This window comes from Phragmites australis, chromosome 5 (assembly GCF_958298935.1).
Source record: "Phragmites australis chromosome 5, lpPhrAust1.1, whole genome shotgun sequence".
Classification (NCBI taxonomy): domain Eukaryota; kingdom Viridiplantae; phylum Streptophyta; class Magnoliopsida; order Poales; family Poaceae; genus Phragmites; species Phragmites australis.
In genome coordinates, this window is record NC_084925.1 from 2597737 (window position 1) to 2658684 (window position 60948).

At 48.5% G+C, this 60948-nt stretch overlaps 4 protein-coding genes across 4 annotated transcripts; all 4 read right to left on the reverse strand.

Moving 5' to 3' along the window:
- Positions 1 to 8457: 8457 nt before the first annotated feature.
- Positions 8458 to 9003, reverse strand: LOC133917314 (uncharacterized). Its single transcript, XM_062361218.1, has one exon. The coding sequence runs from the start codon at positions 9001 to 9003 to the stop codon at positions 8458 to 8460; it is 546 nt and encodes a 181-aa protein (XP_062217202.1).
- A 10830-nt stretch (positions 9004 to 19833) lies between these two features.
- Positions 19834 to 22759, reverse strand: LOC133918386 (receptor-like protein 2). The gene has a single exon (XM_062362248.1). The coding sequence runs from the start codon at positions 22671 to 22673 to the stop codon at positions 20535 to 20537; it is 2139 nt and encodes a 712-aa protein (XP_062218232.1). The 5' UTR covers positions 22674 to 22759; the 3' UTR covers positions 19834 to 20534.
- Positions 22760 to 35717: 12958 nt separating this feature from the next.
- Positions 35718 to 38176, reverse strand: LOC133918385 (receptor-like protein 2). Its single transcript, XM_062362247.1, has one exon. The coding sequence runs from the start codon at positions 38055 to 38057 to the stop codon at positions 35898 to 35900; it is 2160 nt and encodes a 719-aa protein (XP_062218231.1). The 5' UTR covers positions 38058 to 38176; the 3' UTR covers positions 35718 to 35897.
- Positions 38177 to 56212: 18036 nt separating this feature from the next.
- Positions 56213 to 58745, reverse strand: LOC133918387 (receptor-like protein 2). The gene is made up of 2 exons (XM_062362249.1): positions 56687 to 58745; positions 56213 to 56599 (listed from the first exon to the last, which is right to left on the reverse strand). Exons 1-2 carry the CDS (start codon positions 58629 to 58631, stop codon positions 56445 to 56447), a joined length of 2100 nt encoding a protein of 699 aa, XP_062218233.1. The 5' UTR covers positions 58632 to 58745; the 3' UTR covers positions 56213 to 56444.
- Positions 58746 to 60948: the final 2203 nt, after the last annotated feature.

The following is a 60948-nucleotide window of genomic DNA, read 5'->3' on the forward strand; positions in this document are numbered from 1 at the left end:
CAAAACGAATCAATTGGAATTTGGATGCACCCCTCTTATTGTGTGTTGCATTTGAGTGGAAGCTACAATTTAGGGAAGCACACTAACTTTGCAAATGTTGCTTTCTCTTGAGCTTATTTTTCAACGCAAGAAAAGAAGATTTTTTAAAGAGGTCTGGAGAAAAAGAAGTTGCTAACAAGTATATTTAAAAGTTACGATGGTGCCCACCCTTGGCTGGCAAGCGCACTCTAGATGAGTGACCATTCTAACAGTAGGATAAGTGGATAACCAAGTGGAAGCTCAGCTGAGCACACATCTATCCTGCGCCAGCTTTCGGAAAGGAGGAGATCCCATCGCGATCCACGCAAACGCATCTTTAGAAGCTAAAGTGTCTGATCGCAAAGGAACATTTGATCTCAGACCGATCCATCGGGACGCACCTGTCTTCATCTCTCCACGCCTGCAGAGCAACAGTGGCGCGCGCCGGCCATGGATTATGTTCTCGATCAGTGGATATGGCACCCGGCCATGAAATGATTGACCAATTGGTTCACTTCAGACTTCGTATCTACCTATGGATCTGTGCATAAGATGCCGTGATGGCAACAATATGGTGTTGCGCACGTCTCCTGCTGTAGCATCATCTAGATGTATGCCACATATTCCTAACGTGGATTTCAAAGCGGTGAATAAAATTCACTCAACATTAATCATATATGTCAATATATATTCTATTTGGACGAGATTCATCACTTTAATATTCATGTTAGGGACATGTGGTGTCCATCCATGCAGTGTTTTAGGAGGAGGGGTATAGGTTAGGGAAGACAGCCATGCTCTCCGATCGAGTACCAATCTACAGATGTGGTTGTTTAGGGAAGATGGAAGAGAAGTAAGAAGAGGGGTGAGTGCACACCGGGCTCGAGTTTAAGACCATCGAGTTGGTCTGGTTCGACCAACCGATCGCAGGCATATTTTCCATCACTCTATCTCCTCCTCTCAAGTTGAAAATGATATTTTATTTAGAGCGGTGTCCTATAGACAAATACACAAATTCACAATATTTCATGGCCAAAATCAATTATAACAGTGTACCACCGGTAAAGCTACATTTTATGGATGCCTTGTAGACAAATTTGTCTTTCATCAAAGTCACACGAATAAAGCACAGCTTAAGATAATTTTTTTAGCTGAGGATGAAGTCGCATGTCGTTACAACCGTAACCCGCACCCACTCCGGCAAAGTGGCTTTGCAAACGTTAATTTCCCCGAAACAACACGTTGGAGTATAGCTACACAAGCATCTTTAAAGCATACAATAATGCCTGTCGCCTGTGATCGAGTGCATGCACTATCGACGCCGTTCACTCCTTTTTTTTTTTGGCTCTCACAAAGTGTAGGACCATCGACGCACATCCGTAAGGTTCCACCACGATTTACGCAAGTGCATCTTTTGCACCCATGTGCCCGATTGCGACCGACCGATTGGGACGCGGCAGGCCAGTGGCAAAGCTAAGGTAAAATGACATTGATGCAGTACTTCATTTGTACACGCAGAAATACACATGATTTGATTGTTTTTGGATGAATACTTTTGAGTCAAAATAGGTAAATTTTTGTTTTGCCCTGGTGCACGTGCACCAACCCTAGCATAACGTGGCTTCGCCCCTGCTGCCGGCCATGGTCCATGGATGCTAGCTGCTCGGCCAACGACTCGTTGGGTGCCAAGGCCATGGCGTTTCGATTGATCATCACTTGCATTGGTTAATAATTCGCTTCCAGCCAGTTTCTACCAATCGAGTGGCAAATCATTCTCATCTTTCAAAAGAAAAAAAAGGTTGTCACTCAGTTGCGGAGATAAACTGATGAGGACAAGGAAAATACGTCTTAATATGGTGAAGACGGAAGAAGGTCATACGTGCTGCAGTGGTTGCGTGTTCGTGATATCTGCAGTCACTGGCTCCAGGAAATTCTGTTGAACTCCATTCGGCACGTCGCTGTGTAACGTTCGTAAGGGGCCTGAAAACGTCTGGATTTTTTTATTCAATTCCCTACCTGCTGCCGTTTAATTTCCTCTGGGCTCTCAGCCCAAACTCACATCCTTCAAAACATTATCAAAATATCACGACAAATTCTCAAAAAAATATGTAGTGCAGAGAAGGCTATAATCTAGCGCTCTATAAAATTTTAACTTAAACAATTACTTGTAAATAAGAAAACAAAGACAAATTTCAGCTTCCTTATAATTTTGTCCAAAAATTTGTGTAGCGCTAGATGTTAGCTTCTCTACGCCACAGGTTGTTTGCATAACTTTTTGTGACAATTTCAGTGGGTGATTTTTTTTGGTTTATATTTTTACAATTTTCTAAAATGGCTGCATATATTGTAATTTTTTAAATTAAAAAAATATTTGTACTATAAAACACGAGTTGGTTCCTACATTACCACTTCCCCTATTCTACTTCCATCTAATAAAACCTATAAAATTCAAATAATTTACTCACTTTTTCAATCCACCCTCATCCTCCATCCTCTTCACCTCATTACCAGCTACATATATATGACCAGTTTTACTAATGAAAATAAATAAAGAAATTAGCGGATAATATCCTTATCTCTTTTTTTTATCACATCTGAAATTAAACTACGGCATCATTCCTGACATATTCGTTCGACGGCACTCACATGACGCATCCACATTTCCACACATTGAGTTTGTGATTGATGTATATCATGTTTTTATCTCATGACCACGTGAATCTGCTTTTTCTTTAAAAAGGCCACGAAGCAGCAAACTGAAGCGTGGACCAACATGCTTACAACTGTAAGCACCTATGTAGCGATCGTCAATGCACAGTATTTGGCGATCAACAATTTTGGCTGTCAAAAAGCCCTCGAGGAGAAGGATGTCCTGCTTGTCGCTAGTCAAGAGAAGATCAACAATCAGTTTAACTGTAGATCATTAGCATATGATTCGAGCATTAAACAACCAATGCTAAAATGTTTCTTTTACTTTCACAGCTCTAGAAGCCAACTTCAAGATCAAACTCAAGGCTCTAGAGAAGAAACATAATGCGCTAGAAGAACTCAAGGATGCTTTGAAGAAAGCTAAAACTGATTGGGATGCCATGGTAGTCAGACATGATTCTACAGTTGCAATGCTTCAGAAGCTGAGGGAGCAGACCCTCGACTGTATGAACCAGTAGGCTTCCATCAGCGTCAAGACAATGCTTAGTCTCATCAAGAGCTACAACCCCAACCTCGACACATCGGTGGTGACGAAGGGGTTCGAGTGCCTTACAGAGGAGGCATATGATATTATTCAAAGCGTCAGGCCTCTGATCCCCATCTTCATCGAAGCTTTAGCACTTAGATTGTCCGACGACAAAAGCAAGGGTAGTCCTAGCTAATTTCATGTGGTTTTCAACTCAAAACATCTAAAACTGAATTTGTGATTTGAAAATGTCTGTAAACACTACTGCTATCTTGCTTGTCTAGTATGCTATTGACACTATTTCCTTATCGATGAAATAGCGTTAGCATGAGTAGATGCAATACTTATTAGTACGTGTTATGACCATCCTTGGAACCGGCTAACTGTATATCCGTTAGCACCTAAAGCACAACTAGATACATTATTAAATGCATGGGCCCTCGAGTAAACACTCGAGATAACCACAAGAGTAAGGAAAATACTGGTACACAACTAGAAAAAGAGACAACATGATAGTTTTTGCAAACTTTAGCTATCTTTCGTACTTAGCTAGGATGCAAACGTGAACTTGATAGAGAACACATGTGTGACCGACTAGAACTTCAGGACCTTGCGGGCAGTTAGGCATGAGATGTCTGACAATTTCTGATGCTGGTATGCCTTATGAGGTGTAGTTGTCTATCATTGACCCAACACATGCCTCTGTTGTTTCTTATCCGGTGTAACCAATATATAGTCAGATATTTTTTTTGCAAAAAACTATGTATTTATGAAATATGGTATTACTATGTAGCCCACGACTCTACGTTCAAGGAAAAAATTTCCCGATCGAAGAGTAAGAAAAAACATACATGTACCATCAAAAGTATATGATGTTGCCCCTGACTCTCTACTTGATGATTGGATCGAGTGGAGAGTAGAAGCATAAGCATAAAAAATAAGTGATGTAGCCCCCAACTCTCTGGTTGACGTGATAATCAAGAAAGAGAGTAGAGCGTAAGCATCAACTCATTACTCTCAACCACATTCTCGATGGCGTCAACCCCTGAGCATATGGCTGTAATTATGTCATGGTCATTGAGTAAATTCGAATAGTCAGGTAGGTGAACATTAAAAATTCACTCCCGTTCGTACTCATTTTCACCGCAACTCTTGATTTAACGTTCCATAATGACACAGCATCCCGCTACGCATGGATTGCATGCGCCATAATGTCTCGGCGACGCCTTGGCTTCCGCCTGACACACCATCTTATGAACACCATGCAACCGAGGCGACCTCAAAATCGCAACTTACGCTATCAGATCTTGATGGTTTCATGTTTACAATTGGACCAGCTCCCACGACTATAAATAGAGGGAACCCGAGGTCGTCCATGTTCACCCCAATATCCTTCCATCCTCCCTTGTGCATTGCTCAGTAGTGCTCATAGATCTTGAGGCCATGGCCTCCACTCCACCGTCGTCTCCCAGGCAATGCCAGGAAGTCAAAAAAGTAGTATCTCTCTCCCCAAAGCCTCTCGCCATGAATCATCATCATCTCCTCTGACGAGGAAGAGTTAAGTGAGAGGCCTAGAAGAGGAGGATGCAGAACATCCGTCTGATACCGTCGACCTTTCATCCGGCATCTCAGGCGCCTTCTTGATGCCGATGTCGTGGAGCGAACGGCGCGAGAGTAGGCGATGCAGGCTGCATAGGAGGGTAATGAAGATGGTGATGATCTTGATGAGATCATCGACTAGGTCACCGATGAGGTCTTCGGCGATGGAGCCCTTGAGTCTCTAGTGGTGAAGAAAGTGCGGTCGTCATCTCTGTCAACAACTGCTAGATTGCCTGTGTCGGTCGGTAGCTCCAGCGCGGGCAGGGTCTTTGCCTCGGCTACTTTCCCTGGCCCTTTCACTGGCTAATGGTTGGTCCCCAAAACAATTAGCTGATGCCCCAAAGAGGAGCAGAAGAGGTTCCTCGACTCGTTCGATGGCAAATAGGGTAGGAGAAGAAAATGTATGTAATATAATAGTTATTCTAATTAGATGTAATCGTCTTTCCTTCAATTTAATTTATCTATGAGTAAAACTATCAGAGTTGATTGATATTCCATGAGTTTTCAAGTACCTCACCGCTTGTAGTAGATAATTGCACTAATCCAGGTCGAGTGACTTCAACTACTATGTAGGGCGCTTTCCACTTGGGTGATAACTCGTGATGCCTATCTGTTTCTTAATCTTATGAGAACAAGGTCCCCAGCAGTGAGTTTCCTGGGCTGGATCTTCTGACTATGATATCTACACATGGCTTGTTGATAGTTAACCACTAGAATGAATGCACGATCACAATACTCCTCGAGGAGGCTGATGTCATCTGCCTGCAATTGCTCTTGCCATTCTTCCGAGTAACTTTCCACTTGTTGCGATCCAAACTACAACTCAGTTGTGAGCACTGCCTCTGCCCCGTAGGTTGAGAAGAATGGAGTTCCATCGGTGGCTCTATTAGTCGAGGTGCGGATGACCTATAGTACCAAAGGAAGTTCCTTCACCCAGTGTTTCGAGTAGGCTTTCAACATATCAAATACTTGAGTTTTGATACCCTGCAAGACTATACGATTGGCACGCTAGATCTGACCGTTACTCCGAGGGCGAGCTACTGAAGCGAAGCAAGTCTTGATACCAAATTCTTCACAGAACGCAGTAAAGGTTCCACTTCTGAAGTGGCTACCATTGTCTATAATTATTCGATGTAGGATGCCATATCGAGTAATTATGCTTCTCATGAACTTCTTAGCTGCTTCTGCGGTTATCTTTCCTACGGGTTCAGCCTCATTCCACTTGGTGAATGTGTCGATAACCACGAATAGGAAATTATAACCACCTTGGTCCCTTGGGAATGGTCCCAAGATATCCAAGCCATAGACGGAAAAAGGTCAAGAAAGAGAAATTGTTTGCAGAGCTTGGATTGGTCAAATGGTATGCCTTCCAAAAAATTTGTAGCTCTCGCACTTTTTGAGCTGCTCACAAGCATCCTGGAGGGCAGTCGACGAATAGAACCCTTGGTAGAAAACCTTTCTAACCAAGGTGTGGTACGATGCCTAATTACCACACGTGCCTCCATGGATATCGAGAAATATTTTATTGCCATCTTACTGAGTGATGCACTTTATCAAGATTTTGTAACTCCCCTTTTGGTAGAGCTTGTCATATACCAAAGCGTATAACTTGGACTTACGAATAATTTTCTTTGCAGACGCATCATCGTTAGGGATCTCTCAACCTTCTAGATAGGCTCAGAATGGCATCATCCAAGTCAGCTTGCATTTGAGTAGTGCGGCTTCCATGTCTATGGGTTCTACCGCGCTGACCTGATTAGACTGTTGGTCGAGTTAGGCAGCATCTGTACTCGATGCTGTCGAGATAGATGGTTTAAGGAGTTTCTCGATGAAGACTCCCACAGGTGTTGGTGAACAAGTGGAAGCATTCCTAGCAAGTTCAGCAGCAGTGGAGTTATCACTCCTCCGGATGTGCGTGACCTGTAACCCTTTGAACTTTTGCTTGACCTTTCGTACCTCGTTCAAATAAACTGTCATGTTGTCATCCAAGCACTGATACTCCTTTTGCACTTGGTTTACGGCTAGCTGCGAGTCCCCTTTCATGAGTAGTCATCTAATTCCAAGCGACGTAGCTATGTGGATCCTGTTTACTAGTCCCTCGTATTCTGCAATATTGTTGGAAGCTTTAAAATCTATTTGAATGACGTACCTGAGTTCATCACCTGTTGGAGATTTGAGTACGATGCTAGCCCCCGAGCCTTGGAGCGTGAGTGATCCATCGAAGAATAATGTCCAGTAGTCCTTGACCACGTTTAGTTTTAATTCTTCAATGTTTGTCCACTTGGTGATGAACTCTTCTCGTACTCTCGACTTAACGATTGTACGTGGTGCATAGTCCACGTCGAACTCGTTGAGTTCGACCGCCCATTGTATGATTCTTCCAGTAGCTTTCCTATTGCGTATAGCATCCTTCAACGGATACGTCGTCACTTTGTCATGATAGTGACCTTGTGTGCTTGAAAGTAATGTTGTAGCTTTCGGGAAGTCATCAGGACTGCGTAGAGCAACTTCTACACTTGCGAGTATCGTAGCTTAGCATCATGTAGGACTTCGCTCACGTAATAAACCAGTTCCTAGGTCTTGGCCTTTTTCTTGAGACATTCTCGCTCGTCTACCAAGATCGTGCTTACAACTTGTGGGGTAGCAGCAATGTATAAAAAGAGCCCCTTTTTGTCATCAAGTGGTGTTAGAATGAACATAAATGATAAATACCCTTTCAAGTCTTGAAAAGTCTTCTCCGCCTCTTCCGTCCATTCGAACCGGTTGTGTTTCTTCAACAATTTGAAGAAAGACATCCCTCACTTGCTCATCTTTGAAATGAATCGACTTAGGGCTGCTATGCATCCTGTCAACTTTTGAACCTCCTTCAGTGTTCAATGTGACCACATCTGGTCGATAGCCTCGATTTTGTAGGGATTAGCCTCAATGTTTCGACTTGACATGAGAAAACTGAGAAGCTTGTTGGATGAAACACCGAACGTACACTTCTTCGGGTTAAGCATGATACAATATTTCCTGAGGTTATCAGGATGTTTCCTTAAGGTCGTCAATCAATACATCTAAGGGCTAAGCATCATCGATGTAAGCTTCGACATTGCACCCAATCTGGGTCTGTAAACAACTTTGAATACACAATTGATAAGTAGCACAAGCATTATTCAAACCAAATGGTATCTTTACATAACAAAATACACCAAAGGGAGTAATAAAAGAGATTTTTTCCTCATCCTCTCTACCCATGCTAATTTGGTGATACCCTGAATAGGCATCTAGAAAACATAGCAATGCGCAACCCACCGTAGAGTCAACGATTTGATCAATGCGAGGAAGAGGAAAGGGATCCTTGGGACAAGCTTGTTGAGGTCAGTAAAGTCGACACACATCCTCCACTTACGATTGGTCTTCTTCACGAGAAAAGGATTCGCAAGCCACGTGGAATGACGAACATCTCGAATAATGCCCACCTTTAGGAATTTTCTGACCTCCTCATGGATGGCTTGCTTCCTGTCGTCTATGAATCTTCACTATTTCTGAACCACATGTTTGGCATCAGGTTCCACAGCTATTCGATGCTCGATCACCTCCCTAAGGACTCTGGGCATATTGAACGGTTGCCATGCGAACACATCTCAGTTTGCCTAGAGGAAAGTGATGAGATCGAGTTCCTATTTTGGATGAAGGTCAGCCCCTATCTTGATCGTCTTTTTGCCCTGGGCAACATCGTTGGTCTCACCCTTAGCGGGGTCATTGGACTTGGAAGTATCGGTGACGCTCATGAGCTTGGAGTCCTTGGCACTGTCCTTTCTCTTGGTGGCATCTTGATACTTTTGACCCTTAGACTCTATGTCTCTTGAGGTAGTCGCTATTCGGCAGAAGTGCTCGACCATCTCCAAGCTCTGCTTGTTGTACTTGACCATTGTGCGTTGATCACCCTTGACAGTTATCTCCCCTTTGGGACCTAGGTTTTTGAGCACCTGGTACACATAATGCACCACAACCGTGAACTTGCCCAGCATTTGATGGCCTAGGATCACATTATATGCTGTCTCAAAGTCCACAACATCGAAGTTCAGCTTCTTTATGTGAAAGTTGTCTGGCGCACCAAACGTGACCGGTAACTCGATCTGACCAAAGGTCATGGTCGATGAGTTTGGAGTTATACCATGGAAAGGCTTAGCTCTTTCCTTGAGCTCTGACCTTGGGATTCCCATCCTGTCTAACGTCTTAGCGAAGATGAGGTTGAGCATGCTACCTCCATTGACCAAGGTTCAAAAAATCTTGATGTTGAGGATAGTAGGTTGGACCATGAACGGGTACTGACTTGGGTGTTGTCGGTGAATCAGGAACCAGGGGTCCCCGAATCCCGAGGCCAGGCCAGCAATCCGCCATGTGGCGCCATCCCGCGGGGTCACCTCCGCGAGGTAAAAAAGACTAAGTCTCGGGAGAGGGCGCTCGGGGCCACAGTCAGTGGTCCCCGAGTACCCAGGTTCTCCGATGATCTGTGAAGACTAAGTGACGGGAAGAAAGTGCTCGGGGAGGTAAACGATGACCCCCGAGCACCCAAGTCCCCCGACGACCAGGAGAACCAAGTAACGGGAGGGGTGTGCCCGGGGCTACGAGCAGTAGCCCCCCGGGCACCCGAGTACCCCGAGGGCCCACTGAAGGAAGTTTCGGGAGAGAGTGCTCGGGGCTGCGTGCAGCGGCCCCCGAGCACTCGGTTCCCTGAGGATCCGTACAGCCAAGACCGGGAGAGAGTGCTCGGGTCGTGAATAGTGGCCCCCGAGCACTCGGTTCCCCGAGGATCCGTACAGCCAAGACCGGGAGAAAGTGCTCGGGCCGTGAACAGTGGCCCCCGAGCACTCGGTTTCTCGAGGACCGAGGAAGGGCATTCTCGGGAGAGAGTGCTCGGGGAGGTGAATAGTGACCCCCGAGCACTCGGTTCCCCGACGACCCAGGAAGCCCCCTGACAGTGGCCCCTACAGGGGTCTAGCGATGAGGTGTCAGCCAGCGAAAGGCCCGAGGCCGCATTTAAGAGCGCGCGTGGCCTGTCACCTCCAACTGTTCCCACCACGCTCGGCGTCAGTTCCTGCCATATTCTGGCAGAAGGGCGTGCGGACATTAAATGCACGGGTCCCATCCCGTGCCATCCGACACGCCTCGGGATAACGTCGCAAGGGCCGAGGTGTTCCGTCTGCCGCGCTGCTGTGGTAGGAGAACAAGACAGGGCGGGCACGCCGGGCCGCTCTGCGGCTCCCCGGTGGGCCCTCTCCATGGCGCCCGTTGCCAGTACCATTATGGCGACAGATGACCGGGCGCGGGCCGTGTTTTCAACCCCCGGTCACTTTGCACAGAGGCTATGATGACGCCCTTTCCATTTATGGTGCCTTGGAACTCGTGCCCTCCCATTCGGGGCACGCTACTGCCGGCGGGTATTTAAAGCAGCCGGCAGCACAGACAAAGACAGGTGGAAAAAAGTTGAAAGCAAGACAATCTCTGGAGAAGTGAATATCTCTCGGCAAGCTCTGCACGGTTGAAGCAGTTAAGGAAGTAGAGAAGATCGAGAAGGCCAGGGGCACCCAAAGCCAACAGATACACACAGACCGAATAACAAGGGGCCCCAGGCTCTAGGATAGACAAACATTCTTGTAACTAGCAACATCCTTGAGGGACATTCTCAGGGCATTTACAACATCCATACAGGAGTAGGGTGTTACGCCTCCGTGCAGCCCGAACCTGTCTAAACCCCAATGCATTTACTTCATTCCGCACTAGATCATTCCACCCCGCCAGCCATCGCATTCATATCCATTTATTTCTCCAGCAAACATATTCAGAGTCATCCCCCCGGCCGAATCTCTAAAAAGGGGTCCCTCAGGATCCCTGCGACAGGAGTTAACCCTCCGACAGGTGTGGAACCGTGGCTGGGTGGTAACCGAAACCTCTGACCACTTGAGGTATCGGAGAGACCTAGTTAGAGCCAGGTTGACCTCCCTTTCGACCGTCTTGTACTACCTCTTAGACTTATACTTGGCGGATCCTCCGAAGATGTGTGCTAAGTTCTGATCGGCCCCGTAGAATTTGGGCTCATCATCGACAATGCTTGGCTTGGACTATTTGCTATGGTTATCAGCAATAGCAGCCTTGAGCTTCTCTTCAAGCTTCTTGTTGATAACTTGACACACGTTGAAGTTGTGCTAGTTGGATCGGTGAACGAGACACAACTTCTTGCCACCATGGCTCTGGCCCATGTTGTCTCCGGTATTGCATGACTTCCTCCTCTTGATCGCAGCTACGATCGTGTCTGGATTCTTATGCTTGTCACTGGATTTGCTCTTCTTCCCCATGTTCTTTGAAGCCTCTTGTTTGTCTTTGCCAGATTGAAGGTCTTTGGCATGTGCTTGGGCTTCAACGCATTTCACAAACTTGTTGGCTAACTCGAAGAGTTCTTTGACCGTATGGATTTTATGGGTAGCCAGCTTCCGAACCAGATCCCTGTCCTTGACACCTCTCTTGAAGGCGATGATGATCAACCCATCAGAGATATTTGAGATCGTATTACGCTTGTCGATGAATCTCTGAATGAAGTTTCAAAGAGATTCGTCCTTGCCTTTGTTCAATTAATGGAGATCATCTTCTGTCCCTAGGCGCTCGAACGTGCCTTGAAAATTGATGATGAACTGAGACTTCAACTCGGCCCATGATAGGATCGAATTTTATGGTTAGTTCAACAACTAGGATCTCGCTGGTTTGTCGAGGACGCTTAGCAGGTAATTGACCATTACCTTGCTATCACTGCCAACTGCTTGAATAACTTAGGTGTAGATCTGTAACTACTCGTTGGGGTTGAGCTTCCCATCATACTTATGGATCAGCTCTGCTTTAAACATGTCGGGCCATCATATTGACTCGAGCTTGGGTGCGAAGGCTTTGCAACTTCCATCGAAGTATTCAGGAGGTGATGGAGGAGGACTGTGATGCATATTTCTTCAGATAGGGGAGTCACATCGACCATTTCATCCTAGAGATTTGCGGTTTTTACGATGATGATGGTTATCGAACACTTCTCATAAGTTGCGCCTGTCATGAGGGATGCGGTTCCTCAGGTCTTCCTGATTCATGCACCTATGAATGGAGCAGCTACAGTTCGACCTGTAGGGCTATGCTCGAGCTCGACCATCCGAGCTCATTTGCGATCCCTTCGCTTGGGAGTGTCTATGTTCGTGGCTCCTCGAACCAACACCTTGCTAGGTGGAGTGCCTAGGGTCACTAGGGCTATTTACTCAAGTAGCATGGATCTAAGCTGTATCGAGCAGAGTCTTCAATTGGTTGACCATCGAGGTTAAGAGATTCACCGGATCCAACTTGGGGAGGGATCTTAGAATGAGATGGGCACCCTAGACGTTGGCCTTCGGAGTGGTGAAGACACCACTGCCAAGGCTCAGCTGTGGTCGAGCTGACATCACCCCGTGATTGCTTTTCCAAGGGAGTTCATTCCTCGATCTTGGAGCTGTTGTTGGTGGAAGCATCATCTGACCAAGAGGTGTCTTCGTAACAAGTCGATGTCGAATATCAGGGTTCACCTGACTCTCTTTAGTCTGTTGATGATGGGTGGTGTCAGTGACTTGCAAGGCTCTGGCTATAGACATCCCTAGAGGTAATTCTCTAGCGATACCGGTACCTTGGGCAACAGCCGCTGCTGTTGGATCCTCAGAGATTTCTGCCCCATTGTTTACCACAGTGCTCAGATCTCCCGCGTTCTACTCAGCGGGTAAGCCATCGACTCCTCCGGCTATAAACATGAATCGATCTATTTGGCTGCTTTGGCCGTCGATGGAGTTATCGTCACTACTCTCGTGACCATCACCGTTGATGTCAGTGTCTATGAACTGAAGAGCGTTAGGCTCCTCAGGTCCCAGTCAAGGTGTCCCACTTCGCGGCATGCGTCCAATGGGCTAGACTTGACGATACCGATATGGATCAGTTCATCTTGATCGTCCTAGCGATACACCATAGTTTCAAAGGTGATCTCGAATCTGGTGGGAAGCGATGCGAAGATGACTTCCACCGACTCGAAGTGGTCATAGAAGCCGGCGTCGTAGAATCCGATGTGTATGCGCACTTGAGACATGATCGATCCTGAAAAACAGATGAAGGCCCCTAGCTAGCTCACTAACTGTAAAAGATTGGTGCTTGAAAATATATCCATAATTAAACAGGGGTACCTTCGAGATCAGAGACCGAGCAAGAAACAATACACACGATGTATACAGGTTCAAGCCCCTGATTAGAGTAATATCCTACATCCTGTGTGGATGTAGCTATATATTGATTGTTTGGAGTACAAGCAGCATGACTAGACCTACAACAATTGAGAGGATTGGATCTAGGCTAATATAGGGTTGAAGTCGTCGAGTATCTCCAATGGCTAGGGTCTTGATGTTGCTTGTGTCAAGTTGTGTACGCGTAGATCGTTCTGTGGTTCAGAAGTTGTCCTCCGGGGGTTAGGAACCTTGCCTTATATGAGGGTTGAGGCACCACCTTAGTCTTGGCCGTAGTCGATAGAGAGTCCTTCATCTTATCGGCTAAGGCAAGGCAACCGAATCCGACCTAGATACTAGTCGTACTCAAGTTGGATAACCTGATCGAGACCTTTCTAGTATATGTCTTCAAGATCTCTGAGTGTATCAGGTCCCGCAAATTTAGGTCCATAATATCTGGAGTTACTAAGCATGTGTACGGTGTACCCTATCTATATACCCTATAGTTAAATATTTGATAGTTACCGCGTCTGATATTTGTGTTTTTGTTGTAATGCACGAACACTTAGTAAATAAAAATATATATCACTCATCGCTCAACTCACACTGTTCTCAACACAACCCATAGCACCCATGACCTTGGCTACATTCCTCGCCTCTCAACCCTGTCATCCATCTCTAGGGATCCATTTTGTCCTGACTCTTCACGCCCCAGCCCATCCAGATCAGCCCATGTCTAGTCTAAGGCTCAGCTCGTCTCCTATTGTACAATCATGTGGAACCTTAGCGGCTTAGCGCCTCGGCGTGCCGGCGGGCAATGGTCAGAGGACAGGGGGTCAGCCTAGTGGCACATCTAGTGCGCTGCGCTCTAGAGGTAAATAGTGTAGCCAATCTCTTGCAAGGATCATGTAGGAGCTGCTGCTCACTTCGTGCCCTGGTTTTAGAAGTTAGGCCTGTGGTTTTATCTAGTTTTAGGGTTTGTTAGGTCACATGCAGTTGTAGTATCTGCAAGGGTGAAGCTAGAGCTGAAACTAGGGGGTGCACCACTTTGGCACCATGTTGCCCCGCTACATGATATGGATACACCAATACTTATATACTAATGTGGTATTTTCTAAAAATAATACATAGATAGGGTGATTATATATACTTATATGCATAAATAGAAAAAAAGGTGCAAAAATGAAATAGGGGTGATATGAAGTTACCTAGACATGAAACTATATATTTATTGACTCATTGCATATTTAAGGTTGTTACGGTCCAGCAACGAGCTCATATATGAATTTTTTTTCAGCTCCTTGTACACCTCAATACATGCAAAATAATGATATAGACGCCAGTATGACACACACCACATCTCATAAAACATGCATTTTTATCAATAGTAAACATAAAAGAGGTAATTTAACAAACAAAACTTGATATCAACAAATTTGAAACCTTAAATCTAACCGAACCATGCAATAATTCAGCAAATTGGAACACTGGAGCACAACGTTGTTTTCTTTACTTAATTCAATTAAGTGAGATGTAGAACAAAGAAATTGAATGAATTAGGAGACTTGCCATGGATAACATGCTTCATGTTCCCTGCTGGCTGCAGCGATGCTAGGCTCAGCTGCTCCGGCAGTTTAGAGATTGGGACTGGCGGCTGGCTACCGGATTGAAACACTATATCTTGCAAAATTAAGAGCTTTTCTTGAAAGAAATAGAGATAATTATAATTTTTTAAGCAACCAATGGTTGAGAAGTTGAGATTTTTGCTTTGCAATCCATGGATGGACCGATGAAGACTGAAGCGGTGGTGGCCCAGGGGTGGTCGAGCTGTGCCAACTAGCAAGGGCGTCGACCCTGGTTGTGGCCAGTCGTCCGAACCCTGGTGATGGGTGATGAGGGTGTCGGCACGGGCAGCGAGCAGGAGGGGCCGAGCATCGAGTGGGAGTGGCGAGGTGGAGAGTGATAGAGGAGGTGAGTCGTGGGGATCGGTAGATGCTCAATTCTGATATGGCACATGTGGAGTCACGGGTCAGACCTTGTTGCCTCACGAATCATGCACGTCTAGGCCATGGGCTGCTTTGTCGCTTGCACGTAGCCCTATTAGGCTGGGTTCTATGCTAACTGGTTTGGGCTTACTAAGACTTGGCTTGCGGGCTTTGTGGGTGCATGGTTTTGGGCCGAGGGGGTGCATATGTGATAAATAGAGAATAGTTAACACTAAATTATTTTTGGGTCTGGGTGCATCTGCACCTCCTCTAGCCCACTAGGCTCCGCCTCTGGGTATCTGTTGTCTCCGTTAGATAAATTAATTGAGATTGCTTTTGGCCTTCTCTTTCTGTTTGTTGGCTTGTTGCAAAAATGGAGATCCCTTGTGAATATTCTGGCAAGAGTAGCTAGCTTACTAGGTTCCATCTAGTTTGCTTCTGTAGTTTGGAATAAGACGGTTCATCACAGTGGTCTCACTAGCTATAAGTAGGTTTGTTTCCTCATTTTGTTGGCACAATCACCACATCATTTCAAATATGATACCAAGTAAATGTTGTAAATACAATTAGTTACACATTCTCTATAAAATACATGTAGGCTCTGTTTGGCACAGCTTATTGCTAGTTTCTGCTTTTCAGAAGCTATAAGATGAAACAAATAGGTTGGCTTATTGCTGGCTTTTGAAAAGCTAAAAAGTTGGCTTCTGATGAAATGAACTAAAAGCTGATAAGCTGTCTGAGAGAGGCTTTTCTAAAAAGCTAGTATGCTGAGAACCTAAAAATTTCTCATAAAATCTAATAGCTTTTGGCATGAGCCATAAGCAGCTTTCAGTAAAAGCCAATAAATTTCAGTTGTGCAAAACAAAACCATAGTTTTTACACATAACACTGACACTGGTCGGTCACTAAGCATATCAGTTTATTATTTCACTATAAATTGTTCCATGACTCCAGCGACTGATCCATTGCTTCTCTTCCTTTTATTTGTCCCTTTTTCAAGCAGATGGTAAGACCGAACGTGATTAACAAATTATGAAGTTGATAAATCAGGTTGGTCTTGCTGAAGTGAGAACCACTGGGGGTCATGACATGCTTGTTTCTTGGAGGCGATGATAGGAATCACGAAGCTGTGGCTATTTATTGCTAGGTCCAGTTCTGTTCATTGCATATCCAAAATCCAGGACACATTATATTATCATAGCCTATTTTAGTTGAAGTAGACTTGGCCAAAATAGATGTATCTAGATAAAACCATATGGTCATATAGCACTCCTACTCCAAAGAACATACCAAAGGCAATCGCAAAGGTGACCTTGTCAATTGATTGTTTTGTGGAGATAGTGGAGATTGGAGCTACATCTTCCGAACCACAATGATGCATTAGTGTAGGGTTGCACAGCTCTGGGTTTCCAACAAAGCTAGAATCTGGAAATGTGTTGAACTGACCTCTGGTTGGAATATGTCCTTCTAGATCATTGTGAGAAATATTGAATTCGGAAAGGAAGTGAAGCCTCTCTAGTGCAGAAGGGATTACACCTGCAGATTAGTGAGATTGCTGATTGATTGTGGGATTTGCCCATAGAACTTATTGAAGCTCAATTTTAGTGAAATGAGTGCTTGTAACTGACCAATCGCTGGGGATATTATACCTGTGAAATTATTGTTGCCTAGATTCAACATTTTAGGGTAACCACTGGTCGTACGATATTGAAGTACTGGAGGCACATAAACAGGAAACTTAAGGATTATTGGGTCTAAGTGGGCGGACTTAAGCATTGGCATCTCCATTAATTATGCTGGTATTTCCCCAGTAAGGCTGTTATTGGATATATGTGGATAAAAAAGGAAGTCCAGAGTATTAATCTAGGGTGGTATCAGTCCACTGAGTTGATTGTTATCTAAAAGTAAAACTTCCAATTTTTTGAGCTTTGATAGCCAATTAGGTAATCTCGCATACAGTGAGTAGTCATTTATGGCAAGATCCATAAGATTCTCAAAGCCATAAAATATATCATAGCCTGGAAGGGTCTCATGCTTGAAGTTGCCCCCATTAACAAGACAAAGAGTATCCTTGAGCTCCTGAGGATCTGAAGAGCATTTGTGATATTTGTAAAATTGTTATGAGAAAGCGCTAGGAATTTGAGGGACTTGAGATTGCTTATTCTCGATGAAAATTGACCATGGAGGTTGTTGAAAGATACCTGCAACGCAATAAGGTTACTGCAAGAGTAGATGTTCTCTGGAACTGTGCCGGTGAACTTGTTTGACCTAAAATCCAAAAAAATTAGATTAGAAAGGGTGGAGAAGTTGACATTTGTGAGCTCTCCTTGCTCTTGAGGATGGTGGTTGTCAGATTTGAGCAATTGCTTAGAGCTCACAGCAACTCTCCAGACATGTTGTTGTAGTCTAAGTGAAGCTCCTCCAGTCTCTTGAGCTGCCCGATAGAATTTGAGATCTTGCCATGTAGCCCATTCCCCCCAAGATCAAGGGTAACTAAATTGATGAGTTTGACTACATGCTCAGGAACAAGTATTCCTTTGCAAACAGTTGTTAGGGAAAGAGAGGTGCTCTAGTGAGGTAGCGTTGAAGAGCTCAGCTGGGAGGGCTCCACTGAGTTGGTTCTGTCCAGCCTTAAGCACTCTCAACATAGAGAAATTACCAAGCTCTGGGGGTATGCTACCATGGAATTGATTGTAACTAAGGTCAAGAACCACAAAGAATGGCTTGTCAACACATATCGTGCTCATAACTTTCCCAGTGAAACTATTATTGCTCATATTGAGAGATGCCAGATTCTTCATGCTCCCCAATGTGTTGGATGGAAAGTATCCTATGAACAAGTTGCTTGAGATGTTGATTTCCTGGATGGCCCGGCCAAGGGTAGATGGAAGCTCAAGGAGGTTACCATTGAGCTTGTTGAAGCTGACATCAAGGACAACAATGTTGTTGGACAAGATCAGTTTTGGTGGGAGTCCACTGGAGAGTGAGTTGCTAGACAAGTTGCCCCCATTTAACAAGACAGAGTATCCTTGAGCTCTTGAGGATCTGAAGAGCACTTGTGATATTTGTAAAATTGTTATGAGAAAGTGCTAGGAATCGGAGGGACTTGAGATTGCTTATTCTCGATGAAAATTGACCATGGAGGTTGTTGAAAGATAGCCTCAACACAATAAGGTTGCTGCAAGAGTAGAGGTTCTCTGGAACTATGTCGGTGAACTTGTTTGACCTAAAATCCAAACTTTTTAGATTAGATAGGGTGGAGAAGTTGACATTTGTGAGCTCTCCTTGGAAGTTGTTGCTCTTGAGGATGATGGTTGTCATATTTGAGCAATTGCTCAGAGCTGACTACAGCTCTCCAAACACATGTTGAAGTCTAAGTGACACTCGATCGCTTTCTTTCTCTCACCCTCTCTCACTCCACCATTATCGCCATTAACTCCACCACCACTTGCTCCAGCCATGCCTCCTACACCCGCGCCATCATCCAGGGAGGAGGAGGAGGCCCCACCATAGCGGTCGTCAAACGAGGTGTCGACAACCTCAGATTCCGGTGACTCAGTGAGGTCCCCCTTCGAGGACGAGGTGTGTGACTTCTTCGTCAACGAGCCAAAGGCGAAAAAGCTCCGGTCAAGCTCAGAGGAGGAAGAGGAGAAGGAGGCCAAGGAGGAGGAGAAGCGATGATGACGACACCGATGACGAGGATAAGGACAAGGACAACGGAGACAACAACGATGACAAGGATGATGACTACTTCTTTGTCATCATGGCCGACGGCCGGTAGTTGCACGCGTTTAGGGTATTTTGCGCGTGGGGGTTTAGGTTTTTTTTTTTGGTGTGCGGTCCTGTATGACTTTTGCTTTTGTTGTACAATAATAGATTAGTGTGATATAAACTCTAATATTATAGTGATTAGTAATATTAATCTTGATTAAATTAATGTATAAATGCTTAAATTTTTATTTATTTTCTAGATCGAATATCACTACCGGTTCGTAGCTAAAACTGATTAGAATAAGTATACAAATTGACAAAATAAACTTAAGAACCAGCAATGATATGTACGCTCACTATCGGTTCTGTAACTGATGGTGATAATCATACCCTTATTCATTGCCAGAGTAATACGGTATTTGAACAGTCAGTGATAATGTTTTTTTAAGTAGTAATTGCCGACCCGTGTTCATCGTGCTCTCATGAAATTCATACCGTCGCCTGATGTTTCCATAAACTATTCACTCCCTGTAGTCAAAGAAAAGGGTGGCTCGGATACTATGTTGTCTCTAAAATGTAGCATTAACGACTAGTTTCTATTGTACATATTTCCAAAACATTTGTACTTCTCGATGCGTGTGGTTAAACACTCTAAATTCCCCGTGGTTTAATATTCTATCCATTCTTCTTCTTTTTTTGTATTCTTAAGATCCTTGCCGTCGAACTTTCTTAAGTTTAACCACCAATATGTTCAAATTTCTAAAAAAATTGGTATATGAAAATCATACTATTATATTAATCTCTTGAATTTTATCAAAAAATGGAAATTTATTAGTACACATTAATATAAAGTTACATCAAATAGTAGTCAAAGTGCATCTCGAAAGACAGCAAAAAATCAATAACTGCAAACAAAAAAGAACGGATGGAGTAATCTACAATTTTTTTAGGAAAATAACCTACACTCTTTTATTTATATATTTTTTATTTCCGAAATTTGCAAAAATGTGCATCTATTTGGAAAATTTACAGAAACATAATGCGGATTATGCGGCCCAAATCCTACTTTCTGTCCATTCGCGGCCCAACTCACCTCCAAGCAGACGAACCGCGCAAGCAGCGAGCGATTCGCGGCGACAGGCGCAACGGCGGCGGCCGCGGCTGGGCCCTCAGAGTGCGCCGCTCGCGCCGGCAGACGGCTGCCAGAGTCCGGGGCAGTAGGCCCGACGACACGCGCTCCCGAGGTACATCCTTCGGAAAGGTGCAGGGGAAAACCGGGGACGCGCGCGTAACCAGCGAGGGTCTTGTTGCTGAGCACCTCGGTGGGACGCTCTCTTGTAAGATCTGTTCGATTGTTTTCTCTCCTTGTAATCCTATATCATCCTATTTCCTGCCGATTTGTGTGCAGAAAAGATGATTTCGCTTGTCAAGGATTTTCACTTGCTGTCCTGTACACTACAGATTATGGCTAATGCTACATTTCATTTTGTTTAAATTTAGCATGGTTTAAATGCATTAATTTTTCATCAAGTAAATTAAATAGGGAGATTAAAATTACACAGGATCCCGACAAGATTGAAGTATTGACACATTTAGATCTCACATTGCTGCGTACTTTTTCATCTCCATCAAAGGGATCACTCATCAGTGTTCATCCTTGAATCACTTCCAGTTACATTTTTTCTAAACCTGAATGTGAGCTAAATATGGTGGACTGGAGATGTTTCTGAATCTGAATAGCCAAAAATCTTAATAAACCCATATGTAAACTGAAGTAGTGAAGTAGGACTAGCCAAAATACTTTGATAACACCATCTGATCATACAGCACTCCTACAACAAAGAATGCACCAAAGGCAATTGCAGAGATGACCTTTTCATCAGTTTGTTTTGTCACTTTTGTGGAGAAAACTGTTTCTGCTGAACCACAGTGGTGAGCAAGCATAGGACCACACAACTTTGGGTTCCCATCAAAGCTGGAACTTGGGAACGTGCTAAGCTGGCCGGTGATTAGGAGAGGCCCTTCGAGGTCGTTATTAGAGATGTTGAATTGAGAAAGGAAGTGAAGATTGTCTAGAGCGGTCGGTATTGCACCTGTTAGATGGTTGCCAGACAAGTCCAGCAACACGAGGTTTGTGAGATTACAGATTGACTGTGGGAGCTCGCCAGATAAACTGTTGAAGCTCAAATTGAGTGAAAGGAGTGCATTCAACTGGCCAATCTTTTTGGGGATCACGCCAGTGAAGTTATTGTTGCCTAGATTCAGCAATTTAGGGAAAGCACTGGTCATGCGGTATTGAAGTGATTGAGTCCTATAAACAGGCAGCACAAAGACCTTTGGTGCAACCTTTTCTGTTTTTAGCATTGGCATCTCCATTAAGGCTGTTGGAATTTCCCCTGTAAGGCTGTTATTGGATATGTCTATATAGAAGAGGAAGTTTAGGTTGCTTATCCAGTCAGGTATTGGTCCAGTTAGTTGATTGTTGTATAAAAATAGCACCTCCAAATTTCCGAGCTTCGATAACCAAGGAGGTATATTTCCATACAATGAACATCTACTTATGGAAAGAACCCGAAGATTCTCAAAACCATCAATTCTATCATCTTCTGGCATGGCCTCGTGCATGAAGTTCTTCCCAATTAGCAAGGTGGTCAGGTACCTGCAACTCCTAAAAATCTGAAGTGCATTTGTGATATTTGTAAGGGAGTTGTTAACAAGTGATAGGAATGAGAGGGACTTCAGACTGCAAATTCTTTCTGACAACAGGCCATGGAACTTATTCGAAGATAGCCGCAGTGCTGTTAGATTGCTGCATGAATAGATGCTTTCTGGAATTATGCCATTGAATTTGTTCTGCAAAAGATCGAAGATTTTTAGATTGGGCAAGTTGGAGAAATTGACATTTGTGAGTTCTCCGCTGAAACTGTTGCTCTTGAGGTCGATGATTATGAGATTTGTGCAGTTGCTCATAGTTGATGGAAGCTCCCCAGACATGCTGTTATGGTCCAAATGAAGTTCTTCTAATCTCTTGAGCTCACCTATGGAGTCTGGGATATTTCCACTGAGACTATTCCCTCCAAGATCAAGGGTGGCCAGATTTGTAAGTTTGTTGATGCTGCTGAGAGATCCTTCTAACTGATTACTAGGAAAAGAGAGGTGCTCCAACAAGGTAAGATTGAAGAGTTCATCAGGAAGAGTCCCACTGATGTAGTTGTGCCCAGCGTCGAGAGATGTCAGCATGGAGCAATTACCAAGTCCTGGAGGGATGCTTCCATAGAATTGGTTGTAACTGAGTTGAAGCACAGCAAACGACGGCGCGCTGACACAGAACATGGTTGGTATCTGGCCGGTAAAGCTGTTATTGCTGGCATTGAGCGCAACCAGGCTCTTCATCACCTCCCATGTGGTCGATGGAAAGCGCCCTGTAAACAAGTTGCTTGAGATGTTCAGTACCTGCAGAGGCCGGACAGGTGCTGAAGATTGTAGCTCTTGCAGATCACCGTTGAGCTGGTTGAAGCTGACGTCGAGGACAACAATGCTGTTGGAGGACACCAGCTCCATCGGTAGGCCTCCGGACAGCATGTTGTGGGATAGGTTCAGGCGCAGCAGGCCGGTGAGGTTGCCAAGGGACGTTGAGATGTGCCCCTGAAGGCTCCTAGAAGCCAGGAAGACATCGGTCACAGTCCGTTTTGAACTGCAAGTGACCCCTTCCCATTTGCAACAATCTGTGTCATTCACCCACAAACCGGTGAGGCCACTGTCGTGGGAGAGCTCAGCGGCAAACTGGAGCAAGGATCTCTTCTCCTGCTCGGTGCATGAGATGGCAAGAGAGGCCAAAGAGAGTAGCATCACGAGGGCACAACCTGATGGTAGCATGGCTAACCTGCTGGTTTTGTAGCTGCATGAAGACTGGGATATTTGCTTCATCGTTTATCTCATGACACTATCTGTATTTCTCTTAGAAGGATAATTTGGAGCAATACTTCTCCAATTTTTGTATTCAGAGATGTTTGCATTTGAAGCAATCAAAGTAGTCCTTGCTGTGGCCTTTTTGACTTGTTGACTGACCTTACTATCAAAAGAGAAAAGACTTGACCAACATGGCTGACCTATTGATTATTATTATTCAATATTCACAAAAGAGTATTTTGCACTGGATTACCATTACTTGCACAAAAAAGAATTATATGCGTATATCCAATTTGTATTTGAAACTTTGCCACTATCTATGCATTTGGCAAGAATGTTCACACTACCGGGTACTTTTTTGGTTTACGCAAAGAAAAAAAGGGTAATTTTTTGCAGAAAATTGTTATGGAAGACATATAATTTTGAGCAAAAACTGTGCTATGTATATACATGGCCGGTAGGTTGAAGGATAATAAGGTCAACAATTTTGATGGCGACACTCAGTCTTCTTGATCCGAACCATGATTTTGATGAAGAATTGGAGATGATACCTTTTTGACTTGATGCGTTTACTTGCTGCTCTTTCACTGGCTCTGGAGAGTCCGGATGATGCCACTTGACTACATCAGCACTTTGCAGTTATCCTTGACTCAGCGCAGTTTGTGGTCCATTTGTTTCCTGTGTCAACAGACTACATGAGCACTTCAGATAAAGCTTGCATTCTTTTCCTGTAACAACTGACAATGATATACTAACATGGATATTCAGAGATGTTTGCACTTGAAGTCAACAAAGTTGTTAAGGTGCGAGGGCTGGCAATTCACTTGCACATTTATGTAGTCCTTGATAGATTCTGTCTGTGCTATTATTTTATCATGGTCAATCTAACGATGTTGAGACTTGTTGACCGACATGGATGGATCTGTATATTGTTATTGTTCAGTACTGATCAATGAGTATTTTTTTCTTCAAAAAAAAGTTGAGAAAATTATAAGCATGTCACATTTTTTGTTTGAAACGTTGCCACTGCCTATATATCGACAAGAAAGTCCATATTAGCAGGTACCGATTGCGAGAAAATAATGTTCTGAAAAGCATAAAATTTTGAGCAATAATCGTGCTATGTATGAACAGAGCTGGTTGGCTGAAGGATAATAAAGTTAATAACTTTGGGAAAATGCTACACATACGTACAAAAATTCTACGTGCTAATGGCAACTGACCAATGAATGAGTCCCACGTGGATGTACAATGCCTTCCTGGCAATCGTAACTTTCCTCCGGATGAGACATTGATCTGTGTAGCTGAATCATCAAGTAAGATTTTTGTAGATATTTGTGTAGCATTGCCCATAATCTTGATAGAGGGAACAACCCGGACAATGATTTTGACGGAGAGATGAGATCTTCTTGACCTGATGAGCTCTTTCACCCGGAGGATGCTTAGGTTTGCAATTTTTATTCCCCTACTGCCGATGCTGGCTTTATTGACGTTATCACTACATACCAGTGCATGTCAAGTTCCTGAGGCGCGTTGTCAAATGCCTGTTAGTTGCTAATCCTTGACTAAGCATGATATGTGATATGGGGCGGCGATGGTTGAGTGGAGAGGCGAGAGAGGAATATATGCCCCCTGATCAGCAGAGGTTTTCCCCAACCACGACCAAAGAGCAATGCCGCCGTCAAACGGAGGAGTTTATTTCTTCGATGATCCATCCTAATAAACAACAGCTGCCTTTATAGATTAGGTGCCAACTAACCAAGCAACAAATCCCAGATAAAAGGAAACTAACTTATCTTAAGAAACTAATTATTCTAACTAATCTCCTCCACACATGATCCTGCGATGCCTCCTTGTCATTAGCCACTTTCGGTTGTTGCTTCTACCGCTGATGTTGTGGGCTCACGCTTCTTCCTGCTTCAGTATGTGCGGCCCACAAAGGAGTCCACAACATTTCCCTCCTCCCCAACAAACAGCTCGTCCTCGAGCAGTATAGTCGGATAAGTCGTAGCAAAGTCCTCAAGCTGTTCCCAAGTCGCATCAGCTGGCGCATGTCCAACCCACTGAACCAGGAGCTCCCACTAGCCGCGATTAAGTTGAGCGTGCACAACCTTCAAAGGTGTGGGCACAACTCGACCGTGAATCATGGCAGGCAATGCCATAGTGGTGGCAAGGGGCGTCCCATCAAACTTCTTCAGAAGAGCGACATGGAAGACATTGAGGATGCGGGCATTGTCAGGCAGCTTCAGGTGGTACGCCATGGCACCCACGCATTCCATGACTTGGAAGGGGCCATAGAAACGAGGAGCAAGCTTGGATGATGAAGCGTTAGTGATGCCTATGGTGGAACGGTGATGAAGGTGCAGCCATGCCCAGTCGCCGACCACAAATCCAAGCCATAGCGCATCTTGTCATGATGCTACTTCATGGTGTCTTGAGCTAACAGTAGCCGTTCGCGGATCTCAGCGAGCGACTCTGCATCTGGCAGTCGACACCCACCATGCGCGTGGTGTCGGGCTTGTACGCGATCAGCGACGGTTGGTCATGGCCGTAGATGACGCGGAATGGGGTCGAACAGAGGGTCATCTGGAATGAAGAATTATGGTAGTATTCCGCCCAAGGTAACCACTAGAGCCACGAGCGAGGTCTGTCACCTGCCAAGCAACGGAGATGCATGGTGATCGTGCGGTTCACCACTTCGGACTGACAATTAGCTTGTGGATGGAACACCGAGCTCAGGAGCAACTTGACTCCGGCGAGGCAGAAGAGTTCGGCCCAAAAATAGCTGGTGAACACCGGATCCCTATTGCTTACGATGGAGCACGGGAATCTGTGGAGTTGCACGATGTTGTCAAAGAAGGCCCTAGCAACAGGGCTGGCAGAGTACGGATGACCCAAGGCGATGAAGTTCACAAATTTGGAGAATCGATCAACCACCATCTCCACCACAGATTTACCACCGACCTTTGGGAACCCTTCCACGAAATCCATGGAAATGTCGCTCCAGATCTCTGCGGGAACTGACAGGGGTTGGAGGAGGCCGGTCGGGTGAAGGTGTCCGGTCTTGTTCTTCTGACATGTCACGCACCCATGTATGAACTTGCATACAAGCCGATGAGCATGGGCGCTGTAGAAGGAGGTGCGGAGATAATGTAATGTCTTCTGGGCGCCTTCATGGCATGCGTCGTGAGCATCAGCCAACAATTGAGGCCAGAGGGGTGAACCATCCGGAACGAAGGAGTGGCCTTGGAACAGCAGCAGGCCATCGACCTCCACCCAACCGACCGGAGCCGTGTCTGAGGCCAGTTGGGCATGCAGCTCTTGGGCGTGAGGATGATCTGTGAGCTCCACCCTCAAGTCATCAAACAAGGTGAAGGAGAGACTAGACAGAGCGTGCACGGCGAGGGCCGCCTCATCTCGGCTCGACAATGCGTATGCGGCCGCGTTTTGCTTACTAGGTCGATACTCCACCGTGAGATCATAGCCAAAGAGCTTGGACACCCATGTATGTTGGGGAATCGTGGAGAGCCGCTGATCGAGAATGAACTTCAAGCTGTAGTGATCGGTGCACACCGTGAACGTGCGTCCCCATAGATAGGGCCGCCAATTCCTCACGGCTTTAACTAATCCGATGAGTTCGCGTTCGTACGTCGACAACTTGGCATGGTGAGGCGCCACAGCCTGACTAAAGAACGTGATGGGTCCATCACCTTGGTGTAGCACGGCCCTAAAACTCGTGCCTGACACGTCGTAATCGACGAAGAAGCACCGGTTGAAGTCGGGAAGGTGAATTAGGGGCGCCAACATGAGGGCGTGCTTGAGGTCGATGAAAGCGCGGTCGGCCTCAGGCGACCATGTGAAGGCCTCCATCTTGAGAAGGACCATGAGCGGTGCTGCTACCGCACCGTAGCCCGTAATGACTTTGCGGTAGTAGCCCGTGAGGCTAAGGAAGCCGCGTAGTGCGCGCACCATGCGAGGGCGCGGCCAAGCGTCGATGGCATCCACCTTGCTTGGGTCCATGGCGACACCCTCAATGGAGATGATATGGCTGAGGTGCGCCACGGAGGTCTCCAAAGAAGCATTTGGACTTCTTGAGAGCAAGCATGTGCTCTTGGGTCTTCTGGAACACCGCCTTCACGTGCTGCAAATGCTCTGCCCATGATGAACTATAGATAAGGATATCATAAAAAAAACAAGTACAAAGTGATGGATGAAGGGTTTGAGAATGTCGTTCATCAAGGCCTGAAAAGTTGCCAGTGCGTTGGTCAAGCCAAATGGCATGACCAAAAACTCGAAGTGTCCCTGATGAGTGCGGAATGCGGTCTTTTCAATGTCATCAAGGTGCATGCAGACTTGATGATAGCCGCTGCGCAAATCGAGCTTGGTGAAGAAGTGTGCACCCCTGAGCTCGTCGAGGAGTTCGTCGACGATAGGAATGGGAAACTTGTCTTTAATCATGTTCTTGTTCAAGGCGCGGTAATCAACACAAAAGCTCCATGTACCATCGTGCTTCTTGATGAGGAGCACTGGGGAGGACAACGCTGAAGTAGTCTCTTGTATGATCCCTTGTGCAATCATGTCATTGCACTGGTGTTCGATCTCATCCTTCAATAGCTGGGGGTAGCGATATGACCGAACGACAATTGGTGCCGTGCCGGGGAGCAAGTGAATGCGATGATTATGACGGCGAGGTGGAGGAAAACCATGTGGCTCGACAATGTCGTTGTAGGTCGCGAACAAAGCCTCCATGAGGTCTCACGCGATAGTGAGGGCGCTAGCAAGGGGTGGTGATCGGCCAACACCGCACCACTTGATGGCATGGACATCGCGCCAGAATGTCATGGAAAGCGCGTCAAAGTCCCAAACAACGGGCCCTAAAGAGCGAAGCCAGTGGATGCCGAGGACCACGTAGAAGCCATCTAGAGGGAGCGCGTAGCAATCCATGGTGAAGAACTCATTGTCGATGTGGATGGTCATTGCGGTACAGACACCGGCACTAGGCACGCGGTCGCCATTGGCGACCTTTACCGAGAGGTTAGGTCGCAGCGCAATGTGGAGACCTAGCTGGCTGGCGATGTCGTAGTGGAGGAACATATGCGTGGACGTCTAGTCAACGAGGGTCGTGAGAGCGGTACTGGTGATCTGTACCACCAGCTTCATGGTTGTTGTTGTGTGGATACTGGTGAGCATGTGAAGGAAGATTCCCAAATCAATAATGTCATCACCCGGGTCATCCTCCGTGTCTATCTCGATTAAGAACATGCCCTTGCTGGTCAACTTGTGGTCTTTGGTGAATTTCTCTGGGCAGTAGTAGCATTCACCATTCAAGTGCTTGGCGGCCATCTCTTCCGTCGATAGATGACAAAATCTCGAGCGGGTTGCGACTGCGGTAGCTTCGGACGGGTCACCGAGCTTGGTAGGCATCGTAGATGGAGGGAGGGCGGTCTTCGTCATGCCGGTGCTCTGGCACGACATCTAGTGGAAACGTGGCGCTAGTGATTTGGAGTCGGCGTCGACCACAGCCTGGCAACGGTCGTAGGCGCGGGCCAGACTCATGGTTGTCTGGAGGTTAGTTGGCGCCTGTAGTTTGACGTCCGTTCATAGCAGTTGCCCGAGACCAGCTGTGAATAAATCGACTTGTTGCTGGGGCATCAGGTCGTCGCAGCAGCAGAGTAACATGAGAAATTCACATTGATACTTCTCCACCGAGCCCGTGCGGTGGAGACCCTTCAGTTTGCCAAGGAAATTGGTACGGATAGGAGGCCCGAACTGCAAGTTGATGAACTCGACGAAGCATGGCCATGAGATGATGCTGAAGTCGTGCTTCATCTAGTAATACCATTGTTCGGCCGAGCCATTGAGGTGAAACGACGCCAGCCAAACCTTTTCTTCCTCGATGATCTGCTAGCCGCGGAAAAAATGCTCACACTTGTTGAGCCATGGAAGCAGATTGGACTCACCATCGTAGTGTGGGAAGTTGAGTTTGTGATACCGTGGAACACTACGGCGTTCGTCATCTCTTGGATCGGGACGACCACGACTTCGGTCATGATGGCCGTCGAGGCCACCACCACCACCATTGCAGGCTGGCAATTGCACTGAGGGCCTGCCATCGCTGTCGCTAGATTGAAACTTCTCCATGCGCATGATGCACACATCGTGCATGTGCAAGCGAGAGTTAATGGTGGCAAGTTGCGTGAGAATGCAGTCCAGCTTGGCGGAGTTGGTCTCAGGATCGTCATTAGGGCCAGCCATGAGTGACGATGCCCCAGATGAATCTAGTACCAAATGATATGGCACGGCGATGGTTGAGTGGAGAGGCGAGAGAGGAATAGATGAGGCGAGAGAGGAATAGATGTCCCCTTGATTGGCAGGGAGGTTTTCCCCAACCACGACCAAAGAGCAACGCCATCGTCAAACGGAGGAGTTTATTTCTTCGATGATCCGTCCTAACACACGACTACTGCCTTTATAGATTAGGCGCCAACTAACCAAGCAACAAATCCCAGATAAAAGGAAACTAACTTGTGTTAAAAAAAACTAATTATTGTAACTAATCTCCTTCGCGCGTGATCCTACAATGCCTCCTCGTCATTAGCCACTTTCGGTTGTTGCTTCTGCCGCTGGTGCTATGGGCTCACACTTCTTAAGGTGTCGGTATGTGCGGCCCACAAAGGAGTCCACAACAATATGTGCCCCCGAGAAAAAAAAACACTTTTTTATATAAAACTTGTATTTTTTTTCTCGTAGCAACTCATTGATATATTTGTTTGTAAATTGGAAGCGGGACAATGTGAAATGAGAAAAGGATGATAATTTTTCTAGGAGGTGTTTGTATCTTTGTGTCCCCTTTAACAAAAAAACTATGGGAGGACTCTGGTATTAGCAATTCAAATACTACAATTGCAGTGAAAAAGAAATGCAAATATTACTTACTCATTATAAATTTTCTGTTGTTAGCATTCTTTTTTTCCTTCTCACGAACTACCTGCATGTTAACTTTACTAGTCAAATATTGAAGGTGTCACCTCGGAGCACATACATAGGGCCTGTTTGGCAATACTTCAACTCTAAAAATTCTTGGAACTGGTATGACCAGCTCCAAAAATTCTTGGGGTTAGACTTGTGGACAGATTGAAAGTCTTTGTTGAGGCATCTTGTTCTTTCTTTGGATTAAAAAAATATTTAAAATAATTTATTTTTACCGACAAACTCTAAATACTACATTGATCTCGGAGTTGAAGCTCTGCAAAACATGATCATAATGCTCGCGTTGCAATCGGTAACTGCCACATGGATGGACTTGTGAGTAGGAATGGCAATTGGGTGTGGCGGGTATGGGTAGTGCTCACCCATACCTATACCTGCCAATTTTTACCCACCTGAGGGTATACCCGCGAACACCCACAGGCGAAGAATGTGCACCGAACCAATCACCCGCAGGTACCTGTTGCCCGCGGGTATGACTGGATGAGTGGCGCTAGCGGTGACGGTGCGGGGCGGCGCCGGGCGGGGAGACACGGGGCGGCATGACGCGAGGCGGGGTGGCGTAGGGCGGGGAGGATTGGGTTGGCCCACCTGTCAAACTATTTCACGGGTAAACAGGTATCGCGGGTATGGGTACACCTTACCCATACCCGTACTCGTTTACCTGTCGGGTAGTATTTTCTTCCCATGAACGTACCTATGAGTACCAAATGCTACACATACCCTACCTTATTTGGGTATTTACCCACGGGTAAACGGGTAATCAGGATAAATTGTCATCCCTACTCGTGAGCGTGGTCGACAATCCCATGCTCGACAATAGAAGGCCCGCCTGTTGGGCCATGCGATGATGTTGACACTACTATAGAAATAGTCATCAGTGCAGGCTCAAAAACGCCATTAGTGGCAGTTTTTGAACCAACATTGATTACTCAGTATTGATAATTAGTATCAGTGCCGGTTCAAAATAGAGAACCAATACTGATAGTGGCATTATCAGTGCTAGTTCCTAATACCAACCGGCACTGATACATATTACAGGGCCAAAAAAAAGCTAGCATTTTAGAAATAAAAATGATTTCAGTATGTATGCAGCTTGCTCACAGCATTTACATTATTCAATGTCACCTTCATTTCAATCATCTCACAGCAGTGAATATTACAATCATCTCACATAGCAAACCAATCGGAAGCATTCAGTAATCATACCATATTACAATCATCTCACAGAAGCAAATCGAATAACATCAGCAAACCAATCGGAAGCATTCATGCACTCTAGCACAATAAAAGGATTATTACTGGAACAAACACACAATCTCCTCCACATTGGAACAAACACACAATCTTCTCCTGCAGTAAAAGGATTATTACACCATACAGTCAATAAATCTATTCAATTGACTGCTCATGAATCTTCAATCGACTGCTGGAACTCAGTAAGAATGTAAGACCACATGCAACACCTAACAATTACAAGGTAATGCTAGGAGGGAACAAGAGGAGGAGACACACCGGTACCACACGCACTTGCAACCAGAGCACTTCTTGGAGCCGACACAGACGCCACTGCACTTGGCGCACGGCCCCGTCTCCCCGCCGGCTGGCCCAGGCTCCTGCTCCCCCAGGGACGGCATCTGGTAGGCGGCCAAGCTATGGTGGTGGTGGTGATCATTGTAGGAGGCGGCGAACACAACAGCATCGACGACAAAGTAGGGTGAGGTGGCACGGTAGACGGCGACGACGGCCGCCGAGAACAGCATGAGTCCAAGCACCGCCACTTGAATCACCGCCAAAAGGTCCAGTCCCAAGTCCTCGCCTGGGGAGAGAGGAAATGAGAGGATGAGAGTTTGAGAGAGGGAGAAGAAAAGGGGATCAGAGTGAGAGAGAGGATGAGGAGAGAGGGGCGCAGAGGGAGGAGAGCTGGACGCAAGGCTTGCGAGCTAAAAGCGTAATGAAGTGGAATTTTGGGTCCGGACTCATATCAGTGCCAGTTCTAATTATAAACCTGCACTGATAGCATCAATGCAGGTTTATGTCTGGAGCCGGCACTGATACTGAGTATCAGTGTCGGTTCAATCAGGCTCAATCAATAATCGAGCGTGGGATGATATGAATCGACACTGATACTTCATCAGTGATAGTTCTAGCCTAACCGGCACTGATGACCCGGCACGAATGACCTGTTTTGTTGTAGTGTGACACTGGCTGGTTCGGGCGTGTGCCTACTGGGATGATCTCCCATGAAATGAAACATTCGTGGAAAAAGACCAATTTACCTCCCTCAACTCTTCTCGTGGTCTATTCCCCCCCCCCCCCTCAACTCAAAAACTGGATTTTTTTTGCTCCCACAACTATCGAAAGTAGTGTTTCGACTCCCCTTGTCAGTTTTTAGAGCGGTTTCGTCTGACGTGTCACCCGCCCCTGCTAACTCAGCATTGGCTATAAAGCAGCAAAGGAGGAAGGAAGAGAGCATATAGGATAAGTGTTGGCGGGAATAGAGTAGAACAGTGGGAAATCTTGGCACGAAAGGAGATGGCCAATTCATGGAGCTCCAGTTCGTTGGCCTCTTCTCATCGTACCACTGAGGGCTGCAGATTGGCAACCCCAATCCCATACCGGGAGCGTCCCTTGGAGTACGAGCCGCCAGCGATGTGTAGCTGTAGAAGGAAGGAGGCGATGTGGATCTCTTGGAGCGACGTCAACCCCGCGCGGAGGTACCTCAAGTGCTGGCTTGCCAGGTGAGTTCAATCGGCTATTTTTTGTGCTGTTCTTTTGTGCCTTGTCTGTCTGGTTGAGTTCATGCCTTAGCAATTGCAGGAGAGAGATTGCAATTTCTTTCGCTGGTACGATGGAGCCACAACTCCCTTCTTGAGGCAGGTGCTAGTCGATTTGCGCAACACAGTGTGGACACTACGGAAGGAAAAGGATGGACTCGCTGAATCTTTGGTCGATGTGATGACAAAAATGGATGAGCAGAGGAGAGTGGTGGATGCAACCAATAAAGCTGTTAGGCAGAAGGAAGAAGCAAATGTTGTACTCCGAGCTAGGATCCTTATGCTAGAGCAGGAGATGTGTTTGATGATTGTTGTGTTTGTTGCATGTGTTGTTATTGTGGTAGTCATGATGTTGCACAAATGAATGAAATTGTGGCAATGTATCCTCTGACCAGAACATGACAATGAATGCTGAGTGTGCACTTGTTTCCAATGAATTAGGACAAGACCATGTATGATCAGTATGCACTTGTCAGTTCAAAAATGGATTGAAATACATAGGCCTTTAGTCAGGCATTACAACACAGTTCACAAATAGATTGAAATACATAGCCTTTAGTGAGGCATTACAACACAATTCACAAATGTATTGAAATGGGGGCATTACAATACATCACATAGTTTTGCAGACTCCCATGGAGGAAGAATAAGGAGTGGCCCAGTCCTGGTCTTGTTTAGCTGATGCCCAGCTGGCTCATGGGCTGAAACTTGAGCACTTGCTTTGCCAGAATTGATCTTGATGGTTACACTAGAACAAGCTTGTGACAAGGCACAAGGGCATTTAGGCTCATAGAAGCCGAGCCACCAAATCCTGTTGCACCATCTTCTTGGTTTGCTGTAGCGAAAAAAAAAGATTACTAAAATGAACAAGTTGTTAGATAGAAATTGAGCAAAGTTACAACGATTACCTGTTTTCTAGAAGTACTGGTTTTTTCATATTGCAGGCTTGTAGCTGAACTTGCCTTCCTCTTCCTTATATTGGTTGAGCTTTGTTGTGTGTTTGACAGAAGTATCATGGCATTTGGAGTAGCTATTGAATTAGTTGGCGTGGCACTTCCAGAAGCAACAGACTAACCATGTCTAGCACTTGGACCAGCAATAGACTCAACATGAGGGGCACTTGGAGCAGCAATAGATTCAACATGAGTGGCACTTCGACCAGCAACTGACTAAGCACCACTACTTCTCTTCTCACATGTTGATCTATTGTGACCAATACATTTGCATTTTCTACATCTGATAATTGTTCCTACCTTTGACATTTTAGTGGCTTTGGGGCCCTCACCTTGTTCCCTTCTCCTCTCTTTCTTAGGTCTACCTGGCATCCTTACATACCCATGAGCTTTGAGTGGTTCTTTGTCAGACACTGGCCAACTGTTCATGCCCTCTATAGGTTGTAGGCAGTGACTATAAGTGTTGAGGAATGCTTTACTGAATAACAATTGGCAATGTAATCATCCAGGGTGTTGGTCCTGAAAAATATGGCAGAGATTGCATGGGGGCATGGCAACCCTGAGAATTGCCAACACCTGCATGAACACTCTCTTTTTCCTAAGTTCACAGTGAACCTATTTTCATGACGTTTAACTTCAAATTACCCAACACCATTATGAATTGCATGACACAAGCCTGACTCTGTGATATAGGCATTCAGTTTCTTATATATGTTGGGGCACATTTTGTGATCCACCTTTTTGATTTACTCTTATTCTCTTGGATCCTAACCATCATTTTCTTTCTAATTATCTCTAGCATGGTGATGATTGGGAAGAACCTAGCCTCAATGATCCATTTGTTGAATGACTCACATATGTTATTATCTACTGAGTCACAGTTAGAACCTAACATAAGCTCTGCTCCAGTGTTGAGGGTGAGTGTTCATTATTGCTTGAGCTCCTTCTCTGGTTTCTCTAGCCAAAGCTCCTTCTCTGATTTCTCTAGCCAATTTTGCTCTGTCCAAGTTGAACAGCATGGTGCATGGTGCATGGTGCATGGTGCCTTGGCACACTTCCACCACTTCTTCTATCACTCCTTGTTCCTGTTTTGCTTCTCTCTCATCCACTTAAAATCAATTTTTCTTATATAAGCTACTTTAGAAATTATATTCAAAATAAAAAAACTCAGTAAGTTCAATGGCTACTGAAAAAATCCTCTAATTGATTGAACAAGTTCCAAACGTTACAAAAGAATGTTCCCGTGGTTGGTTGAATAAATTCCTAATGTTATGGAACAAAAGAAAGAAACAAAATGAAAACACGAAGAAGCACGTGAAGAAGAAAGGAGAAATGAAACATAAAGAAGGAAAAATGAAATTAGTTAAAACTAAGAAAAATAATGAAAACTAAAAAGATAAAATGGAAATATTTTTTTCTCAAAGAAAGACTAAGAAACTAGAGAATACAAGAAAAAATAAACAAATAAACAAAAGAAAAAAAACAAAAGCATGTGGCTGTCAGTTATTGCGAGGTGGATCGTATGATAGGGCTTTCCCAAGTTCCCTAGGCTTTGTAATTGGGCTTGAATCTGGCAAACCCCAGAAATGTCATTTGAGGTATTTTGGTTGGCTGGCGGGAATGGTGGGATGAGTTTTGAGGTATTTTGAAACTTTAAAGTCATTCTTCTTTCAAATCAAGAGCCCAATTTGAAAACCATTTGCGCCATGGTGTTCCTTGTAATTAATACAACAAAATAAGATCAATATAAATATATTTTCTTTTCTTTTTAAATTAACAATAACAATTTGAATGTACTATTTCAACTATTCAAATACACTGTTTTCAACAAATCACATACAAAAGGTTGAGCGCGTTACCGCAAATTGTTGAAACAGATCTACCAGTAACAGCGTGTATCTACATTAGGAGTGTTGAATTTCATTTTAGTCACCGTTAAGTTGCTGTTTCTCCTTCTGACACTAAAATATCCTATGTCCTGCAAAATTGTGTATAGAAAGATTATTTTGTTTCCAAGTATTTTAACTTTTCGTTGTTCTTGCTCTTTTGTACACTGCAAATTATGGCTGGTGGTGCTTACATTTCACCTTGTTTACTCATATAAAGCAAGAAATGTCAAAGTTAGCTACTTTTACATCTCCTCTAAAAGGGGTCAAACGCTCTTTGCCTATTAATGCCTTCAATTACCCTCAGTTAAATCTTTTAAATTTTGAAGTTTAAATAGGAGTTATTCTGTTCACTGGATATGTTGCTAACCTGAATAGCAGATCACAGTAAATCCTAGTAAACCCCTCAGAATGATGAAATCAAAGTTATATAGAACTCTGACAAGATTGAGTGTCTGCTTCGATTAAACAGTATTACATAGTTACATCTCCACCAAATGGATCACTCACAAACAAAGAGAGCTTCGTCATTGGATATGTCGCTGAACCTGAATAGTAGCCAGACCTGGCCAAAGTCTGTCATAGATCCTATGAAAACTGAAGTGAGACTAGCTGAAATACCTTGACACAATTATCTGGTCATATGGCACTAGCTAAAAAGTACCTTGATAAGACTATTTGATCATATAGAACCCCTACAGCAAAGAATGCACCAAAGGCACTAGCAAAGACGACCTTTTCGTAAGTTTGTTCTTTGGAGAGAGTGGAGACTGGACCCGCCTCTGCTGAATTGCAATGGTGATTAAACATAGGACCACACAGCTTTGGGTTGCCGTCAAAGCTAGAATTTGTAAATGTACTAAACTGACCTGTGGTTGGCACAGGTCCCTCTAGGTCATTGAAAGAAACATTGAATTTAGAAAGGAAGTGTAGATTGATCAACGCGGCTGGGATTGCACCGGCTAGATGGTTGTTTGATAAGTCGAGCACCAGCAAGTTTGTGAGGTTGCAGATCGATTGTGGGATATCTCCATGTAATTTGTTGAAGCTCAAATTTAGTGCATGGAGCCCTTTCAAGAGACCAATCTCTGGAGGGATCACACCAGTGAAGTCATTATTTCCTAGATTGAGCGCTTTTGGAAAAGCACTGGCTTTGCGGTATTGAAGTGATGCATCTACATAAATTGGTAGCTCAAAGATTGTCGGATCCAAACGTGCTGCAGTCTTCGCTGATTTTAGCATCGGCATCTCTGTCAATGCTTCAGGAATTTCCCCAGTCAGACTGTTATTTGATATGTCTAGAGAGAACAGGTAGTTTAGACTGCTGATCCAGTCAGGTATTGGTCCACTTAGTTGATTATTATCTAAAAATAACATCTCCAAATTTGTGAGCTTCGATAACCAATGAGGTATTTTCCCCAACAACGAGCAACCACCTAAGTCAAGAACCTGAAGATTCTCAAAACCATCAATGCTGTCATCATTTGGCATGGTCTCATGCATGAAGTTGACCGTAATAAGAAGAGTGGTAAGGTTCCTGCAGCTCTTAAGGATTTGAAGTGTATTTGTGATGTTTGTAAAATTGTTCTGACCAAGTGATAGGAAGGTGAGGGACTTCAGATTACCTATTTGTGGTGACAGTTGCCCTTGTAAGTTATTGCCAGATAGCCTTAATGCAGTCAAATTTCTGCAAGAGTATATGCTTTCTGGAATTGTGCCGGTGAAGTTGTTGTACAGAAGGTCTAAAGTTTTTAGATTGTGTAGGTTGGAGAATTTGACCTTGGCAAGCTCTCCACTGAAATTGTTGCTACCGAGGTCGATGGTTCTGAGATTTGTGCAGCTACCTAGCGATGATGGCAGCTCCTCTGACAACTTGTTGCGGCCCAAACGGAGCTTCTTCAATCTCCTGAGCTGACCTATATCATTCGGAATCCTGCCAGTGAAGTTGTTCCCTCCAAGATCAAGGGTTTCCAGATTCCTGAGATTGATGATGCGTGCACCATCAAGTATTCCTTGCAAACCATTGTTGGGAAAAGAGAGGTACTCTAACGATGTAGCGCTGAAGAGTTCACCTGGGAGTGGCCCAGTGAGGTTGTTGTGGCCGGCCTTGAGCACTTTGAGCATGGAGCAATTACCAAGCTCAGGAGGGATGCTGCCACTGAGTTGGTTGTAACAGAGTGCAATCACAGTTAAGCCTGGTGAGCTGCTGCAGAAATGACTCGGTATCTGTCCAGTAAAGCTGTTGTTGCTGGCATTAAGTGCGACCAGACTGTTCATCACCTCCCATGTCTTAGATGGAAACTGTCCTGTAAACAAGTTACTCGATATGTTGAATACCTGCAGAGGCCGGCCTGGGGTTGAAGATGGCAGCTCACGGAGGTCTCCATTGAGGCGGTTGAAGCTGACGTCAAGAACGACGATGCTGTTGGACGACATCAGTTCCAGCGGCAGGCCACCAGACAGCATGTTGTGGGACAGGTTGATGCGCAGCAGGCCAGTGAGCTCGCCCAGGGATGCTGAAATGTGCCCCTCAAGGCCCTTTGAAGTGAGGGAGACGTCGGTGACTGTCCCATCTGCGCCGCAGGCAACCCCTTCCCATGTGCAGCAATGTGTGCCGTTCTGCCATGACAAGGCGAGGCCGCCATCCTGTGAAAGCCCAGCAAGGAACTGGAGGAGGCAGCTCTTCTCCTGCTCCGTGCAGGAGCTTGTGGGTTGGAGAAAGGCGAAGAGCAAAAGCGCAAGGGAGAGGCCTAAGAAAGGAGTGGGAAATCCATTGCTAAACTTTTTGCAAAAGCGCATGGCTTCGCGATGGAAGAAACTAGCATAAAAAAGCAGATACTTGAACCTGATGATGACCGGATGGGCAATGGCCTAACGAGGAAAGTGCATGAGGAGGAGGAGGAAGAGGAACGATGACAATAAGCAGCCCCTGCTTGATCTGCCCTGTTTGTCTCTTGCAGCCGTAGTCACCACAATAATGATGCTGTCGGTGTCGGCACACATCCTCACTGGTTTTCTGCACGTTTTGCACCAGGTAGCAGTCCCTGTCGAGCCGGTTCAGGTCTCGCCTATGAGCCAGTCAGGAACTTGACCGCCGGTCAGCCGCCGACAGAAGATCCGCACCTATAAGGGCTCCGGCCCGAGCCCCTCCGAGGGCTCCGGTGAAGGTTTGTGGGTAGGCTACGCTAGCACAAAATAAATTTTTTTCTACCGCATTCAACCAGGAAGCCATACGAGTAGGGGATCATGAATCGTTACCATTTGACGAGCAGTGCAGCGGAAGAAGAGTTGGAGCAGACCAATCCAACGTCGTGCGCGTCAAGTAGTCGATCGTCAACCTCGTCCCGAGCACGTCCCGAGCACCTTCCGAGTACTCGCGGGTACGTCCCGAGTACTCCCGAGCAGATCAGCACCGCAATAGTAACAGCGCCTCTACGGTATCCACACGTACAAGGATGGAATCGCCGTGCGCCGGTGTGCTAGCACCGCGCGCCCGGCTAGGGTTTCGAAGGGAGTTCGGGAATAGGAGGCGGCCAGGGTTTCTGAAAAAACTCAATGCGCCTTGGCCCCTGCCTATTCTTATATAGAGCACGCTAATGGGCCTTTAATCAACATTAAACCCCATTATGACTCTAAACCCGAATGGTCCTTTAATCAACATTAAAGCCCATTAGCAGATCCAATCCGCAAACTCGATCGCCTCTAGGGCATATTACCAACATCCGACTCCCGCGAGGGCTTCTGCTCCCGCAAGGGTCCTCGCTCCCGCGAGGCCCGAACCGAGAAAGTGGTGCCAGATCCACCAGACCAAGTGGCATGATCTTACGGAGTCCGCACGATCAAATGTCTCATCGAGCAGCGCCAGAGGGACCGCGAGGAGCCCCGCAGGGGCGACGACGATAGAGCCACCCCCGACAACGAAGAGCTCAGCTTCCAAGAGCCTGAGCACACCGTCGCTTTCATCGACGGGGGCGCATACACGCCCTCCTCCCGCCGCAACGTCAAGACCATGCGACGCGAGGTGTGCTCGGCGACCCCGAGCACTGAGGCCGCAAGGCCCCTGAAGTGGTCGGACGCCCCGATCACGTTCAGCCTGGCCGACCACCCCGCCGGTACTGCAGGCGTGGAGCGACTACCTCTGGTAGTGTCCCCCACCATCTGCAACGTAAAGATCAGCAGGATACTAATTGACGGGGGCGCAGGCCTGAACCTCCTTTCCCGGGAGGCCTTCGAGAAGCTACAGGTGCCTTCTAGGCGTCTGAAGCCGTCGCTCCCCTTCTACGGGGTCACGCCCGGGCACTCCCTGCCCCTCGGGCAGGTCGAGTTGTCTGTGACATTCGGGAGCCGGGATAACTTCCGGACGGAGAATGTCATCTTCGACGTCGTGGAACTTCCCCTCCTCTACAACACCATCCTCGGGCGCCTGGCGCTCGCTCGGTTCATGGTGGTCACCTACTATGCGTACCTCACGGTCAAGATACCAGGCCCTACGGACCCCATCTTCGTGTCCGCCGAGACCGGCAGCGCCGTCTCCTGCGCCGAGCAGTTATACTCGGCCTTGGTCTCAGCTCGGGCCGAGGTCGAAGGTCACCTAGGGGGCCCGGGACCCTCTTCATCCAAACCCCGACTCGCTGCCGACGCCTCCATTCCTACGAAGGAGGTCGTGGTGGGCGAAGACGCTTCCCAGGTCGTCCGAATCTGCGGTGACCTGGGCAGCAAATAGGAAAGCGTGCTCGTCGTCTTCCTCCGGGCTAACGTCGACGTGTTTGCATGGCAGCCGTCCGATATGCCCGGGATCCCTAGGGAGGTGATCGAGCACTACCTGGCTATGCGCCCGGACGCACGGCCAGTGAAGCAGAAAGTCCGGCAGCAGGCGCCCAAGCACCAGGAGTTCATCCGAGAGCAAGTAAGTAAGCTCCTTGATGCCGGCTTCATCCGAGAAGTCCTCCACCCCGAGTGGCTGGCAAACCCAGTCATCGTCCCGAAGGCCAACGGCAAGCTCCGCATGTGCGTCGACTACACCGACCTAAACAAGGCTTTCCCAAAAGATCATTTTCCTTTACCCCGCATAGATCAGATTGTAGATGCAACCGCGGGGTGCGATCTTTTATGTTTTCTAGATGCAAACTCTGGTTATCACCAAATCCGTATGGCCATAGAGGATGAAGAAAAAACTTCTTTTACCACTCCGGTGGGGACTTATTGCTATGTATCGATGCCATTTGGTTTGCGCAACGCTGGGTCATATTTTCAGCGCGTTGTGCGCATTACCCTTGACTCACAGGTTGGCCGCAACGTCGAGGCTTACATCGACGATCTCGTGGTCAAATCCCGAGACCGCGCCACCCTGCTTGAAGATCTAGCCGAGACTTTCAACAGTCTCCGCACTACCCACTTGAAGCTCAACCCCGAGAAGTGTGTTTTTGGGGTACCTGCGGGCAAGCTCCTCGATTTCTTGGTCTCTAGCCGAGGAATCGAGGCCAACCCAGAGAAGATCCGGGCCATCGAGCAGATGCGACCCCCAGCTCGACTCAAGGAAGTTCAGCGCCTCGCCGGCTGTATGGCGGCCCTCGGGCGCTTCATCTCCAAGCTCGGGGAGCGAGGACTCCCCCTCTTCAAACTCCTCAAGAAGGCCGATCACTTCGACTGGACACCGGAGGCCGAGCAAGCCTTCCGCGACTTGAAGAAATACCTCACCTCGCCGCCCGTACTGGTGGCCCCCTCCGAGGGCGAGCCACTACTGCTCTACGTCTCGGCCACTTCTCAGGTCGTGAGCATAGTACTGGTGGTAGAGCGTGACGAGTGCTCGGGGCAAAGTGCTGGGTCCCAGCTCCCGGCCGCCTGTAACACCCTAATTTTTATAATTCTAAAATTTTCTCAATATTTGTTAAAGTTCAAATGAGTTTAAATATTTTATTTAAAAAGAGAGAAAACCCTATTTTATATGAAAGAAGAAGAAAATGACATAGGATATAAGTGAATATTTTGCATTCATGCTGAATTAGGCAAATAAGATTTTTATTTGATTTTTGATGAATTTATTTGAAGAGTTTTTGCCTGGATTTTGAATTTGAATTTGGATTTGAATTCATAGGAAAAAGAAAAAGAATAAAACCTCTTCTGGGCTGCCTTTTCTCTTTTCGGCCCACCTTCTCCTCGGCTTCGGCCCAGCCGCCGCCGACTTCCCCTCCCACCTGGGCCTCATCCCAGCCTCGGCCCAATCGCGCGCGCCAGCCCACGCGCTGAAGACACCGCGCCGAGCTGCCCACACCTGAGTCGCCGACATGCGGGCCCCGCTTGTCAGGTCCTTCTTCCTCCTTCGGTCGGATTCCGACTCGAACTCAAACATGCGCCGGCCGCCGACTTCCGATTCGAATCCGAGCCATCCCGAGCCTTAGAGCTTCTAGACTTTCGCCAAATCAAAGCACGGGATCTCCTCTATCTCTAACCGACCATATGTCTAAGGATTTCGCGTTTAAACGAGGAAACTGAGCCCGGATTTAGCCCTCCACCGCCGTGTCCGAGTCAAACGCGTTGCGCCGACGCCCTGGATGTCCCGAGCCGCCTATATAAGTAGAAACCCCCTCCCCGAACTCATCTCATCCGAAAAACGCCAAGACCCGAGCCTTAGTCGTTGAGATTGAAGCTCGCCGCACCGCCATCGCCGCCGCTTCAGCCGAGCTCGCCGCCACGCCTTTCCAGAGCAACACAGAGCAGCCCGAGCCCACCATTGCACGCGCCTGCCTCTGCTGAAGCTCTCCCCGCCGTCGCCTTGGCCCCTGCATCGCCGAAGCACCCTCTCCGACGAGTTCCCGAAGCAGCCGCCGCCCCCTTCCATTGCCGACCGCCTTCCCGTGCCGCCAAGCCCGCGGTAAGCCTCAAAACGGATTCCCCGCGCTCCCCCCGATTCTTTTGCGCCGCTCGTCGTCGCCGTCAGCGAGCCCTAGCCGATTCCGGCGAGAATCCCGGCCATGCGCCGCCGCTACCCCTCGGGCGCCGCCATGTTCCTCCCCTCCAACCGCCCGATCTGTTCTGTGCCGTCGGATCTGTCCTCAACGGCCTAGATTAGATCCCATCTGTACCCTTTCGCTGACCAACCAGAGGCTGCCACGTGTTGCCACTTAACCCAGTCAGCAACCATGCCATGTCAACCATCCACCTCAGCCACCACCTCAGCCTTTTTGCTGATGTGTCACCCGTGTCACCATGCCACGTCAGCCTGAGCTACCCAGTCAGTAATTCAAACCTTTTTCAGTATAAAAATAAATCTGATAATTCCTTTAATTGGTAATTTTGCAATTTAGCCCCTGAACTTTTCTGAAATAAGAAAAAGAGCCCTGTCTTTTTGCAGTTAGTTCCCTATACTTTTTCATAATTACATTTTGGTCCCTCTATTTTTACAAAAAGGTCCCTGGACTTTCTGTTAATTCAATTTAGGTCCTTTTTCTTTTTCCAGATTTAACCCTAGACTTGTTTTAGCCTTAACTTTTTCATCGTAACTCTGATTTAAGCGATTCTTGCGCCGATGGATTCGTTTTTCAGTGCTCTTTCTTTTTAGCCAGTTTTTATCTCGTTGTTCTTTTGTTTTGTGCTCTGTCCTTAGTGTATCTTGTTTGTTTATTTACCGGTGATTGTGCGATTAGCCGATAATGTCCCGGATCAATTTGAAGAACATCAAGACCAGGAGCAAGAATACACTGAGCAGCAGCAAGGAGAAGGCAAGTGTCCTTGATCATATTGAACCTATATTTTTAAATATTTTATTTTACAAAACTGTATGCAATGTGTGTCAATATGATGGGTAGTCACCTATGTTAGGGTTTTTCCCTAGATATTCCTTTATCATCCTTGGAACCTAGATGGTTTATGGTTAGGAGTCTTTTATGGGAGATTGCTTAGCCTTGCTTTTGGGATATTGGGAAGTGTCATAATTTTGACTAATGAACATATGCAGTAATGATGGTTAATATGATAATGTTTTAGCAACCTGGAACCTTAGGTCTTGAGCATAGGGATGTTGGTGATAGTTGTCATGGTTATGACGTTGGATTAGTGTTTGCTCAAGTAACCTAAGTAAGGACTGGTTCGTGGAGCGACAACCCAAGAAGTAACGTACCAACCACGAGGCTGATATGGGTAAGGTGTGACATACTGATTAGAGTCTGTCCAGTGTGCGTTGGGTCAGCACAAAAGGGGGCTTCTGGGTAGGAGCTTTGCTTGCGTAAAGCCTGGCGGTGAAACCTAGTGGGCAGACATGCACTGGATTAGTCTCTAGTTTGTGGAAAGTGTCATACAGTGATTCCTTATGTGTGTTAAACTTCCTGAGCACACATAAGCCGCACTTGGTTTTGGCCGTTAAAACCGGGTGTGACACCGCCCCCGAGCACTCCCCAGTCCTCGCGGCTCCCCCTGAGCAGGGGGTCGAGCCCGAGCGCTTGGCTCCCCCCGAGCAGGGGGTCGAGCCCGAGCGCTTGGCTCCCCCCGAGCAGGGGGTCGAGCCCGAGCGCTTGGCTCCTCCCGACCAGGGAGTCGAGCCCGAGCGCCCGGCCAGTCCCGACCAGGTCGCCGAGCTCGGGGGCTATGACAGGCCCTCAGGTGAAGCCGTAGTCTGGGCCCGCCATGTACAGCGACTAGTGTACTTCATCAGTGAAGTCCTCCGAGACGCCAAGACAAGGTACCCCCAAGCCCAGAAACTGCTCTATGCCGTGCTCGTCGCTTCCCGGAAGCTGCGCCACTACTTCCAGACGCACAAGGTCTCGGTGGTTATCATGTATCCGCTAGGGCCCATCCTCCGGAACCGAGAGGGCACTGGGTGCATTGTCAAGTGGGCGGTGGAGCTGGCAGAGTTTGATCTGCATTTTGTCAGTCGCCAGGCGATCAAAAGCCAGGCGCTCTCTGACTTCATGGCAGAGTGGACGCCTGTCCCCGAGATCGACCAAGAAGAAATTTCCGCCTATCCCGGGCACGATGCACCCGGGTACTGGATTATGCACTTCGACTGTTCCCTCACGCTGAAAGGCGCGGGGGCCGGTGTGGTTCTCACCTCCCCAACGGGTGAAGAACTCTGGTACGTCGTGCAGCTGTAGTTCTGAGCAACTAACAACATGGCGGAATATGAGGGCCTCATCGTCGGCCTCCGGGCCGCAGTGGGCCTCGGGATTCGTCGCCTCCTGATAAAGGGAAACTCCCAGCTGGTGGTCAACCAGGTATCGAAGGAGTACCAGTGCACGGATCCTCAAATGACGGCGTACGTGGCGGAAGTCAGGAGGCTGGAGAGGCACTTCGATGGCCTGGAGCTGCGGTATATATCTCGCCGCGACAACACTCTGGCCAATGACCTTTCTCGCATGGCCACTTCCCGTGCGCGCGTCCCTGCTGGAGTCTTTGAAGAAAGGCTCACACGGCCTTCCGTCTTGCCTGCCGACCAGGACGAAGGGGAACCCTCGAGCCTATTTTAGGGGACCCAGGCGGTGCCCTCAGTGGGGAGCCCCGTCAGGGTGCCGCCGCCCGGCGAGTGCGCTGCGCTTGCTGGCAGTTCTCAAGATGCCTTGTGGATGGATGAGATCCGATGGTACTTGAAAGAAAAGTTCCTCCCCGGGGATGATGCCTCTGCCGAGAGAATTGTGCGGCAGTCCAAACGCTATGCCATAGTAGACGGGGGTCTCTACCGGCGCGGCACGGACGGTGTCCTCCTGAAATGCATCACCCGGGCAGAAGGCGGCGAGCTTCTCGTTGAGATCCACGAGGGCGAGTGCGGTGGCCATGTATCATTCCGCACGCTAGTCGGGAAGGCCTTTCGGCAAGGCTTCTACTGGCCTACAACTCTCCAGGATGCTTCCGAGTTGGTTCGGCGCTGCAGGGCGTGCCAGTTCCACGCAAAGCAGATTCACCAGCCAGCTCAGGCTCTTCAAACCATCCCCCTATCATGGCCTTTTGCGGTATGGGGGCTAGACATTCTAGGCCCATTCCCCCAAGCAATCGGGGGCTATGAGTACCTCTACTCTGCGTCTCCAGTTCGACCAGCGCGCTCGGCTCGGGGGCTGGAGCCGGCCTCGGCGCCTCCAGCCGTCCTTGGTCTCCGGCGGCGTCCTTAGGCGGCCTGAAAGGAAAAATAGGTCAATCTCCTAATCCACTCTGGGCGAAGCATGTTCGGGGAAAAGAAGAAAACTTACGCAGTCTTCGGTCTTCGGTATTGGCATCGCGATTTCGGGATCTTGAAGTCCAGGCCCGACGGCTTCGGCCCAGAATCTTCCCTCCTCTTCGGCAGGGGGCTCTACGGGACCGCCGCGGAGTCTGTCTCTGGCGGCGGAATGGCATGGGCAGTTACTGTAGATGCGCTCCCATGCCGGCCTTGGTCTCTGGGCTCCGGTGCCCGGGGCCTCATCTCCGCCGAGGTGCCCGTCATCGACGGCGGGCCGGCTTGGGCACTCGCTGTAGACCCGCTCGAGCGCCGGCCTTGGTCTCCGGGTTCCAGAGCCCCGAACCTCGCCTCCATCGCCGACCCCGCGCCGGACGATTGGCCGCCCCGGCCTCCCTCCTTCGCACCGCCCGCCGACCGCCGCTGCCGTGGAGGTGATGGCAACGAAGAGGACGTTGGCGTAGGCACGAACGCCCGAGGAGCTTTCCTTTGTCCGCCCCGCTCCCGGCCGCCCGCGGCCCCCTTGCCGCTCTCCTGCAGCCTGCTGCAGGTGGCGCCCCCGCCAGACGCCCTCGGAGCGCAGCCGGTCGCCTCATCCACCCCGGGAATTTGGATAGTCCCGGGGTTCCGGCGCCCTGGCCGGTCCACCAGGCCCTGGGCATCGAACTCGGGCAGCGTCGGTTGCAGTGCCACCCGATTCGGGTCGACACAGAGCACCATCTGTTCCCGGGGGAGCACTGCCCGGGTCAGGTCCTCCACGCCGGTCACCACCCGGAGCAGGCCCGCCAGCGCCGCCTTGTCCAGGTCCCAGTCCTCGCCGATCTGGGTCCTGGTGATGTCCTGGGAGCCCGTGTACATCCAGCAGGGGCGGACCCGCTCCCGCAGAGGCGCCAGGCAAGGGCACAGGTAGTCCGCCACCACCATCACCGACGTAAGGCTGGCCTGGCGTAGGTCCTCGATGCGGTCCAGGACCGGCTGCATCCGCTTGTCCTCCGACGACGGCGCTTCCCAGATTAACTTCTGAGGTTCCGCCACCACCTCCGACAGCGTAAGGCGGTCGTGGGGGCTGACATCGACGTAGACCCAGTCGTGTCGCCAGTCGTCCCACTTGCTTCGCAGCACTTACGGGATGTACAGCTCCACCAAGCCGTCCTGCAGCCGGAAGGTGCAGCAGCCAGCGACGTCCGTGGTGGAGTAGCCCCTCTTCTTCCCGGCCAGCCGCAGCACAAAGAAGTGCCAGAACAACGACACTGACGGCGGCACCCCGACGAACATCTCGCAAAAGTGTGCGAAGATCGCCAAGATGACGACTGAGTTCGGGCTGAGGTGCGCCAGTTGGATCCCGAACGTGTCGAGGATCTGGAAGAAGGTGGAGAATGGCGGCACCAGCCCGGCCGCCACGAATGAGACGAGCAGTCTGCCACGTGGCACCTTCCCACGGGGTTCATCTCCACGAGGTACGAAAAAGACTAAGTCCCGGGAGAGGGCGCTCAGGGCCACAAGCAGTGGTCCCCGAGTACCCGGGTTCCCCGATGATCTGCGAAGACTAAGTGACCTAGAAGAGAGTGCTCAGGGAGGTGAACAGTGACCCCCGAGCACCCAAGTCTCTCGACGACCAGGAGAGCCGAGTACCGGGAAGGGTGTGCCCGGGGCTACGAATAGTGGCCCCCCGGGCACTCGAGTACCCCGAGGACCCAAGGAAGGTAGTTCCGGGAGAGAGTGCTCGGGGCTGCGAGCAGTGACCCCTGAGCACTCGGTTCCCCGAAGACCCGCACAGTGAAGTCCGGGAGAGAGTGCTCGGGGCCGTGAACAGTGGCCCCCGAGCACTCGGTTCCCCGAGGATCAAGAGAGGGTGTTTCCGGGAGAGAGTGCTCGGGGGGGGGGGGGGGAACAATGATCCCCGAGCACTCGGTTCCCCGACGGCCCAAGGAGTCTTCCGTTGGTGGCCCCCAAAGAGGTCCAGCGATGAGGTGTCAGCCAGTGAAAGGCCCGATGCCGCATTTAAGAGCATGCGTGGCTTGTCACCTCCAACTGCTCCCGCCACGCTCGATGTCAGTCCCTGCCATATTCTGACAGAAGGCCGTGCGAACATTTAATACGCGGGTCCCATCCCACGTCATCCGGCTCGCCTCGGGATAGCTTCGTAGGCGTATAAGAAAGAACGGGCACGCCGAGCCGCTCTGCGGCTGCCTGGTGGGCCCTCTCCACGGCGCCCGTTGCCAGCGCCATTATGACGACCGAAAACCGGGCGGGTGGCGCGTTTTTAACCCCCTGTCACTTCGCGCAGAGGCCATGATGACTCTCTTTCCATTTATGGCGCCTTGGAACTCGTGCCCTCCCTTTCGGGGCACGGTACTACCGGCGGGTATTTAAGGCAGCCGGCAGGCACAGACAGAGGGAGATAGACAAGAAAAAGCTAACAGAAGAACCCAGAGCAGAGGACGCTCGAACTCTCAGGCACTTGCTCAGAGATCGAAGAACATCTTCGTACAAGCATAGAAGCCCAAGAACAAGGGGCCCGACGCTCTAGGATAGACAGACATTTTTGTAACCAGCACATTCCTGAGAGACATTCTCAGGGCATTTATAGCATCTACACAGGAGTAGGGTATTACGCTCAGTGCGGTCCGAACCTGTCTAAAAATCCCTCCAAAGCATCTACTGCGTTCTGCATTACATCATTCCACACCACCTGCCACTGCATTCATACTCATTTATTTCTCCAACAAACATATTCAGAATCATCCCCCCGGCCGAATCTCAAAAAGGGGTCTCTCAGGATCCCTGTGATAGGAGTTAACCCTCCGACAGCTGGCGCACCAGGTAGGGGGGTTGCATCCCTGAATTTGTTTGTTTGTTTTTTCCTGCAGAAAAAATGGCTTGCAGCGCCACCCGGTTCGGTTTGGCGCAGAGCACCAGCTGTTCCCGGGGGAGCACTGCCCGGGTAAGGTCCTCCACGCCGGTCACCACCAGGAGCAGGCCCGCCAGCGCCACCTCGTCCAGGTCCCAGTCCTCGCCGATCTGGGTCCTGGTGATGTCGTGGGAGCCTGTGTACATCCAGCTGGGGCGGACCTGCTCCCGCAGAGGCGCCAGGCGGCGGCACAGGTAGTCCGCCACCACCATCACCGACGTGAGTCCAGCCTGGCACAGGTAGTCGATGCGGTCCAGGACCGATCACATCCGCTCGTCCTCCGCCGGCGCCGCCTCCCAGATTGACCTCTGGGGCTCCACCGCCAGCTCCGGCAACATGAGGCAGTCGTGGGGACTGACGTCAATGTAGACCCAGTCGCGCCGCCAGTCGTCCCACTTGCTCCGCAGCACTTGAGGGATGTACAGCTCCGCCAAGCCGTCCCGTAGCCGGAAGTTGCAGCAGCCGGCGACATCCGCGGTGGAAAAGCCCCTCTTCTTCCCGGCCGGCCGTAGCACGAAGAAGTGGCGGAATAGCGACACCGACAGCGGCACCCCGACGAACATCTCGCAGAAATGCGCGAAGATCGCCAAGATGATGACCGAGTTCGAGCTGAGGTGCGCCAGTTGGATCCCGAACGTGTAGAGGATCTGGAGGAAGAAGGTTGAGAACGGCAGCACCAGCCCGGCCGCCACGAAGGAGACGAAGATGACGATGCGCTCCGGCCGGCCCGTGACGGGTGGGAAGCTCGCCGGCCTCACCACCGAGGCCTCCCGCTGGCCTTCGGGCACCATCTCTTCCACACCTTGTCCGCTGCCTCCTCGTTGACGAACCGTGACTTTGGCAGTATGCTGTCGACCCCCTTGTCATGGCGGCTGCCTCCTGCCCTCGGCATTGTTTCGTCGTGGGGGTGTGCTGGAGCGGTGAGGGAGGAAGGGTGTGCTGATTGGCCTAAGGGAGGGCGAAGGCTCTGGAGCGCAAGAAAGAAGAAGAAGAAGGCTCGATCGCGAAAATGGCGTAAAGGGGCGGCGGTTCACTCCCCTCCTCCTTTTGTACCCCAGGGATTTCAAACGACGCCTACCGTGGCGCACTCGGCGAGACAAACTTCCTCAGCCAGCGCGGGCGCCAGGTGTAACACCCAGTTTTAAAGGAACAAAACCGGGCACAACACATGTATGCCAGGAACAACTTCCATACATGCGCTTACATCATTAGTGTTATCATCACAGTGCAAAAGATACATCGTACTTAACCTTATTACAAAATGACCCGAGGGTCAGAAAGAAAACACAGCGGGAGACAAGAGGGGTCTTCAGCGCCAGCGGCTCCAGCTTCCACAGGCGAAGACGTCAACCGGGGGCTCCACAGCCTAGAACAGCAGCTCGGGATCGAAGTCGTCGAGGTCGAAGGTACCAGCTTCAAAGACAACTTCTGATTGGCGGAAGAATGCAGGGGAGAATAACAAGGGTGAGTACAAAAGGTTGTACTCCGCAAGTGCAGGGGAAAGTAGGGTATGAGGCTTTAGATAAGAAAAAGGCTTGACAGGGGTTATTAGCACTAAGCAACTAAAACTATGACTTAACCTATACTTCCAACAACAGGCATCATATTTACTAGGTGTGAAGACACTTGTTATAACCAAAGGGGTTTGACTCACCGGGTATCCCATATCCGGTTACCCAAAGCTCACCAGATAATCCCATTACCTGGCTACCCGACCAACCATACCAAAACCCAGATCCAACTAATCTTGAAGAAGTCCAAGCTCGCTCTTGACCGTGAGCACGGCTGATCGACCAGTTTGATACTCTGCAGAGTTTGCACAGATCCACGAGTCGTGATTCCCTTGTTACTCCATACTTCCGGGTAAGGAGTCGGGGTCTCACTACAAGGCCTTTACAAAACTCCCGCCGATTTGTAGGCACCCACTTAGGTTTCACCGCTAACAGCCGACCGAGTCACTGCAGAAGCCCCCTCTTGTGCCACATACTCGACCAGTGATGCCCACAGAATCGGTGGTCGCTAATTATTTGGCCAGGCCGTACCCATATAGGCCTCGTGGTTGTACGGATATAACTTGGTTACATGCCCAAGAACCGGTCCTTAGGACCCCAAACAGATACATACACAAACTTGCCATAGGCACCACCACAATCCATCCATTCTGTTGGGAAGACCTATACCATGTTGCTACAAAAGAATTACCATTTTTCCACCTGGATAGTGTTACATAGTTCATTAATCAATATTAACCATTTTTCCCACCCGGACAGCGCTAGCATGATCTACCCCTCTTCTTAACCCGATACATCAATGGTGACAAGGAAAATATCGAGACAAAACTAGTAAACCCTAGCATGGGATATCATTTTGGACAGCATGCATATTGAAGGATAAAAACTACACCTGCAAGTCCTAAAACTGGTATAGAAATGCTCAAGGTCACTTGCCTTCACCGGGTTGCTACTCAAAGTCCTCGAAAACTTGGTCTTGGAGGTTGTCGAACTGCTCAGCTCCTAAACGACGGACCGGAAAAACACAAACCAAACAAAACTCTAAGAACAGTATACCAAACAGTACTGAAACTATTCAAAAACTCTACAAAAAGATTCTACACGACGCTACGAACGATTTGACGTGAAAATCGCCAAAATCGGAGCTACGAGCAAAAAGTTATAAGCTTTTGAAGATGTAGGGACTTTACTGCAAATTTTACATGTTTTCCAGAGAATAAACCGAAATATTTTTATACTGAAAATTGGATTAGGACGCAATAAAACAATTACTAAATAATTTCTCAATTGGAAATGATATGGAATTGGTCTACGGGCTTGTGGACCACTTGAAAGAGCATCGGTCCACCGGTCCATGGTGGACCGAAGGGGTATAAAATTGGCCGGTCTAATCCGGGCCGAAGAACCGGGATCTGACGGCCGGAAATCAACAAAGGGGGTGGCGCCGGCGGTTTCAACGGTGGGAGCGGCGGCCGGCGACGACGGGGACGGCGGCGGGCTCGCCAGCGATGCGCAAAAGGCGCATCCGGCCACGGATTACATCGGGACTTGGCGCATAGCAACGAGGAGCTCACGGGGAAACTTACCGCGGGCTTGTCGGCGGCGGAAGAGGTTCGGAGGTGGCCGGCGACGGAGAACGGCGGGCGGAGGTGTTCGGTCTTGGCGGGAACGGCGTCCGACGGCGGGAGAAGCTCCAAGAAGCGCCGGAGTGAGCTCCTAGAGGTCCGACGGCACCAAAAGAGCAAAGAACGAGCTTAATCGCGGTTCGGTTGAGGAGAAAAAGAGCGGCGACCGAGCTCCTTACCGGCGGCAATGGAGGTGAAGGCGGCGGCTCGAATCCGTGCACAAGAGAGAGGGGAAACGGGGTATTCGGGTGCGGAACCGAACAAGGATGCCGATGGAGCCCTTAAATACCCGAGAGGAGGAGTGGAACGGCCGGATTCGAGGAGATTCGACCGGCGGCTCGAATGAAATAAAAACTTCGGTTTCCATGCAAAAGAGTGGGAATTCAAGGGGGAAACGGCTCAAATGGAGGGAATAGGGGGCGGCGATCACGGTGGTGTGGTTTGATTGGAGAGTTAAGGCACGGGGAGGCTTCTATTTGAAACGGCCGCGGCAATTGGGGCGTCGGCGTCCGGTGGCGGGATGAAGAAGAAGGTGAGCCGGCGGCTCGGCAGCTCGGGCGGGAGGGTGGCTCGGCTCAGAACCGGGCCCACTTGGCAGCGAGGCGGGCGGAGGTGAGGCGGCTCGGTGGGCGCGGTAGGCCGACTCGGCCTGCGGGCCGGCGCGGGAAAAGGAGGGGCGCGGCCCACGGCGGGAGGGAAAAGGGAGGGGGAAAGAGGCGGGTTGGGCCGGCGCGGGGAAGACGGCCCAGGAAGGGTCTTCTATTTTAGAAATCTTTTTCTTTGCTTTAGGTTTCAAATTATTTTCAAAAGAGATTTTAACTGAGCGAACTCTAGCGAATTTTAGCAAAATTTCCCACACAATAAAACCTTATTGCAACTACAACGGCATGAATGCGACAAACATTCAACCTATTCCAAATTAAATTTAGAAATTAATTTCCTATAGAGCTTAAAATGAAATCCACTTATTTAATTTCTAGCAAAATTTTAAATTATTGCAAATTTTGAAGTTTTGGGTGTTACACCAGGAGAATCTCCCTCAGTCCCCGCGGATATCAGTAGTTGCCACGCACTACCCTCGATCTGCGCAGTTGCCACGCGCGCCGCCTGCCTCGTTATCACACGCTGCCTGCCTCGTTATCACGATCCTCAGAAGTTGGGCGGATACGCGACCGTTCGGCTCCCCGTTGGGCCGTACCATAAGCCTGGGCCGGAGAGGCCAGCGCCTGGGAGTACGCCACGTGGCGTCGGTGCTGGATTAGGCCTCGATAACAACGAAGGCCCCATCCGCAGTCTCTGGGCCATCGCCTGCCAGTCGGTGCATCAGGAACCAGGGGTCTCCGAATCCTGAGGCCAGGTCAGCAATCCGCCACGCGGCGCCCTCCTGCGGGGATCATCTCCGTGAGGTACGAAAAGACTAAGTCTCGGGAGAGGGCGCTCGGGGCCGTGAACAGTGGTCCCCGAGTACCCGAGTTCCCCGATGATCTGCGAAGACCAAGTGTCGGAAAGGGAGTGCGCGGGGTCATGAACAGTGCCCTCGAGCACCCAAGTCCCCCGACGACCAGAAAAGCCGAGTACCAGGACGGGTGTGGCTCGGGGCCGCGAACAGTGGCCCCCGAGCACCCGAGTACCCCGAGGACCCAAGGAAGGTAGCTCCGGGAGAGAGTGCTCGGGGCTGCGAACAACGGCCCCCGAGCACTCGGTTCCCCAAGGATCCGAACAGTCGATTCTGGGAGAGAGTGCTTGGGGCCATGAATAGTGGCCCCCGAGCACTCGGTTCCCCGAGGACCAAGAGAGGGCGTTTCCGATAGAGAGTGCTCGGGGATGTGAACAGTGACCCTCGAGCACTCGGTTCCCCGACGGCCCAAGAAGTCCTTCGTCGGTGGCCCCCACAGGGGTCCAGCGGTGAGGTGTCAGCCAGTAAAAGGCCCGATGCCGCATTTAAGAGGGCGCGTAGCCTGTCACCTCCAACTGCTCCTGCCACGCTCGGTGTCAGTTCCTGCCACATCCTGGCAGAAGGGCGTGGGGACATTTAATGCACGGGTCCCATCCCGCGTCATCCGGCACGCCTTGGGATAACATTACGAGGCCCGAGGCACTCCGCCTGTCGCTCTGTTGTGGCAGGCGTACAAGACCGAACGGGCACGCCGGGCCGCTCGGTGGCTGCCTGGTGGGCCCTCTCCGCGGCGCCCGTTGCGGAATGCCATCATGACGTCCGAGACCGGGCGGGGGGCGCATTTTCAACCCCCCATCACTTCACGCAGCAGCCATAATGACTGCTTTCCCATTTATGGCACCTTGGAACTCGTGCCCTCCCTTTCGGGGCACGCTACCGCCGGCGAGTATTTAAGAGAGCCGGCGGGCACGGACAAGAGAGGTCGGATCCAGCTCTCCAGCGCTCAGTACGGCACTCTGAGAGATTGAGAAACTCTGGAACACATAAGCTGAGACCACCGAAGAACAAGGAGCCCGAAGCTCTAGGATAGACAAACATTTTTGTAACCAGCAACATCCCTGAGGAACATTCTCAGGGCATTTATAGCATCCACACAGGAGTAGGATATTACGCTCAGTGCGGCCCGAACCTGTCTAAAAATCTCTCCAGTGCATTTACTGCATTCTGCATTAGATCATTCCATCCCACCTGCCATCGCATTTACATCCATTTATTTCTCCAGCAAACATATTCAGAATCATCCCCCCGGACGAATCTCAAAAAGGGGTCCCTCCGGATCCCTGCGACAGGAATTCACCCTCCGACAAATATATTTGCATTTTCTACATCTGATAACTGTTCCTACCTTTGACATTTTAGTGCCTTTGGGGCCCTCACCTTGTTCCCTTCTCCTCTCTTTCTTAGGTCTACCTGGCATCCTTCATACCCAGGAGCTTTGAGTGGTTCCTTATCAGACACTGGCTAACTGTTCATGCCCTCTACAGGTTGTAGGCAATGACTATAAGTTTTGAGGAATGCTTCTACTGAATAACAATTGGCAACGTAATCATCCACGGTGTTGGTCCTGAAAAATATGGCAGAGATTGCATGGGGGCATGGCAACCCTGAGAGTTGCCAGCACCTGCATGAACACTCTCTTTTTCCTAAGTTCACAGTGAACCTATTTTCATGACGTTTAACTTCAAATTGCCCAGCACCATTATGAATTGCATGACAGAAGCCTGACTCTGTGATATAGGCATTCAATTTCTTATATATGTTGGGGCACATTTTTGTGATCCACCTTTCTGATTTACTCTTATTCTTTTGGATCCTAACCATCACTTTCCTTCTAATTATCTCTAGCATGGTGATGATTGGGAAGAACCTGGCCTCAATGATCCATTTGTTGAATGACTCACATATGTTGCTATCTACCGAGTCACAGTTAGAACCTAACATAAGCTCTGCTCCAGTGTTGAGGGTGAGTGTTCATTATTGCTTGAGCTCCTTCTCTAGTTTCTCTAGCTAATTTTGCTCTGTCCAAATTGAACAGCATGGTGCATGGTGCCTTGGCACACTTCCACCACATCTTCTATCACTCCTTGTTCCTGTTTGGCTTCTCTCTCATCCACTTAAAATCATTTTTTCTTATATAAGCTACTTTAGAAATTATATTCAAAATAAAAAAAACTCAGTAAGTTCATTGGCTACTGAAAAAATCCTCTAATTGATTGAACAAGTTCCAAACGTTACAAAAGAATGTTCCCGTAGTTGGTTGAATAAATTCCTAATGTTATGGAATAAAAGAAAGAAACAAAATAAAAATACGAAGAAGCATGTGAAAGAAGAAAGGAAAAATGAAACATAAAGAAGGAAAAAGAAATTAGTTAAAACTAAGAAAAATAATGAAAACTAAAAAGATAAAATGGAAATATTTTTTTCTCAAAGAAAGACTAAAAAGCTAGAGAATACAAGAAAAAATAAACAAATAAACAAAAGAAAAAAAAAACAAAAGCGTGGCTGTCAGTCATCGCGAGGTGGATCGTATGATTGGGCTTTCCCAAATTCCCTAGGCTTTGTAATTGGGCTTGAATCTGGCAAACCCCAGAAATGTCATTTGAGGTATTTTGGTTGGCTGGCTGGAATGGTGGGATGAGTTTTGAGGTATTTTGAAACTTTAAAGTCATTCTTCCTTCAAATCTAGAGCCCAATTTGAAAACCATTTGCGCCATGGTGTTCCTTGTAATTAATACAACAAAATAAGATCAATATAAATATATTTTCTTTTCTTTTTAAATTAACAATAACAATTTGAATGTACTATTTCAACTATTCAAATACACTGTTTTCAACAAATCACATACAAAAGGTTGAACGCGCTACCGCAAATTGTTGAAACAGATCTACCAGTAACAGCGTGTATCTACATTAGGAGTGTTGAATTTCATTTTAGTCACCGTTAAGTTGCTGTCTCTCCTACTTGACACTAAAATATCCTATTTCCTGCAAATTGTGTATAGAAAGATTATTTTGTTTCCAAGTATTTTAACTTTTCGTTGTTCTTGCTCTTTTGTACACTGCAAATTATGGCTGGTGGTGCTTACATTTCACCTTGTTTACTCATATAAAGCAAGAAATGTCAAAGCTAGCTACTTTTACATCTCCTCTAAAAGGGGTCAAACGCTCTTTGCCTATTAATGCCTTCAATTACCCTCAGTTAAATCTTTTAAATTTTGAAGTTTAAATAGGAGTTATTCTGTTCACTGGATATGTTGCTAACCTGAATAGCAGATCACAGTAAATCCTAGTAAACCCCTCAGAATGATGAAATCAAAGTTATATAGAACTCTGACAAGATTGAGTTTTCGACTTATTTGGTCTGCTTCGATTAAACAGTATTACATAGTTACATCTCCACCAAATGGATCACTCACAAACAAAGAGAGCTTCGTCATTGGTTATGTCGCTGAACCTGAATAGTAGCCAGACCTGGCCAAAGTCTGTCATAGATCCTATGAAAACTGAAGTGAGACTAGCTGAAATATCTTGACACAATTATCTGGTCATATGGCACTAGCTAAAAAGTACCTTGATAAGACTATCTGATCATATAGCACCCCTACAGCAAAGAATGCACCAAAGGCACTTGCAAAGACGACCTTAAAGACGACCTTTTCGTAAGTTTGTTCTTTGGAGAGAGTGGAGACTGGACCCGCCTCTGCTGAATTGCAATGGTGATTAAGCATAGGACCACACAGCTTTGGGTTGCCGTCAAAGCTAGAATTTGTAAATGTACTAAACTGACCTGTGGTTGGCACAGGTCCTTCTAGGTCATTGAAAGAAACATTGAATTTAGAAAGGAAGTGTAGATTGATCAACGCGGCTGGGATTGCACCGGCTAGATGGTTGTTTGATAAGTCGAGCACCAGCAAGTTTGTGAGGTTGCAGATCGATTGTGGGATATCTCCATGTAATTTGTTGAAGCTCAAATTTAGTGCACGGAGCCCTTTCAAGAGACCAATCTCTGGAGGGATCACACCAGTGAACTCATTATTTCCTAGATTGAGCACTTTTGGAAAAGCACTGGCTTTGCGGTATTGAAGTGATACATGTACATAAATTGGTAGCTCAAAGATTCTCGGATCCAAACATGCTGCAGTCTTCTCTGATTTTAGCATCGGCATCTCTGTCAATGCTTCAGGAATTTCCCCAGTCAGACTGTTATTTGATATGTCTAGATAGAACAGGTAATTTAGACTGCTGATCCAGTCAGGTATTGGTCCACTTAGTTGATTGTTATCTAAAAATAAAATCTCCAAATTTGTGAGCTTCGATAACCAATGAGGCATTTTCCCCAACAATGAGCATTCCCTTAAGGAAAGAACCTGAAGATTCTCAAAACCATAAATGCTGTCATCATTTGGCATGGTCTCATTCATGAAGTTGACCCCAATAAGAAGAGTGGTAAGATTCCTGCAGCTCTTAAGGATCTGAAGTGTATTTGTGATGTTTGTAAAATTGTTCTGAGCAAGTGATAGGAAGGTGAGGGACTTCAGATTACCTATTCGTGGTGACAGTTGCCCTTGTAAGTTATTGCCAGATAGCCTTAATGCAGTCAAATTTCTGCAAGAGTATATGCTTTCTGGAATTGTGCCGGTGAAGTTGTTGTACAGAAGGTCTAAAGTTTTTAGATTGTGTAGGTTGGAGAATTTGACCTTGGCAAGCTCTCCACTGAAGTTGTTGCTACCGAGGTCGATGTTTCTGAGATCTGTGCAGCTACCTAGCGATGATGGCAGCTCCCCTGACAAGTTGTTGGAGTCCAGATAGAGCTCCTTCAATCTCCTGAGCTGACCTATATCATCCGGAATCCTGCCAGTGAAGTTGTTCCCTCCAAGATCAAGGGTTTCCAGATTCCTGAGGTTGATTATGCGTGCACCATGAAGTATACCACTCAAATCATTGTTAGGAAAAGATAAGTACTCCAACGAGATAGCATTGAACAGTTCATCTGGGAGTCTACCACTGAGGTTGTTACGGCCAGCCTTGAGAACTCTCAGCATGGAGCAATTACCAAGCCTAGGAGGGATATTGCCACTGAATTTGTTGTAAGAGAGTTCAAGCACAGCAAAGGATGGAGATATGCTACAGAAATGAGTTGGAATCTGCCCAGTAAAGCTGTTGTTGCTGGCATTGAGCGCAACCAGACTGTTCATCACCTCCCATGTCTTAGATGGAAACTGTCCTGTAAACAAGTTGCTCGAGATGTTGAATACCTGCAGAGGCCGGCCTGGGGTTGAAGATGGCAGCTCACGCAGGTCTCCCTTGAGGCGGTTGAAGCTGACATCAAGAACGATGATGCTGTTGGACGACATCAGTTCCAGCGGCAGGCCACCAGACAGCTTGTTGTGGGACAGGTTGAGGCGCAGCAGGCCGGTGAGCCCGCCCAGGGATGCTGAGATGTGCCCCTCAAGGCCCCTTGAAGTGAGGGAGACGTCGGTGACTGTCCCATCTGCGCCGCAGGCAACCCCTTCCCATGTGCAGCAATCTGTGCCATGCTGCCATGACAAGGCGAGGCCGCCATCCTGCGAAAGCCCAGCAAGGAAGTGGAGGAGGGAGGTCTTCTCCTGCTCCGTGCAGGAGCTTGTGGGTTGGAGAAAGGCGAAGAGCAAAAGCGCAAGGGAGAGGCCAAAGAAAGGAATGGGAGATCCATTGCTAAACTTTTTGCATGAGGAATGTAGTTGCTGCTGCATGGCTTGGCGATGAAAGAAACTGGAGTTAAAGCAGATACTTGAACCTGATGATGACCGGATGGGCAATGGCCTAACGGGGAAAGTGCAAGAGGAGGAGGAAGAGGAACGATGACAGTAAGCTGCCCCTGCTTGATCTGCCCTGTTTGTCTCTTGCAGCCGTAGTCACCACAATAATGACGCTGTCGGTGTCGGCACACATCCTCACTGGTTTTCTGCACGTTTTGCACCAGGTAGCAGTCCCTGTCGAGCCGGTTCAGGTGTCGCCTATGAGCCAGTCAGGAACTTGACTGCCGGTCAGCTCGCCGGGCGGCCGCCGACAGAAGATCCGCACCCATGAGGGCTCCGGCCCGAGCTCCTCCGAGGGTCCCGGCTCCCGCGAGGGCTTCTGCTCCTGTAAGGGTCCTCGCTCCCGCGAGGTCCGAATCGAGGAAGTGATGTCAGATCCACCCGATTAAGTGGCATGACCTCACGGAGTGCCGCACGGTCAAATGTCTCATCGAGCAGCGCCAGAGGGACCGCGAGGAGCCCCGCAGGGGTGACGACGATAGAGCCACCCCCGACAACGAAGAGCTCAGCTTCCAGGAGCCTGAGCACACCGTCGCTTTCATCGACGGGGGCGCGTACACGCCCTCCTCCCGCCGCAGCGTCAAGACCATGCGGCGCGAGCTGTGCTCGGCGACCCCGAGCACTGAGGCCGCAAGGCCCCTGAAGTTGTCGGACGCCCCGATCACGTTCAGCCTGGCCGACCACCCCGCCAGTACTGCAGGCGTGGGGCGACTACCTCTGGTAGTGTCCCCCACCATCTGCAACGTAAAGATCAGCAGGGTACTGATTGACGAGGGCACAGGCCTGAACCTCCTTTCTCGGGAGGCCTTCGAGAAGCTACAGGTGCCTTCCAGGCGTCTGAAGCCATCGCTCCCCTTCTACGGGGTCACGCCCGGGTACTCCCTGCCCCTCGGGCAGGTCGAGCGGCCTGTGACATTCGGGAGCCGGGATAACTTCCGGACGGAGAACGTCATCTTCGATGTCGTGGAACTTCCCTTTCTCTACAACACCATCCTCGGGCGCCTGGCGCTCGCTCTATTCATGGTGGTCACCCACTATGCGTACCTCACGGTCAAGATGCCAGGCCCTGCGGACCCCATCTTCGTGTCCGCCGAGACCGACAGCGTCGTCTCCTGCGCCGAGCAGTTATACTCGGCCTTGGTCTCAGCTCGGGCCGAGGTCGAAGGTCACCCAGGGGACCCGAGACCCTCTTCATCCAAACCCCGACTCGCTGCCGACGCCTCCATTCCTACGAAGGAGGTCGTGGTGGGCGAAGACGCTTCCTCGGTCGTCCGAATCGGCGGTGACCTAGGCGGCAAATAGGAAAGCGCGCTCGTCGCCTTCCTCCGGGCTAACGTCGACGTGTTTGCATGGCAGCCATCCGATATGCCCGGGATCCCTAGGGATGTGATCGAGCACCACCTGGCTATGCACCCGGACGCACGCCCGGTGAAGCAGAAAGTCCGGCGGCAGGCGCCCGAGCGCCAGGAGTTCATCCGGGAGCAAGTAAACTCCTTGATGCCGGCTTCATCCGAGAAGTCCTCCACCCCGAGTGGCTGGCAAACCCAGTCATCGTCCCGAAGGCCAACGGCAAGCTCCGCATGTAAGTCGACTACACCGAACTAAATAAGGCTATTCCAAAAGATCCTTTTCCTTTACCCCGCATAGATCAGATTATAGATGCAACCGCGGGGTGCGATCTTTTATGTTTTCTAGATGCAAACTCTGGTTATCACCAAATCCGCATGGCCATAGAGGATGAAGAAAAAACTTCTTTTACCACTTCGGTGGGGACTTATTGCTATGTATCGATGCCATTTGGTTTGCACAACGCTGGGTCATCTTTCCAGCGCGTTGTGCGCATTACCCTTGACTCGCAGGTTGGCCGCAACGTCGAGGCTTACATCGACGATCTCGTGGTCAAATCCCGAGACCGCGCCACCCTGCTTGAAGATCTAGCCGAGACTTTCAACAGTCTCCGCACTACCCGCTTAAAGCTCAACCCCGAGAAGTGTGTTTTTGGGGTACCTGCGGGCAAGCTCCTCGGTTTCTTGGTCTCTAGTCGAGGAATCGAGGCCAACCCAGAGAAGATCCGGGCCATCGAGCATATGCGACCCCCAGCTCGACTCAAGGAAGTTCAGCGCCTCGCCGGCTGCATGGCGGTCCTCGGGTGCTTCATCTCCAAGCTCGGGGAGCGAGGACTCCCCCTCTTCAAACTCCTCAAGAAGGCCGGTCACTTCGACAGGACGTTGAAGGCCGACCAAGCCTTCCG

Excerpts from the sequence above, each read along its gene's own strand:
- LOC133918387 (XM_062362249.1), bottom strand. The coding sequence starts at position 58,631 with ATGCAGCAGCAACTACATTCCTCATGCAAAAAGTTTAGCAATGGATCT. Across the intron at positions 56,600-56,686 it reads AGGACCTGTGCCAACCACAG|AGGCGGGTCCAGTCTCCACT; the intron begins GTCAGTTTAGTA and ends GCAATTCAGCAG.
- LOC133918386 (XM_062362248.1), bottom strand. The coding sequence starts at position 22,673 with ATGAAGCAAATATCCCAGTCTTCATGCAGCTACAAAACCAGCAGGTTA.
- LOC133918385 (XM_062362247.1), bottom strand. The coding sequence starts at position 38,057 with ATGCGCTTTTGCAAAAAGTTTAGCAATGGATTTCCCACTCCTTTCTTA.
- LOC133917314 (XM_062361218.1), bottom strand. The coding sequence starts at position 9,003 with ATGGGAATCCCAAGGTCAGAGCTCAAGGAAAGAGCTAAGCCTTTCCAT.